The sequence below is a fragment of the Thalassophryne amazonica genome, chromosome 9 (genome assembly GCF_902500255.1).
Source record: "Thalassophryne amazonica chromosome 9, fThaAma1.1, whole genome shotgun sequence".
NCBI classification, from domain to species: Eukaryota; Metazoa; Chordata; class Actinopteri; order Batrachoidiformes; family Batrachoididae; genus Thalassophryne; species Thalassophryne amazonica.
This window is the reverse complement of record NC_047111.1, coordinates 63,719,142-63,791,230: the sequence shown is the minus strand read 5'-3', so window position 1 is coordinate 63,791,230 and position 72,089 is coordinate 63,719,142. Positions and strand designations below refer to the sequence as shown.

At 40.0% G+C, this 72,089-nt stretch overlaps 1 protein-coding gene, 1 long non-coding RNA gene and 1 pseudogene across 2 annotated transcripts; 2 read left to right on the top strand and 1 right to left on the bottom strand.

The window, feature by feature from the left end:
• The first annotated feature begins 14,012 nt into the window (after positions 1-14,012).
• LOC117517951 lies at positions 14,013-16,050 on the top strand (annotated as a pseudogene).
• A 10,952-nt stretch (positions 16,051-27,002) lies between these two features.
• On the top strand, positions 27,003-34,960 carry LOC117517950 (olfactory receptor 1F1-like). Its single transcript, XM_034179075.1, has 3 exons — positions 27,003-27,920; positions 34,071-34,094; positions 34,943-34,960. The coding sequence occupies exons 1-3, from the start codon at positions 27,003-27,005 to the stop codon at positions 34,958-34,960; spliced, it is 960 nt and encodes a 319-aa protein (XP_034034966.1).
• A 5,289-nt stretch (positions 34,961-40,249) lies between these two features.
• Positions 40,250-45,130, bottom strand: LOC117516564. The gene is made up of 3 exons (XR_004562466.1): positions 45,117-45,130; positions 42,237-42,239; positions 40,250-40,332 (listed from the first exon to the last, which is right to left on the bottom strand). It is a non-coding gene; the product is annotated as an uncharacterized LOC117516564 (long non-coding RNA).
• Positions 45,131-72,089: the final 26,959 nt, after the last annotated feature.

Here is a 72,089-nt window from a genome sequence, read left to right as displayed (position 1 = left end):
CTTACCAGTTCGCTTTTCCCGTTTATCTTTCAGGCGAGTTCATGAAGCAGCAACAATTCCATAGATTCTTGTCCTTATCAGACTTTCTTTCTTGCCATCTTCGCTCTGTCTGATGTCACTCCGTGACACAGAGATGCTGCACAGTTCTTCTTTTAAAAACTTGAAAGTTCTAAAGTGTTGTAACAGCCAGACTGAGTGGCTTTTATTCTCCTCGAAACTCCGCAGATCCGAGGAAACTGATTTGTATCTGTAACACACAGATCAGTGTCCACGGACTTATAAAACTTGCATGATGTCATTAAAAAGTACGCTTTGCGATATGCAATAAGCATTTTAAAAATCTCTGTAACGATCACGATTAAAGAGTACAGGTGCAACCTAGGTGCAACCTTTAGTTTGGCTTTGATGCCTCTTACTTTCCCTAGGTTCTTATCAAACACCTCTGAGTACTTCCCACACAATTCCTCAACAGATTCAGGTGCCACTCTTTTGACACAAAACCCAGTCTAACTGTAGTCTCTGAATCCAGTCCCTCCCCAAAAGAGGTGGACCACAAACACTGTTCACGACATATATAGTAGGGCCAAAAAGTATTTAGTCAGTCTCTGATTGTGCAAGTTCTCCTACTTAGAAAGATGAGAGAGGTCTGTAATTTTCATCATCAATTATGAGAGACAAAATGAGAAAAAAAAATCCAGAAAATCGCATTGTAGGATTTTTAAAGAATTTGTTTGTAAATTATGGTGGAAAATAAGTATTTGGTCACCCACAAACAAGCAAGATTTCTGGCTCTCACAGATCTGTAACTTCTTCTTTAAGAAGCTCTTCTGTCCTCCACCTGTTACCTGTATTAATGTCACCTGTTGGAACTTGTTATTTGTCCACAGCCTCAAACAGTCAGACTCCAAACTCAACCATGGCCAAGACCAAAGAACTGTCGAAGGACACCAGGAAGAAAATAGTAGATGTGCACCAGGCTGGGAAGAGTGAATCTATAATAGTCAAGCAGGGTGGTGTGAATAAATCAACTGTGGGAGCAATTGTAAGAAAATGGAAGACATACAAGACCATTGATAATCTCCCTCGATTTGGGGCTCCTCACAAGACCTGTGGGGTCAAAATGATCATGACAACGGTGAACAAAAATCCCAGAACTACACGGAGGGACCTGATGAATGACCTGCAGAGAGCTGGGACCAAAGTAACAAAGGCTACACACTACGCACAGAGGGACTCAAATCCTGCAGTGCCAGGCATGTCCCCCTGCTTAAGCCAGTACATGTCCAGGCCCGTCTTAAGTTTGCCAGAGAGCATATGGTTGATCCAGAAGAGGATTGAGAGAATATCATGTGGTCAGATGAAACCAAAACAGAACATTTTGGTAAAAAACTCAACTCGTCGTATTTGGAGGAAGAAGAATGCTGAGTTGCATTCCAAGAACACCTTACCTACTGTGAAGCATGGGGGTGGAAACATCATGCTTTGGGGCTGTTTTTCTGCAAAGGGGACAGAACGACTGATCCATGTTAAGGGAAGAATGAATGTGGCCATGTATCGTGAGATTTTAAGCCAAAACCTCCTTCCATCAGTGAGAGCATTGAAGATGCAATGTGGCTGGGTCTTCCAGCATGACAATGATCCCAAACACACCGCTCAGGCAACAAAGGAGTGGCTCCGTAAAAAGCATTTCAAGGTCCTGGAGTGGCCAAGCCAGTCTCTAGACCTCAACCCCACAGAAAATTTGTTGAGGGAGTTGAAAGTCCATGTTGCCCAGCGACAGCCCCTAAACACCACTGCTCTAGAGGAGATCTGCATGGAGGAATGGGCCAAAATACCAGCTACAGTGTGTGAAAACCTGGTGAAGACTTAACAGGAAATGTTGGACCTCTGTCATTGCCAACAAAGATTATGTTACAAAGTATTGAATTTAACTTTTGTTATTGACCAATTACTTATTTTCCACCATAATTTACAAATAAATTCTTTAAAAATCCTACAATGTGATTTCCTGGATTTTGTTTTTCTCATTTTGTCTCTCACAGTTGAAGTGTACCTATGTTGAAAATTACAGACCTCTCTCATCTTTCTAAAGCCCCTTTCACACCGGGGCTGCTCCCAGTTGCTTCCTGTAGCATCATGACGACACCAAAAAAACCACGCTGTTTGGAGTTAATTGCCAGTTAATTGCTGTGTCGGCTTGCACCCGATGACGTGTTGTTGCACTGCAAGTTTTGCTTCCAGGTGCTTCCAGTTGCTTCCCTCACTTCACTTAAAAATAACCTCATTTTCTGTCTCTCATCCAGTCCTGTTTTCTGTCAGAACACAGCACACGTCGCTGCTCTTGGAATTAGTGGACTGTTTGCAGAAACAGATCATGTTGTTTTATAGTGCTCGTGTAAAAGCTGCACTTCAGCAGCATCTGAATGCCCTGACAGCATTAGTTGAATCTGAGGGCTTGAGAGAAGAAGAGGAACACAGAAGGAGGCAAGTTATTGCAAGAAGAAGTGTGTGGGTGAGACCTTGCATCCAGCGTAGGCTCTTGCATGGACAATATGAAAAGCTGATGAAAGAGCTGCATGCCATGGATGTTTCAGCATTTACCAACTTCATGCGGCTGGAGCCACCTGCTTTCCTTGAACTTTTAACACAAATATCATAGAGGATTACCAAACAAGATACGAACTACAGGAAGGCCCTTGAACTGGAGCTGAAGCTTGCTATCACTCTGAGGTTCCTGGCTACTGGAAACAGCTACAAGTCACTTCAATATGGATTTCAAGTTGCCCACAACACCATCAGTGTGTTTGTACCACAAGTGTGCCAGGCTATAATCGAGGAGTTATCTGATGAATTTCTCATGTGTCCAGATACTCCAGAGGGATGGAAACAAGTGGCACATCATTTCTACAACCACTGGAATTTCCCTCACTGTGCGGGCGCCATCGATGGAAAACATGTTGCCATCAAGAAGCCTGGAAAGAGTGGCAGCTTATTGTACAATTACAAAGGATTCTTCTCCATTGTACTACTTGCAATTGTAGATGCTCACTACAAATTCCTGTAAGTGGACATTGGACAGACTGGCTCTGGCTCTGATGCTGGTGTGTTCAACGCGAGCCCTATCAAGGCAGCAATTGAGGCAGGTAAACTGAACCTGCCTGAAGCAGACCCTCTGCCTCATGATGACCAGCCACTGGAATACTTCCTTTTGGGAGATGATGCTTTTGCTCTCAGGACATGGCTCATGAAGCCTCTCCCACTTCGCAATATGACTCACAAAGATTTCTGTGTAGGCTCTCAGTCACAAACAGAGAGTCTACAACTACAGACTGTCAAGAGCCAGAAGAGTTGTGGAGAATGCGTTCGGCCTTCTGGCAGCTCAGTTCTGCTGTCTTCTCATCATTTTACCTCTCACTCCAGACAGGGTCATCAAAATCACCCATGCATGCTGTGTCCATAACTTCCTGTGACTCAGAAACCCTACAATTGACATTGCTACACTGGACCAAGAGGATCTTATGCACAATCACAAAATAATCCCAGGATCCTGGAGACAGGATGCCCATCTGCCAGACATGGAGCACTTTTATTGTGGCAACACAAGCAGAGCAGCCAAGGAGCAAACAAGCTACTTTGTGGAGTATTTCAGCTCCCCTGTAGGCAGTGTGCCCTGGCAAGATGACCTACTGAATATTATTTAGACTGACTGTGACCTTCAATGTTGTGTCAATGAAAATGCCGTGGAATGCAAACAAATTGACAATGTTCTGTAATCTGTGATCTTTGAGGTTAAAAAAAAAGTCTGTGAAATAAAAATATAATGACATGCTTCTGTCATTTGTGATCTTTAAAGTTGCACAAAGATCTGTGGGATAAAAATTTGATAACTACCTTCTGTAATCTGTGACCTTTGAAGAAAACAAAAAAGTTCTGTGAGATAAATGAATAGCAACCTTCTGGAATCTTTGGCCGTTAAATTTATGCAAAATGAACCACTTTTGACCTTCAGCAAACTGTGACCTTCATACTCCTGCCAATGAAAATGGTGTGAAGTGCAAACAAATTGACAGCCTTCTGTAATCTGTGACCTTCCATAAAGACCCTACTCTGACTTCTAATTACCGCCCGTATTAATAAATACTGATGTAAAAATCATTGGCATCTTGCTTAGAAAAAATATTACCATCAGTAATACATAATGACCAAACTGGGTTCATTAAGGGTCGACATTCTACCAGTAACGTCAGAAGACTTCTCAATCTTATTGACAAATCACAGCGTAGAAATACAAGGGCAATAGTGGTGTCACTGGATGCAGAAAAAGCCTTTGATGAAGTCAGCTGGAGTTTCCTGATTAGAGTCCTCCATAAATTAGGTTTTGGAGAATCATTTATTCACTGGATCACAACCCTATATAATTCACCAAAGGCCACAGTCACAACTAATGAGATTACCTCTCAAAGTTTCACATTGCAAAGATGGACTAGACAAGGCTGCCCACTCTCACCACTGCTTTTCACAATATTTATCGAACCACTTGCGGCTGCATTATGTCAGAATGCTAACATCAAGGGTATCAACTCTTCAATGTCTGACCACAGAATCAATCTATATGCTGATCATATCATGCTATATCTCCAAGAACCCTCAAAATCGCTGCAAGAAGTATTTAAACTGATCACTACTTTCTTACTACTAGCAGATCACTCTATTAATTGGTCAAAATCAATGATACTTCCTTTAACTGAGGATTCATGGATTTGGGGCTCCACACAAGATGTCATCCCGTGGGGTTAAAATGATCATGACAACGGTGAACAAAAAATTCACCTTAAGATCCACACTATACTTTTCCTTCTGGCAATATTAAGTACTTAGGCATAAACATCTCTTCTAAATTAGGAGAACTGGCCCATTTGAACTTCGCCCCACTCACGGACAAAATCTGTAACGATTTGAAACGATGGAACAATCTCCCCATCTCCTTATTAGGACGAATAGCAACTATCAAAATGAAAATATTACCACAAATTAATTATCTGTTTTCAATTATTCCATTCAAACCCACAGTCAATTGGTTTCAGTCTTTAGAATTGGCCATATCAAAGTTTTACTGGAAAAATACAAAAGCTAAAATTAGTCTAGCTACTCTTCAAAAAAATAAATCTCAAGGGGGTCTGGAAGCACCAAATTTTCTACATTACTATCTGGCTAACCAGATACAATACTTGATAAAATGGATTCATCCTGATCCAGTCCACAGTTTCTGGATTGAATTAGAACAGTTAGAATGTAGCAACATCAAACTCTCAGATTTACCCTTTATTACTACTTCCATTAAATGCCATAAAGGTTTTAAAAATATGTTGATTTCTTCCACTTTGACTGCCTGGTGGAAAACTTTAGAAATTACAAACTCACTAATGAAAATCTGTACAGATGCTCCTATTTGGCACAACCCAGACTTCAAGATTAATAAAGCAACTCTTTATATCAGCACATGGGAACAGAAAGGAATCACACACCTTCATCACCTCTTTCATAATAACAGGTTTGTGCTATTTAATAACTTGATGCAGAGGTTTGGAATTATAGGAGGAAATTTTATTCATTAGCATTAAGTAAAGCATGCAGTGATGTCAAAATTTCAGACTCTTCAGTGCCCACCAGAACCACCCACATTAGTGACAGACATCAAGAATCTCCTCCCAATAAAGAAAACCTTGTCAGGGTGTATTGCCATGAGCCTGTGGATGCTGCGCGGTGGCTCTCTGAGCCACAGAGGAAGTATAATGGTGGACTTTCTTTGGCTCTGGGTCCATCGGCAACTGTAGATATTGTGGATGTTGGCTGGTTTGTGGAGGAAGCTGGAAAGGTTGTGGAGGAGCCTGGGAGGGTTGTGGAGGAGCCTGGGAGGCTTGTGGAGAAGCACGGGGGGTTGTGGAGGTGGTTGTAAATGTGGGAACGGAGGAGCATGGAAGAGCTGTGGAGGAGACTGGAGGAGTTGTGAAGGTGGGTGGAAGTGTTGTACTGGAGGAGCCAGGGAGGGTTATGGAGGGGACTGGAGGAATGTGGTGGTGTGTTGAAGTGTTGTGGTGGAGGCTGCGAGTATTGCGTGGAATGGTAGAAGTTCTGCTGTGCCTGCTGGCGATCCTGATTTTTCCTGATTTGTAATGACTTGAAGTGATACAGCTGATTGATTGCTGCAACATAGTAGGCACTCCAGATATCATCATCCATCCTGCGTGTTTCATGAAACACCAACTCTGCAAACATTCTCTGACTTTCATATCCATTTTCTACATCCATTATCTGATTTAGTTCAGTGCTGGTGGAAGATAGGTGCCTTGACAGCTGAAAAGACACAAGCAGGAGTCATGAGTGACATGGATACATAAAGTGTTTGGTGTTCACTTTTAAATTACAGGAATGACTTACTTTGACCATATCTGATGAGGGGATACCCTCCTTCTGGCATGTCCTTCCCTTGTTTCTACCTTGCTGGGAACAGTGGTGTTGGGAGGCATGGGTCCCAAGCTGTCCACACTGATCTCTGCCATGTCTTCAGCGATGTTCTTTTCACTCAAAGCCTCTTCATCCTCATATTCTCCAAACATGTCATTCCCTTCTGATGTACCCGACCCTCGTGGCTGCCACATGGAAAGAAGCAAGCCATTCAGTTACAATGGAACAAGGCATCTTTTTACACACACACACACACACAGCCACAGGAAAAACACCTCTGTTGAAAGCCTTAAGGACAAGTTGGAACATGTCCTGCCTGTTAAACAATTTCTCATATACTCACTCCACTGAAAGCCATCAAAAGCCGCCTGGATTTTACAAATGGTTATCAACACAGAGGTGTTTTTCCTGTGCCGCCGCACCGCGTCGGCTGCGTCCCGACGCGCGGACCCGTCCGCACGTCTTTCATTAAAAAAATCTCCTTTAACAGTGGAATATCCGGATAAAATGCTGAAACCGACTTCTTCTGAAACTTCTCTGTTCTCTCACGACATCCTGGATCAATAGAGCCTGAAATGTGGAGGTTTTCAGCTTGAACAGGCTGACGACGGCGGCTGAGAGCGCTATGCGACGTCTCGCACCGTGGGAAGTCCTTAAAGCGACAGAATCACCTCAAAATCTCTCATCAGCCGTTAAAATTTTCACTGAAAACCAGCTTAATTTTTCGAACCGTGTCCACTTCGATGTGTCTCACAGGTTTAGAAAAAATTTTGATCAAACAACACGCCAGTCTCTCAGCAACTTCTCAGACAAAGGAATTCCAACGAGGGGCTGGACGACTCCTCCCACAAGGAGTGCTCACAGGCGAATGACGTCACCGACAGGCGTAGAAAAACTCACGCATGCGCACGAGGGTTCAAGCATGTCTGACGTAAAAACATATGAATGAAATCCATATAGTTTTTGAAAAAAATAAAAAGGACCCTTACTTTATTGACAGCCCTCGTATATATATATATATATATATATATATATATATATATATATATATATATATATATATATATATATATATATATATATATATATATATATATATATACGAGGTCTGTGAGAAAAGTATCCAACCTTTTTATTTTATGCAAAAATATATGGATTTGATTCATATGTTTTTACGTCAGCCAAGCTTGAACCTTCGTGCGCATGCGTGAGTTTTTTCACGCCTGTCGGTTGCGTCATTCACCTGTGGGCAGGCTTTGAGTGAGCACTGGTCCACCCTTCTCGTTTTTTCATTGTGAGGAAATGGCGGAATGATTTGGGCTTTGTTTCATCAGAATTTTTTCAGAAACTGTTAGAGACAGGCAGCTGGAAACCATTCGGAAAATTCACATGGCTTTCGGTGAAAATTTTAATGGGCTTCACAGAGATTAAGGAGTGTTACTACCACTTCGGCTCACACCGGGGGACCATAAAGATTGTAGTGAATAAGCAGTTAAACTCCCAAATTGAATTAGATCGGATTAGGCCCCCTCTGATGAGTCACCAAAATAATTTATAATTTAGGGTTTAATACTTATTATTTAATTATTACTCGGGGCACCACCTATTTATAGCATGGGTACTTTAATTTAAACATTCATTAATTTATCAGTCTCAAATAAATTAATCAGTCTCAAGTTAATTAAATCAGTCTCTGATCTGAAAGTCATGAATTCACAATACGATTAACCAAAGGTTTCCTTCTGAACACAAAATGAACCACAGCAGAAATATTTACAATTTATTTACAATTATATAGAAATGAACAGTTTACTGGCATTTTTGTGGACAGTGATTAAATAAGTTAATTCATGGAAACAATTTTCTTACTCACTCATGAGACATTGGAAGAGAAGGAGAGATAGAGCTTTAAGCATTTAAGTAAATAAATCTGATTAGAATTTAGAGATGAAATTTGAAGCCAATTATTAAGAAAAATATTAAACAAACATATGAATATGCTTAAAAGGAAGAATAATAATAAGGAAGAGCCACTTTGTATCCATTAACAACAAACCATTTTTCTGGAACCTTTAACTGGGTCACTTAGCTGGTCCATTGAAAAGGTGGTTCGGACGGCCCGCCTGTCCATCCGTCACTGATGTAGGTTCTGCAGCGTGTTCAATTGAGTCAGGGGTTAACTCAGTGGTCTCCCCGTGTGATCCCAAAGGCTTGGGTCGGCTGGCTTTACCAACCGAATGGCTGCTTGCAGTCAGGTCTGAAATCAGCTCCGTCGTCAGCTGCTGAACCCCAGAGGTTGTGGAAGGTGTTTGTGGAAAATGGTTTCTGGTAGCTTTTAAAAAGTTTGTTGGAGCCAGATTAAAAAACTTTGTGAATTTAGGAAAATATTAAAACTTTAAAAGCATTGAAAAACAAAATAGCCAACAGAAAAGGAGAGTCGCTTTTCTGCAAATTTGCTATTAATTTGAAAAGTTCAGCTCAAAAGCTCTCTTAAAAATTCAAAAGACTTGATGCACCTTAAAGCGTCAGGTTAAAACTTTGTTAAAATGATCAAAAATGAACAAAGAATGAATGCCACATGGTAGCTTTAGCTTAGCTTAGCAATGGGCCTTGGCCCAAGAATAAAAATTAAGCGTTTAACAAAGAAGAGAGAAAAAAAAAGAAGCGTTGCCAGCGGAGAAGAAAAGGAAGAAGGGGCAGAGAAGAGCGGCAGAGAGGGCAGCGGCAAGACTCAGTTCTAACTTTTTAAGGGGGAGTGATGTCACCAAACTCCATTTAGGATGTGTAACCGCACAGAAAATTTCATGTCTTCACAGGGCAGACCCAGATGATTCAACTATTTAAACACATTAACTATTTTGGTATAATATCTGTTCTGAGACACTTGAATGGATACACATTATTAATCGTCACTTAAACACATGCTTTGGATAAACAGAATACTTCAACATCAACATTTTGACAAGGCCAAAAGATCACATTTAAACACACGTCAGTTACAGGAACACATGTCAATAAAATGGAATGATTATATGCAAAGCATTTTGTTTGATTAATCAATACAAACAGCATTAGAAGTCTTTAGATATTAATAAAAGAAATACTGATGCAGTTCTTTTTATTTTAACAAAAAGTATTTTCCTTTGCTTAGACCTATGTATAATAGCTGGTTGTGAAGACTCAAAAATTTATGACCGCGTCTTGTTGTGGGGGAAATTTTGCAGTCTTGAGAGGTTCTGGCCTTCGCGTGAGACCATAAAGGTGGGTTCTTCGGGCCTGGGCAATTTCAGATTCTGACATAAAGCCATTATAATGTCATGTAATTCATAATGACCAAAAATTCACTGATAAAAAGGCAAGGGCTCCCCTTTGAAGAACTTTGAATTACAGTTTTGTTTAGCTATGAATCCCAGTATTGGCCCATGGGGGATGTCTCCAAGCTTATCTGAAGGTCTCCAGATGACTTAGGAATTTCTCAACTGAGAGGGAACTTCCACTTCCAGAGATGCCTTTGGCCAGTTTCATAAACCTGCATTGCGTTTTCACCCACATCTGCAAATGCTTGCCTGGTTCGTCACCAGTACCGGCTATCTCCAACTTCCTGGCCTATTGCTGATACACTTGTTTCTTGGCCTCCTTGTTGTTGTAATCTTCACAGGCTTTATCATACAGCATGGGATGCAGCTGAACCCACTCCATAATTTCCGTTCTTTGTTTGTCCGATGCAGTTTTAAACGGAGGAAGCTTCACCTGTCTCTGCTTTTTCTGTACAGGAGCTACATCATGTTCCGACAGTGGTGCAGATGATTCCACATCACTGGAAGCAGATAAAATTAGTCTTCATGGCATTTTAAAACTATTCGGGAACAATAACGGAGTCGGGAGCAATAAAAGTTTGGCAGAGTCCGGGAGGATAACAGCCTTTGGTGGGATGAAACTCCAGCCAGATAAAAATACTGTAGCAGCCTCTGGCGGGATAAAAGTTAAAAAACAATGCAGTCCAGCAGGATAAAAATCTGCAAGAACGGTGCACAACACACACACAATCCGACGTTATTACAGCTGAACAATGCAGCACTGTGGGATTCATAAAATGGCGCTGCATCGTCTCGGCACTTGGTTGCTTCCACGCAGTGTTGTCATAACGATGCACGATGCAACTGGGAGCAGCCCCGTCTGAAAGGGTTAAGTAGGAGAACTTGCACAATCAGGGACTGACTTAATACTTTTTGGCCCCACTGTAATATCAATGAATGCCTATTTCCCTTGCATTTCACGGTCACTTGGAGAAAACATTTAACCTCCAAAGGTCCTTCATTACATGCTTTTAACTCACAGTTAGATGGTATTAGCTCAAATGTTGAAAATTTACATTTAAACAGTTTTTTAAACAGCTGTCCATGTCCAGGCCATTCGCCACAAAGAAGTGCATCACTCTGTCTTCACAATCACCAAAGCACTCCTCGTCTGGCTGGAACTGAAGGTCCGCTCCACCAAAACAAGGATGCGCCATAATTCCATGCCGCACAGCTGCCACTGCTGCTAGTGGCGGGGCGTTTACCATATTTTCTGCTGCTGCAGGTGTGTCGTTGTCCGTAACATCTTTTTATCCATGGAATATATTGTTCCTCACCACCAATAAACTCTGTTGTATATTCAAAAGAACAAAATGTTGTGGGTCTCAACGGAACAGACTTGTAGTTGTACAAACTCTGTACATATTTACCGATTTGCTCTACTACTACAACCCAGGGGTGGTTCCAGCCTTTTTAAACACAGGCTCAGCCCGGCCCCTCGCTGGCACTTTCAGACATTTAGTGTAGTGATTGATTTTAGACAAAGAAAATTTTACTTTTACATCCTGCACTGGATCAGCCAGTGGTGGCTTTCACATGCGCAGTTCATTTGCAATCTGGACATGGTGGGGTGAACATCTGCCACCCTGACTGCAGCTGGGAGGGTTTGCTGCATGAGGACTAGACTGTCATGGCTCAGTGTGGCGTGGCACAAAAGGTAGGAGGACACACGATGCAGACTCACAGACAGAGGAGTAGAGGTAATCAAAGGCTTTATCAAAAAAAAGGCAAGGATATGGTACAGAGTAAGGCAGTCAGCAGGGCAGCAGTAACAGGCAGACGAGAGGCAGATTTGTGGTTCAAAAACAAGCAGGGGTCTGGTTCACAGCGTGGCAGAGATTGGAGAAAACAAGCAAGGTCAAAAAACAAGGCAAACAAGACTGTGACAAGGACTCGAGGATATGAAAGGATTTCAACAAACTGGCAGGGGACAGAGAGAAAGTGAGGGCTTAAATACAGAGGGAATAATCAAGGTGTGATGAGAAGTAGGTGCAGGGAAGGTTCTGGAAGGATGTAGCCAGACAGGAATGACAGGTGGGTGTAACAGGCAAAACAACTAAGTGCAAGTGACACCACCCACAACCAACAGACATAAAAAGAACTGAAGTGCTCATAGACAGGAACCAGAAAATAAAAGGCAGAGACTTAACTAAGAACAGAACTCACCACGTGGCTAAAGCATAACCACTAACTAACATGAAAGGCAGAATGCAAATACAATAAGAAAATAAAAAGTAAAGACTAAACTAGAACTCACAAGTGGCAAAGATAGGATGAACAGATACTACAACAAATGAGAAAAACAAAACAAGCAAGTGATTCAACTAATGATTAAACAATGAAAACAAACACGGGCTGGATGAAAACTAGAAAGGAACTCATGATGGCTAAGGTATAAAAGGTGATACAATTAATGATAAAATGGCAAAACTGACTACTGACGACTAGAAAATAAACAATGAACAGAAAACAAAACCAGAGAGTGGAATACAGATAAGGTAGAAATGACTACACAACAGAGAATAAATGATAAACAGAGAATGCAATCAAAACTAAAGGAAAATAACCAGATGATAAAAGACTGAAGATCGAAGACAAAGAGAAACCACAAAACTAATGGAACAAAACCAGATAATATGACACTGAAGATAACTGATAAACAAAACCCACAAACAGATAATCAAAAGCAGAAACAAGGCAGGGGTGACCAAACCCTGACCAGGACTCCGAATTGGCCGAATCCTGACATGGACAGCATACTGCACTGATTGTTAAAACCAATCAGACAGCTAGGTGGGTGGGCTCACACGCTTGTCTCTTCTCTTTTATTCCTTTTTTCTTTTTTCCAGCCTTGGACGTCTTGGCTGATCTGGCCCTTTTTCTTCCTGCTCCAAGGTTTTTCACAATCAACGTGGCCAGTTTTCTCAGGTGTATCATTTATTGTCAAGCTAAATGATTTCCGATGACAAGTTCTGAGGTTAAACCTATTTTCAAGAATTTGCAAGTACAGTGGTCCCTCGTTTATCGCGGGAGTTACGTTCTAAAAATAGCCCGCGATAGGCGAAATCTGTGAAGTGGCCAGCGTTATTTTTTTACAATTATTATAGACGTTTTAAAGCTGTAAAACCCCTCACTACACACTTTATACACTTTTCTCAATCAGGCATGAACATTTTCTCACTTTTCTCTCGTGTGTAAACACTCTCAAAGTTCAAAATAAGACCGACCTGTTTTCAGGCCCAAACATTTGTTTGAGAAATAAAAATAGAACGTTTTCCTATAAATAATTATGATGGCTTTTAGAACTAACAAATTTAATTTTAACGATTAACTGCGCTGTCACGTCTTTTTCCACTGACTCAGACCTCGCTGCAGGTGTCTTTTTCCGAGTGTAGAACACAGTTATGGGTAGTTGTTGGTGCTCTTTTTTCTTCTGGGCGAGAAGATTCGTATAAACAGACACGCAGAACACAATGCGCGTGCTCTCCCTTCGCGGTGTCGCGACCGGCTGCTTGATGAGGCCACGGAACACAATGCACTGTAAAAAAAGCATGCAAAATTGGACTAAAAAAATCCGCGAAACAGCGAGGTCGCAAAAGGTGAACCACATTATAGCGAGGGACCACTGTATCCAAATTCTGTCTTTATTTGCTCAATACCAAAGTTGGTTGGTATTGGTATTCCCTCAGCACTTGCTGCATGGCTATGGGAAAAGTTCTCCTGCAGTGTGCAGTGCAGCAAGCGCTGCAGGCATGAGTTTTTGTAAATGTATAAGTCTCTGGAACACCAATACCTGCATTGTGCAGGCCAAATTTTGTAATGTAGTATTAATATGTTGCATAACTAGACAATCACTTAACGGCTCAAAAAAAAAAAATTGGTTTTAATAACACTACCCCAAATCAGTATCGGATCAGGTAGAATAAAATCAAACTGAATCGAAATAATTGACTTAGACAAAACAAAAAATTCCCTCTTTTTCCCACTTGGTAGTGCCTCACCCAAATCGCCCCCTAAGAACAAACCGCCCATGCGCAGCTCTAACTAGTACATTGAAGTCACCCTTAATGTTTACACACACTGAGAGAGAGCAAGAGAAAGACTTATCTCCATATAGGACACAGTACTGGCTGACAGAGACACTCTGTCCACAGTGCTGCAGACAGCAAAAGCTGAACAATGAGTCGTACAATGGGATTATTCAACTCTGCTCTTGGAAGAAACATCACCTTTGTTCATCCTCGGTCTGTCAATAAAGTAACGGTCCTTTTAATTTTTTTCAAAAACTATATGGATTTCATTCATATGTTTTTACGTCAGACATGCTTGAACCCTCGTGCGCATGCATGAGTTTTTCCATGCCTGTCGGTGACGTCATTCGCCTGTGAACACGCCTTGGGAAGGAGTGGTCCCGCCCCCTCGTCGGATTTTCATTGTCTGGAAATGGCGGAATGAAAAGACTTTTTTTCCATCAGAATTTTTTCAGAAGCTGTTAGAGACTGGCACCTGGAAACCATTCGAAAAATTTATCTGGCTTTCGGTGAAAATTTTACGGGCTTCACAGAGAATAAGGTCTGTTACTACAGCTTTAAGGACCCCTTTAAGGACGCTCGGCGCACCGCGCTCCGAGCTGCGACGACGCGGCACAAGCCACCGGACAATTTCTAAGCTGATGGCTCTGTGGATACGAGACCATCGTGTGCTCTTTCTCTGGTTATCACAAGAGCTGGACATCAGCCATTTTCCGGCAGATTTCACTTTTAACAAGAGATTTTGTCATGGAAAGCCGCACAGAGGCTTCACGCGTAAAGACCGATTTGCTTTGGAAGCAAGACAAAGGAACACCTCCGTTTCGGCATGTCAGAAGACAAGTTTGGACATGTCCAGCTCTCCACAATTTCTCTTATACTCACTCGACTGGTAAGCCGAGATAGGCATTGTGGGCCGGCCTCTGACATGCCGAAATGGAGGTGTTCCTTTGTCTCGCTTAGTCTCTGTGAAGCCCGTAAAATTTTCACCGAAAGCCAGATAAATTTTTCGAATGGTTTCCAGGTGCCAGTCTCTAACAGCTTCTGAAAAAATTCTGATGGGAAAAAAAGTCCTTTTCATTCCGCCATTTCCAGACAATGAAAATCCGATGAGGGGGTGGGACCACTCCTTCCCAAGGCGTGGTCACAGGCGAATGACGTCACCGATAGGCGTGGAAAAACTCACGCATGCGCATGAGGGTTCAAGCATGTCTGACGTAAAAACATATGAATGAAATCTATATAGTTTTTGAAAAAATAAAAAGGACCGTTACTTTATTGACAGACCTCATATTTCATAATAAGTGGGTTTTCTGGCATACCTCATATGAACTATTACTTTGTCTTTCTCCTTGTTGTTTATATTGTGTCAGTGTTAGGAAACACAGCTGCTCTAATATTGTTGGACCAAAATCTAAGAACTTCAAAATATGTTGCAGTTTTTAACCTTGCATGGACAGACCTGCTTGGTAGCACTGTTCAGGTACCAAAGGTTCTTGACATCTTTCTGTTTAATCACCACATCATCTCCTATAATGACTGTATGACATTTCTCTTTTTCTGCTACATGTGTCTTTCTATGCAGGCTCTTAATCTGGTTGTTCTCTCCTATGACAGACTGATAGCGATCACCTTCCCACTGCACTATCACATGAAGGTCACACACAGGTTCATGTTTTGCTTGATTGCCTTTTTCTGGGTTTTCACAATAACTGCTATGTTCATTGCTGTGGGTCTTTTCACAACACTTTCCATCTGTAAGTCAGTGATTATTAACAGTTATTTCTGTGATCACAGCCAAATATTTTGGCTGGCCTGTAATGACAGAACCTCCAGCTATGGAGTTGCTTGGCTGTTACCAGTTCTTATTCTTTGGTTTCCACTGATATTCATCCTGTTAACTTACACATATATTGGCTGCAATCTGACTAAAATAGCTTCAGTTAAGGAAAGACTAAAAGCTTATCAGACCTGCAGTGCTCGCCTTTCACTAGTGGCAGTCTATTTCCTCCCAGTTTTAATCACATTTACCTTCAATAAATACATGCCTACAAATGCCAGAATTATACACGTCTCTGACCTCTGTCATTCCACCCATGTTAAACCCATTTATTTATGTTCTACAGACAAAAGAAATCAAAGAATCTGTGAAAAGGTTGCTCACAATCAAATGGAAATTCAAATTTACAATGAAATATTAACCACAAGCAATGTATTAAGAGATCGCATCAACTGATATTGTCTTCAGTTCAAGAAAGATAAAAAGCTTATGTAGCTCTCTCCTTCTTTTGTAACAAACTATTTCCTCTCAATTTAATGACATTTACGTTCAATAAATACATCCAGACAAATAGTCCAATTATAAACCTGTCTCTGACCTCTGTCATTCCAATCATTTATGTTGTACAGACAAAATACATAAAAAACTGTGGAAAAGTTGTAGTCATGTTCCTTTGTTTTTATTCAACCTGAGCCTTTTTTTTTTTTTTTGAGCAATTCCATGTTCATTAGTGTGATATTTTGACATCTATCTATGTTTCTACCTTTTCAAATGATCAGAAAAATGAAATAAACCATTATTTGGCACAAGTGTCTCTAGTTCTACATGTCTACACATTACGAAGTGCAGAAGGTTCCCAATTCAAATCCCACCCCTTCCACATTCCTCTATGTAATGTGGAGTTGTGTCAGGAAGTGTATCCGATGTAAAAAACTTGTGTCCGTGCTTAGGGTTATTCTCCTGCTGAAAGATGAACGGTCGCCCCAGTCTGAGGTCAAAAGCACTCTGGAGCAGGTTTTCATCCATGATGTCTCTTGTGTGTGTGTGTATGTGTGTGTGTGTGTGTGTGTGTGTGAGACCATCTGTCTAGGTGGTTATTGTTTGCGTTTTCAGTCCAGTATGTTTTTGGTTATTGATACGATATGTGGTCATCTCCATGCCTCCTGTGTGCGTGTGTGTGTTTGTGTGCGCGCGCTGTCTCTGTGCCTCTTGTGTGTGTGTGTGTGTGTGTGTGTGTGTGTGTGTGTGTTTGTCTCCTGCGTGTGTCAGTCTTCTGTTTCTGCCCTTGTGTTCTGTCCCTGGTTCATGTTTCTGTGTCTTTTCGTTGTTATCATGTGCACACTCCTATTCTGAGTTCCACATTGCTTGCTACTTTACTTCTAGATTTAGGTTCTTTGTCATGGTTTCGTTCTGATTATCATTTGTGTTCTGATCACCTCCTGTTTGTTCACATGTTTTTTCCCCTGTTGCATTTTATTCACTTCTGAGTTTCACATTAGTTTTGTAATATGCTTATGTTGCTGACAGGAACAAGCGAAGCACTTCACCATCTCACTGTCATTTAGGTCTTTCAGACTTTTCTCAGTAAAATAGTTCTGGGAAGCATTAGCATGGTTAAAAACCTTCATGTAATTTACACACTAAATAGTCAATGACTGACCTCATGAGCTGTCACGGTGCACACTGCCTCTCACTTTCGCGTTCCCAGTTTCAGTGTCAGCTAAACATTTAGTATTTCCTGTTTCAGTGTCAACTGTCCACTGAATTCCTGCAAGATCTCCTGTATTCACGTAAGATCTCCTCTTTGTCTTTATGTATTTTTTTTTTTTGATTGAGACAAACAAAACATGACACAAAAACCTTACAGAGGATAAACATACAGTTGTATGTAAAGGTGTGGGCACCCCTGATGATTTCCATGATTATCATTTATAAATCATTGGTTGTTTGGATCTGCAATTTCAGTTAAAAATATCATATAGCAGGCAAACAAAGTGATATTTGAGAAGTGAACTGAAGTTTATAGAAATTGTGCAATAATTCTTTAGCAAAGTTAGACAGGTGCATAAATTTGGGCACCCCAACAGAAAAAATACATCAATATTTAGTAGATCCTCCTTTTGCAGAAATAACAGCCTCTAAACGCTTCCTATAGCTTCCAATGGGAGTCTGGATTCTGGTTGAAGGTATTTTGAACCATTCTTCTTTACAAAACATCTCAGGTTTGTTGGTTTTAGAGTGTTGCAGACAGATTTCACATAGCACATAAGCACTTTGGTTTTATTATTGGTTTGTGGTTCACTGTAAATAACAGTATTGACTATATTTTTTGCTAATGTTAATTCACAGATTTTATTTTGAAACAATCGGAAGTACCTACCACTCATTTTGTTGAAGTGGGCCCAAAAGCCTAATTTGTTCATTGAGGTTGTGTCAGTCAGGCTGTCGCCTGCAGCCGCCTACATTAGTGATTGAGACGGGACGTGTAAGTACTTTGTTGATTTTTAACTTTTTTAATACTTAATCCAAAACTGTTCCTCTAAAACATTGCTTATTCACAGGGGACCTACCACTACTACTACTGCTACTACTACTGCTACTACTACTAATATTGCTTTTGTGAAAAATTGTGAAGCTTCAGAAATAAATGGAAAAAAAGGAATCCAGCCCTGTGGCTACTTCAAGGAGGCAACACAAGCATAGACAGCCCGCTTAAAATCACACCCCAGATTTTCAATAATATTCAGGTCTGGTGACCGAGATGGCCATTCCAGAACGTTGTACTTGTTCCTCTGTATGAATGCCTTAGTAGATTTTGAGCAGTGTTTAGGGTCGTCTTGTGGAAAAATCCAGCCCCTGTGCAACTTCAGCTTTGTCACTGATTCATGAATATTGTTCTCAAGAATCTGCTGATTTTGACTGGAATCCATATGACCCTCAACTTTAACAAGATTCCCAGTACCTGCCCTGGCTACACAGCCCCACAGCATGATGGAACCACCTCCAAATTTTACTGCAAGCATTTTTCTTGGAATGCTGTGTTCTTTTTCAGCCATGCATACCGCCCCTTGTTATGTCCAAATAACTAAATTTTTGTTTCATCAGTCCACAGCACCTTATCCCAAAAATGAAGCTGGCTTGTCCGAATGTGCTTTAGCATACCACAATATACTCTGTTTGTGGCATGTACACAGAAAAGACTTCCTCTGCATTACAGCATCATACAGCATCTCTTTGTGCAAAGTGCGTTGTATAGTTGAATGATGCACAGAGATGCTATCTGCAGCAAGATCATATTCTAGGTCTTTGGAGCAGGTCTGTGGGTTGACTATGACTGTTCTCACCATCCTTCCCTTCAGCTTATCTGAGATTTTTCTTGGCCTGCCATTTCATATATATATTATAACTACTTACTCTTTTTTCAAGCATAGTTTGAATGTTTATTGGTAAGTTATTTTTGTTAGCTTGATGCATTGTTTGTAATATTTTCAAATCAACTAAATCATGAAATTTAAGTACCCTATACTTAATGAATAATGGATTAGATGGATCTCTAAAATGACTATTACTAATCATTTTTAAAGCTCTTTTCTGCAGAATAAATAAAGTTGTGTATAAGTTGTACATGTTGATCCCAAGATTTCTACACAATAAGTTAAATATGGGACAATCAATGAATTGTACAATGTTAATAAACCATAACTATTTAATGAAATTTTTACTTTATGCAAAACAGCAATGGCTTTCGCTATTTTTCCTTTTATGTAATTTATGTGTGACTTCCATGTAAGATCTTCATCAACCATGACTCCTAGAAATTTCATTTCTTTTACCCTTTGTATGTCCATTCCATCTATTTTTAATGACACATCATTATTTCCCACTCTGTCATTAAATAATATGAAATTTGTCTTATTAAGATTTAGTGACAATCTGTTTATATCAAACCATTGTTTAACTTTTTCCAACTCTGTATTTATCACTTGTACTACTTCCTGTATATCTGATCCAGAGTAAAATAATGTATCATCAGCAAATAATATGCTGCCAAGTACTTTAGATACATTCACAAAATCATTGATATACAAAATAAACAGTTTGGGTCCAAGTACCGACCCTTGTGGTACACCATAAATAATGTTACACAATTCTGATTTAGTATTATTTATCTGAACAAACTGTTTTCTATTTTCTAAGTAGCTTTTTACCCACTGATGTGCAATACCTCTAATTCCATATTGTTGTAACTTGTGAAGCAATCTTGAGGGGTCGATAACATCAAAAGCTTTTATCAGGTCGATAAAGATACTTACAAAATAATCCTTATTATCTATTGTTGTTGATATTTTCTCTGTTAATTCCATAATTGCCATAGCTGTCGAATGTTTTGTTCTGAATCCATACTGAGCATTATTTAAAATATGATGTTTCTCAATGAATTTGTCCAACCTTGTCACAAAAACTTTTTCCATAATTTTAGAAAACTGTGGAAGCAATGACACTGGCCTGTAATTTGAAAAATTATGTTTGTCTCCATTTTTATATAATGGGACTACCTTGGCAATTTTCATTTCGTCTGGGAAAATTCCTGTTGACAGAGACAGATTACAAATGTAAGTGAATGGTTCAATAACAGTTTCTATTATACTTTTTACAGTCATCATGTCTAAATCTTCATAGTCAGTTGATCTTTTGCTTACACAGTTTTTTTTTTTTTACAATATTTCTTATTTCATCTTTTTCCACATTGTCAAGGAAAATACTGTTGACCGTATTTACAAGTATATTTAAGTTATCTTCTACTATTAGTTTATTTTCCACCAGACTTGATCCCATATTTGAAAAATAATCATTAAACTGATTCCTCCTTGAAGAAGTAACTTAGTTACTTTACTGATTACTCAATTAGAAAAGTAACTAAGTTAGATTACTAGTTACTTTTTTAGTTACTTTCCCCAGCTGCTGACAACAACCCTCTGCCACCTCAACATGACAATGATACTTGTTTTGCCAAAACTCACTTTATACTCACCCTTTCTTGACTTCAATGAAAATAAATACTTGTTTTATAAAAAGTAAAATAAAGACCTCTTTCTTGACCTCATATTTAACTGTTAACAGCACTGTAACAGTAAAACTTGCAATTTCTAACCTACATTGTTTATAAATGTAACTATTAAATTCTTTCTAACATTTTTCTAACATTTAAATTCTCTCTAAACATTTTACTTGTCGAAATTATTATTTTAAGTAGTATTAGTAGTTGTAGTAAAAAAAACGGCTTCAAAACTGGATCTTTAATCTAGGGGTGTTGTGGGGGGGGGGGCACATCCTTGCCCCACGCCCCCATTCCATCTGGATTCGTCCCTGCTTTGGCGTTTGAGCACAAAGAATGGATAACATTTATTTATGCAGAAAACAGGACCAGATTTACAGGTAAGAAAGTTTTATTGCGTTTTCACATCATGTGGTCCTCAGAAAGAGAGTTTAGGTGCATTTGAGTGGAAAATAGTGTTAGTTGTTGACGCGTCGCGGAGGATCAGCTGTTTTTAACGAGACGATACGGAGCAGCTCAGCTCAGAATTCTAAATAAAGGAGAAAAAAAGCATAAAAATGTCTTTGTAAAGCTCAGTGCAGGTGTGCTGATCACCGCGCTTTAAGAGGTGAGGACGAGTCGAGCAGCTGCAAAAAAACGCGGATTAAAAGCTCACAGCTCACTTAAAGTGGGCAGTTCAGTCGAACCCCGACCTCCTGCCCACAGACCAAGTTTAATGCTGTTATCGACCCACAATGAAAAATAATAGTAACGCACAGTGACATGGAGAAGTAACTTTAATCTGATTACTGATTTGGAAAGATTAACGCGTTAGATTACTCGTTACTAAAAAAAAGTGGTCAGATTAGAGTAACGCGTTACTAAGTAACGCGTTACCGGCATCACTGGTTTCACCTGTGTAAGGAGGTCAAGGGTCAATGAGCTTACCAAACCAATTTTGTGTTCCAATAATTAGTGCTAAATGTAAAAAAAAACAACAACAACAAAAAACCCACAAAAACCTTACAGAGGCTGAACATACCACAGCAAAAACAGCATACTGAAAAAGAGGTTCATCTCCTGTAGTTTTTTTCCAAGGAAGTGTTCAACATTTGACATTTCCTGTTTTATTGTGGACTCAAAATCTGGCGCTTCTGGTTTGAATGAATGAATGAATGAATGAATGAATGAATGAATGAAAACTGTTTATTTCGAACATTTGATACAACAACAATTACAAGATAGATCAGTAAAGACAACAACAAAAAAGTTCCTACTGTGTACCCAACATGTCCGAAAAGGGGTAGGGTGAAGCATCAGCTTATTTATCCCTACCCCTTCTTCCCCACAACCAGTAATACCCTTTGCCACATATACACATAGATTCCTACACACCTAAACCGATATCAATATATATATATATACATATATATACACATACACATACATATATACATATACACATCAACATACATACACATATACATACACATATATACACATATACATATATACACATATATATACACAAACATAAATATACACCTACACATACCTACTTACATACAAAATACTATATATTTACAAGCCGAAGCAAACAACAAAAACACCCTAACCCTCATTACCCTTCCTCCTCCCTATACCCAGAAAAAAACATATTTTTGTACCGCTGTTTGAACTGGTTCATGCTTGGACATTGCTTGAGCCCCACTCCCAATCTGTTCCACATCCTCACCCCACAGACAGAAATACAGAAACCTTTTAATGTTGTTCGTGCCCACTGATGCTTTAAATTAAATTTCCCCCTCAGACTGTAATCCCTTGATCTGTTAAAAAACATATTTTTAATATTTGCTGGAAGTAAATTGTTTATTGCTTTATACACAATTTGTACTGTTTGAAAATGAACCAAGTCTGTGAATTTTAAGAATTTGGATTGTAAAAAATAGTGGATTTGTATGATCTCTATAGCCAGTATTATGAATAATTCTTATAGCTCTTTTCTGCATTACTGATAGTGATTGTGTTGTACCTTTATAAGTATTACCCCATACCTCTGCACAGTACTGTAAATATGGTAAAACCAGTGAGCAGTAAAGAATGCGGAGTGAGTTGTGGTCCAGAATATGTTTCGCTTTGTTTAGAACTGAAATGCTTCTTGACAGTTTACTTTGTATATGTTTTATATGAGTCTTCCAGTTTATCTTATCATCTATTATCACCCCCAGAAACTTATTTTCATGTACCCTTTCAATATCTACCCCCTCGACTTGTAACTGAACCTGTATGTCTGTATTACAATAGCCAAATAACATGTATTTTGTTTTACTTAAGTTTAATGATAATTTATTTCTGTCAAACCATATTTTCAGTTTTCCCATTTCTATACTGATCCTCCTCAGTAACTCCTGCAAATCCCCCCCTGAACAAAAAATGCTTGTGTCATCTGCAAATAATACTAATTTTAATATTTTGGAAACATTGACAATATCATTTATATACATTAGAAACAGTTTTGGACCCAATACTGACCCCTGTGGGACGCCACAAGCATTGTCCAAGCATGATGATGTATATTCCCCCAACTTCACAAACTGTTTTCTGTTACTTAAGTAGCTTCTCACCCAGTGCAACACCAACCCCCTAATCCCATACTGTTCAAGTTTATTGATTAATATGTCATGATTAATTGTATCAAAAGCCTTTTTAAGGTCTATAAATATTCCAGCTGAATGTAATTTGTGGTCTATGGCGTTTGTAATCTCCTCAACTGATTCTATTAATGCAAGTGATGTTGAACTATGTGCTCTGAATCCATATTGACTATCAGTAAGTAATTTATGTTTATTTATGAATTTGTCTAATCTATTATTGAATAACTTTTCTAATAATTTGGAAAATTGTGGAAGCAAAGAAACAGGTCTATAATTTGTGAAGTGGTGTCTATCCCCAGTCTTATACAGCGGCACAACCTTAGCTATTTTCATTTGATTGGGAAATTTACCGGTTTGAAATGATAAGTTACAGATGTATGTTAATGGTTCTACAATCCATTCAATGACCTGTTTTACCACCACCATATCAATTTCATTTAAATCGGTAGATGTTTTATATTTACAATTATTCACAATGTCTATAATTTCATTTCCATCCACTGCTGTGAGGAACATTGAACAGAGATTTCTTTCTATGAGATTATTATCCCAATCCTCAGGTTGGGAATCTGGAATTTTTTCTGCCAAGCTTGGTCCAATATTTACAAAAAAATTATTAAAACCGTTGACTACCTCATCCTTATTTTCCTTCTTGACATTATTATCAATGAAATACTGAGGGTAACTCTGTTTTTTATTACCATTTTTGATAATGCTATTTAATATATCCCATATTCCTTTAATATTGTTTTTGTTATTATATAATATGTTACTATAATATTCCTTCCTACATACCCGTATAATATTAGTTAATCTATTTTTGTATTTCTTATATCTATTTTCTGCCTCTTTAGTCTTTAGTTTTATGAATTCTCTATACAGTGTATTTTTCTTATTACATGCATTTCGTAACCCTTTCGTCATCCATGGTCGAGCTTGGATTTTTTGTTTTCTGTAGTCTTGTTTAATTGGACAATTTTTATCATATAATGATGTAAATATTTGTAAAAAAGTTTCATATGCACTATCAACATCACTTTCACTGTATACCTTTTCCCAGTTTTGCTCCTGTAAATCCTTCTTTACTGTGTTCATGTTTTCCTCTGTCTGCACTCGCCTGTATTTTATTTTCTCCTCTGGCTGATTCCGCCGATGGTTTCTATTATAAACGATGAAAACTGGTAGATGATCACTAATGTCATTGATTAATAATCCACTCACAGTGTTATTCTCAATATCATTGCTGAATATATTATCAATTAAGGTGGCACTATGGGATGTAATTAAGGGAGGTTTGGGCCTCCCTGTACCATGAGTGAGCTTGCACCAGCACCTTTTTAGTACTTGTTCATTTTCTGCTCTGGCCCTTCCTGTTAGTTTTCCTTGTTGATGGCTCACTTTATTTTTGCTAATCATGTCTCATTCACATTGTTTGCTGTTTTGAAAATACGGGGGGTGGGGGGTTAGAATAAATCACCTAGTTTTGCATCAGTCATCTGCGTTTTCCCTTCCTGCATCATTGGGTTCAATTTGACGTTGCTAAAACATAACAATACATTGAAAAACATGATGCTGCCACCACCATTCTTCACTGTAGGGATGGTGCCTGGTTTCCTGCAAACATGATGCCTAGCATTGACACCAAAGAGTTCAATCGTTGTCTCATCAGACCACAGAATTTTGTTTCTCATAGTCTGAGAGTCCTTCAGGTGCCTTTTTGGCAAACTCCTGGTGGGCTGCCATTTACCTTTTACTAAGGAGTGGCTTCCGTCTGGCCATTCTACCATACAGGCCTGATTGGTGGATTGCTGCAGAGATGGTTGTCCTTCTGGGAGGTTCTCCTCTCTCCACAGAGGAATGCTGGACCTCTGACAGAGTGACCATCAGGTTCTTTGTCACCTTCGTTAGCCCCTTCTCCCTCGATAACTCAGTATGGATGAGCAGCCAGCTCTAGGAAGAGTCCTGGTGGATCTGAACTTCTTCCATTTATGTATCATGGAGGCCACTGTGCTCATTGGGACCTTCAAAGCAGCAGAAATGTTTCTGTACCCTTCCCCAGATGTGTGCTTCAAGACAATCTTGTCTCAAAGTCTACAGACAATTCCTTTGACTTCATGCTTGGTTTGTGCTCTGACATGCACTGTCAACTGTGGGACCTTATATGTAGACAGGTGTGTGTCTTTCAAAATCATGTCCAATCAACCCCATGTGGACTCCAGTTAAGCTGTAGAAACATCTCAATGTTGATCAGTGGAAACAGGTTTCACGTGAGCTCAGTTTTGAGCTTCATGTTAATGGCTTTGAATTCTTATGTACATGTGATTTCTTTGTTTTTTATTTTTAAGAAATTCGCAAAAACTTTTTTCACATTGTCATTATGTGGTATTGCATGGAACCCGGGAGGTCACTTAAAGTGATTTTTTTCTGGCCATGATAATTCGTGTGCACGTTTTCCTTTAATTTAGCCCTCGATTTAATAAAACATGCACACGTTTTCCTTTAATTGAGCCCTCAAATTAATAAAATAAGTGCACGTATTCCTTTCGTTCAAAATTATCTCCATAATATGACCTAAACTGTCATACTCACCCCGGGGAGACGGCATCCTTTTTAATGTGCTTAAACTCCAGATGATGGCATGCTGGGTAGCTTGAGTTCTCTGTATGTCCTTGTGCGCCCAAACCATGACATACCCTGACCAGATCCATGTCTAATGGGGAAATGGATTACACTGTCTCCTGGTTTGTTGACTAATAGCCACCATTTATGTGTCAAGATAATATTGAGTGCACGTTTTACAAATTGTGTAGCTCATGCCCTGGTTTTACTCAAATGATGCTTAAAACATGCGCACAATATAATGAAACATGTGCACAATATAATAAAATGTGTGCACAATATTATAAAACATGCGCACAATATAATAAAACGTGCGCACAATATTATACGAGTGCGCAATATAATAAAACGTGTGCACAATATAATAAAATGAGCGTGCAATATAATAAAATTAGCGCACAATGTAATAAAATGTATGCACAATATCAGAAAATGAGTGCACAATATAATAAACCTGCGCACATTCTCTCCACATGCAAAACATTTTGCGATGACACTTTCAGGGCTCCGTTGTATTGTGTGTAGAATTGTGAGAAAAGAAAAATTTCACCCATTTTTGAAAAAGGCTGCAACATAACAAATGTGGAAAAAGTGAAATTCTATAAATACTTTCCAGATGCACTGCACACACATTGAATGGGGGTGTAATGGCACCATGGTTTGAACACTGGCCTTTTTAGTAGAAGCATGCCGATTGAAGTCCAGACTGGGATTTTCACCCAGTGACCCCTTGCTGCCCACCCAATGGTAAAAGGGGTGCATGACTAACAGCTTTGGAAGGTATGAAGTGGCAAAGAAAAGAACTGGCCACTCTACCTCACGGTGCCGTAAACTTCCACCTGTGCAGTACTAACTAGTACATTGGACTCACCCCTTACTTTCACACACACACACACACACACACACACACACACACACACACACACACACACACACACACACACACACACACACACACACACACACACACACACACACACACACACACACAGATTTGTCTCCATATGGGTCACAGGACTCACTGACAGAGACACTGCTCTGTCACAGTGAACAATGAGTCGTACAATGGGATTATTCAACTCTGCTCTTGGAAGAAACATCACCTTTGTGCGTCCTCCTTATTTCATACTTAGTGGATTTTCTGGCATACCTCATATGAACTATTACTATGTCTTTCTCCTTGTTGTTTATATTGTGTCAGTGTTGGGAAACACAGCTGTAATGGCTGTAATATTGTTGGACCGAAATCTAAGAACTCCAAAATATGTTGCAGTTTTTAATCTTGCATGGACAGACCTGCTTGGTAGCACTGTTCAGGTACCAAAGGTTCTTGACATCTTTCTGTTTAATCACCACATCATCTCCTATAATGACTGTATGACATTTCTTTTTTTCTCCTACATGTGTCTTTCTATGCAGGCTCTTAATCTGGTTGTTCTCTCCTATGACAGACTGATAGCGATCACCTTCCCACTGCACTATCACATGAAGGTCACACACAGGTTTATATTTTCTTTGATTGGCTTTTTCTGGGTTTTAATCATAACCGCTGTGCTCATTGCAGTGGGTCTTCTCACAAGACTTTCTTTCTGTAATTCATTGATTATTAGGAGTTATTTCTGTGATCATGGAAAAATATTTTGGTTGGCCTGTAATGACAACACTCCCAACAATGTATTTGGTTGGATTTTGACAGTTCTTATTCTTTGGGTTCCATTGATATTTATACTGTTAAGTTACATGTATATTGGCTGCACTCTGACTAAAATGGCTTCAGTTTGTGAAAGACAGAAAGCTTTTAAAACCTGCAGTGCTCACCTTTCATTAGTGGCAATCTATTTCCTCCCAATTTTAATCACATTTTCCTTCAATAGATACATGCCTACAAATGCCAGAATTATAAGTCTGTCCATGACCTCTGTCATTCCACCCATGTTAAACCCATTCATTTATGTTCTGCAGACAAAAGAAATAAACAAATCTGTGAAAAAGTTGTTCAAAATCAAATGGAAATCCAAATTTACAATCAAATGGTAACCATGAGGAATGTATACAGAGATTGCGTTCACAAAATAAATTTCAAAAAAGCTGTGAAAAAGTTAGTAAATGTCACGTTATTCAACATCAGCCATTTTAATAATTCCATTTTCATTAGAATATTAATGTGGCATTTTGACAGATATGGAGCTCCATTTAAAACAATCAGGAAAATGAAATGATCCATTATTTGGCACTAATGTCTCTAGTTCTGCATGTCTGCACATTTCTAACAATCATATTTTGCATATTTTAACCTTTCTCACCATAAAAATATCTTGGAATATTTTACAGCATTACCTGGAATGAATTGATGAAGTTAAAAATATAAAGTTCATTAGAAAATTTCTGGTGCATGAAAACCTCTCATCTATTTCTGATGATAACCTGTAACACTCCACATATTAAGCAGGAAGACTGTTTTACTTTTGTGATAACAAGGAAATACACCATAAGAAGCACAAAAAGGAACGTTGTTGAAGTGTTTAGGTGCTTCACATCTCAAAGGTTTGTTTTCATTCTCATGTTTCCCAAAACAACTAAAACCAACTAAATGTTTTTTCGTAAGTGTAGAGCAATTATTATTATTATTATTATTATTATTATTATTATTATTATTATTATTATTATTATTATTATTGTTATTATTGTTATTATTATTATTATTATTATTATTATTATTATTATTATTATTATTATTATTAATGATTACTTGTGATGAGATAAAAAAGTACTTTCTGTTTGTACATTTATTAATGCCATGTTGTGTTATCATTGCTGACACAAGAAGGCAGCCAGAATTCCCAAAACTTTGCCTGCAGACAGTTTAGAAGATCTCAGTGTCTACGGCCTCCCCAGTTATCACATTAAAGGACATTTGTCTTCATGTTGCGTGTCCCTTTTGTTTCTCCCGTAGACTGAACAACATTCAGGTCAGCAGTGTCAATTTTGACTCCTCTGTTACTATGAGCTTATCTTTAACTTCTGTAACAGTCGGAGGTAAAAGACAATAAAATAAAATAAAGTGTTCCTCATAGGAACAGGTGCATTTACTGTAGACACGTGTTGAGGGCATAATATGGGTATCCATTGTGCTCCAAATTCCATAATTTTAAGTAGCAAAACAAAAATACTTTTAGTTGCACTTCTTTGGCCTCCTGGTGAAGTGCTATATTATTGGGGACGTGGGCCTTTGAGTGATCGTGCATTGATCCCATTGCAGGTGGTTGGCTGTGAGACTCCAAAAGGTTTCACAACAAGACAATGGTGGCATGGTGGCTTAGTGGTTAGCTCTGATGCCTCACAGCAAGTAGATCGTGGTATTGCTTCCTGTCCTTTCTGTGTGGAGTTTGCATGTTCTCCCAGTGTCTGTGTGGGTTTCCTCCCACAATCAAAAACATACTATTTTGGGTCTGCTCATTTCTCCACCCTTGACGAAGGCAGCATCTCTCCATCTGGAGTTGGTCCTCAGGAGCTGGACTCTGGCTGCCTGCTGCGGCTCATGGTTTGCGTGTGTTTAACTGTAATTAGGATGGGTTAAATGTATATGTGTACAGTGACATGATGTTATGCATATGGATGCAAAAATCGACTTAACAATAAGATGTAAAATGTATTTATTTCCTGCAGATACAGAAAGAGGAAACATATGGGAAAATAAAGCAACATGCAGCTCATGTCTATCATGCAAATTTATGTTCAAGCTGACACATCATGTGCAAGTGCAACCCTTCAGGCTTTTTTTTATGAATATGGTTGTCCAAACTACACCTTCCTGTAAATGTATTAATTATAGAGTCTGTGGCATCATAATGACAACAATAAGAAGAAATTTAAAAAGGCATACATCTATATTATTGTGCTGACTGTAAATTGTGCTGCAATGCGTTATAGGAGTTCTGCATTTTGGGGTTTTAAGTGTTGTTATTGTGGTTCATGTTAGTTTAACAGTGTTGTTAGTGTTACTGATTTATTGTGTTTTTGTAATTCAGTTGGTTTAGTCAGTTTAGTTAAGTGTCATGTTGTCACCATAAGTGAAAAGTGTATTGCATTTGATGCCTTCCACCACCGTCTGTGTTGTTTCATGTGAAAAATAAAAGCACTTCCTTGTGGCAGAGTGCAGAAAAGGGAAAAGCTCTGGCTTGTTCTTTGTTCTTCCACATTGCTTGCCACATTGGTGTCAGAAGTGGGATTTCAGCCTTTGTAAGAATGGAGAGAGAAATTAACGAGCTTCAGCAAGCCATAAAGCAGAGCATGCCATTTCTCTGGGACTTGGAGCAGCAGAAGAGAGAACTTACCAGAGACGGACATGACATGCCAAGGCTATATCAGCCTCTGGAGGCTGGGAGGAGCAGTGCAGCCAGAGACATGCTGCATACTGATGATGCTCCAGATGGCTCCAGTGCACAGTGCTCTCATCACTCTCTGTCAATGGGGAGGGTTACTGCCACCAGCGCCGTGAGAGCTGCTGATCACAATTCACTGGAGGTTGCCACTGTTGCTGCAAATGAGCCTCTCCCATCGACAACCACAGCCTGCTACATGAAGCTGAAGAGGCTGAGGTGGTGCTCTCCACCCAATCTACACAACCAAGGGTGCTTGCTCCACAACCACTCGGCAGGATGGCCAACTACAATGGGGTGAAGAGACTGAATGGGTCCACCAAGCCATACCACCAACACTTCAGTTCACTCAGCTGCAGTAGTGGGCACATTTCTGATAATCCAGTAACCGATAATTATCGAAGATAAAGTTTTCATTATCGGATTATCTTTTCAGATTACTTTGAAAACCATTATCGGACTAATTATCTTCTGATAAATTTCTGTCCGTTAATTTTTAGACCGTCAATGTGGTAAACAAAGGTTAACAGATGTGTCGTTCCACCCTCTGCAAAAAGAGGAGAGCGGCTTCTAGAAGAAACCGCTCTATCCTCTGCAGGCAAAGAACTGGTCACAGAAGAAAAAAAAGAGGCATACATTTTTAACTTATGGTTCAAATTTTAACCAAACTAATTTTGGACGTTATTTAAATTAACATCACTTCTGAAGTTTTACAAAGTGAAAATATCAGGTATATGTTTTAGTTTTAAAGTAATGCACTAATTTTTAAGGTTTTAGTGTGGGCATGCTCTGTCCATGTGCGTTATGGGTGATAGGGTGATCTCAGTACGGTAATTTTAGTACGGTAATCTCAGTACGTTCACAACAGGAGAATGCATTTGAGACACTCTGATCAGGACCACAGCATTAAACTCTAGTGCCTAAAAGTCTTGTGAATATATTCTCTGGGTTTATAGATGTTGTTTTTGTTTGCTTTGATTAAATTCCACCCATCTTAAACGTAGCAAGTAGCAACACAGATTATCTGGAATTTTGTTTTCGGCAAGATTTCAAGATCTCTACTGCCATCTACTGGCCAGTAGTGTTCATGGCAGTGCTCAGACTGAAGCTGGGCAGACACTGTACCACAGAACTGCACGGTGTAAAAGTTCAGAGCGCCCGATTTATGTTCTCACACACATTGTACGTTCAAAAACCACACATCGGACTCGTGTTTCCAGAAGCAAAACGTAAACAGAAGCTTTTTTTTCAAACTTAATTTACAAAAACTCTCGATGGGAGACATCAAAGTTTAAACAAAACAAAACAAAAGAAAACAAAAAACATTACAAGACAGGTCTGCGGTGTTTGCACAGGCACAAGAATATCAAACAGGTTTGATTTTCATCTGACCATACGTTTGCTGATCAGCAGGTGGTCGTGAGATGTTAAACGCAGCTCATTACTCCATGTATACTATAACTCAACAAAAATATAAACGCAACACTTTTGGTTTTGCTCCCATTTTGTATGAGATTAACTCAACGATCTAAAACTTTTTCCACATACACAATATCACCATTTCCCTCAAATACTGTGCACAAACCAGTCTAAATCTGTGATAGTGAGCACTTCTCCTTTGCTGAGATAATCCATCCCACCTCACAGGTGTGCCATATCAAGATGCTGATTAGACACCATGATTAGTGCACAGGTGTGCCTTAGACTGCCCACAATAAAAGGCCACTCTGAAAGGTGCAGTTTTGTTTTATTGGGGGGGGGGATACCAGTCAGTATCTGGTGTGACCACCATTTGCCTCATGCAGTGCAACACATCTCCTTCGCATCATCCGTGAAGAGAACACCTCTCCAAAGTGCCAAACAGCAGCGAATGTGAGCATTTGCCCACTCAAATTGGTTACGACGACGAACTGGAGTCAGGTCGAGACCCCGATGAGGACGACGAGCATGCAGATGAGCTTCCCTGAGACAGTTTCTGACAGTTTGTGCAGAAATTCTTTGGTTATGCAAACCGATTGTTCCAGCAGCTGTCCGAGTGGCTGGTCTCAGACGATCTTGGAGGTGAACATGCTGGATGTGGAGGTCCTGGGCTGGTGTGGTTACACGTGGTCTGCGGTTGTGAGGCTGGTTGGATGTACTGCCAAATTCTCTGAAACACCTTTGGAGATGGCTTATGGTAGAGAAATGAACATTCAATACACGAGCAACAGTTCTGGTTGACATTCCTGCTGTCAGCATGCCAATTGCACGCTCCCTCAAATCTTGCAACATCTGTGGCATTGTGCTGTGTGATAAAACTGCACCTTTCAGAGTGGCCTTTTATTGTGGGCAGTCTAAGGCACACCTGTGCACTAATCATGGTGTCTAATCAGCATCTTGATATGGCACACCTGTGAGGTGGGATGGATTATCTCAGCAAAGGAGAAGTGCTCACTATCACAGATTTAGACTGGTTTGTGCACAGTATTTGAGGGAAATGGTGATATTGTGTATGTGGAAAAAGTTTTAGATCGTTGAGTTAATCTCATACAAAATGGGAGCAAAACCAAAAGTGTTGCGTTTATATTTTTGTTGAGTATAAATGATGCAGGACGCGCAATTAACCTGAAACTTGGTGCGATCCAAAAAATTCTCGCACGAATGAAAAATCAACTGGAAAAGGGCTGAAACTTGCACTGGCACCAGTAATTGGCAGTGTTCTTTTTATTTTGACACTTGTTATATCAGATGGTTATCTAATTACAACTTGGCTTTTTTTTTTTTTTTTTTTTGAAAATGCCTTTTTATAACAAATAAAAAAGGGCATATTTTATAAAAGCACATTTATCTGTAAAGACCAACACATGACACACCTCACATTAACATGTTGGTTTACATAGAATGACTCAACCAGTCAGTGTAGCGGAGGTACATTTTACCCAGAATGCCATGTGTCTGTATTTGTTACAAAACTTCAGAATTAGTGCATTATTCAACATTAAAAGATATATGTTATATCTTAACTTTGCACAAATGACAGAACTGACATTAATGGAGTTATTCTATCAGTATTCATTTTATTTATACACCAAACCATAACTCAGCACTGCTTTATTTTCCAAGACCTTGGCCTGATGGCAGCACTGTGATTGAGTAGAGTTGAGCTTTCTGGCTTCTCTCACTTGTATCTGTGCTGGAAGCCATGTACTAAGCTGGAGCTTCCAGCAGGGGGCAGGACGTTGAAAAACAAAAGTGCTGATTCATTGTTTGCGTCTGTCGCTTTTGATGCTTCCAAAAGTGATCGGAGTGTTAAAACTCAAAATCAGTATTTTAGTAGTTGCGACTATACTGGAGACAATACTGGAATTTATCTGTTATCACTTATCTGTAACTTTCAATACATTTTTGGGTGGTTTATCGTTTTATCTTTATCGAAGATAACTTTTCAGTTATCTGGTTATCAAAGTTAATTTTTTGGTTATCTGTGCCCACCACTGCTCAGCTGATCACTGCTATTGGTGTGACGAGCCTGGTTACATTGCACAGAACTGCCCTGCCCCTGCCCCAAAAGCCATGGTGGTGGGATATTAGTACTTCCTCTGCATTACAACATTTCTTTGTGCAAAGTGCGCTGTATAGTTCAACGATGCACAGAGACACTATCTGCAGCAAGATCATGTTGTAGGTCTTTGGAGCAGGTCTGTGGGTTGACTATGACTTTTCTCACATCCTTCACTTCAGGTTATCTGAGATTTTTCTTGGCCTGCCACTTCAGGCCTTAACTCGTACTGTTCCTGCGGTCTTCCATTTCTGCACTATGTTCCTCACAGTGGAAACTGTCGGCTGAAATCCCTGAGATAGCTTTTTGTATCCTTCCCTTAAACCATGATGTTGAACAATCTTTGTTTTCAGGTCATTTGAGAGTTGTTTACTGGATCCCATGTTGCCACTTATTTGATGAGATGCAAAGAGGGGAAACATTTGCAAATGGCCACCTTAAATACCCTTTCTCATGATTGAATTCACCTGTGTAAGGAGGTCAAGAGTCAGTGAGCTTACCAAACCAATTTTGTGTTGCAGTAATTAGTGCTAAATGTATTCAAATCAATAAAATGACAAGCGTGCCCAAATTTATGCACCTGCCCAATTTTGTTTAAATAATTATTGCACACTTTCTGTAAATACTAGTAACTTCATTTCACTTCTCAAACATCAGTGTGTTTGTCTGCTATATGATATATTTAACTGAAATTTCTGATCCAGACAACCAATGATTTATAAAGGAGAATTATGAAAATCATCAGGGGTGCCCAAACTTTTGCATACAACTGTACCACAGGAAAAACAACACACTGGAAAACAGATTAATCTCCTGTACTGTTTTTGAAGGAAATGTTCAACATTTGACTTTTCCTATTTCAATGTGGACTCAAAATTTGGCATCTCTGGTTTAGTGTAGGCTTTCCACTGAATTCTGACGGGATCTCCTCTATTAATGCGAGATCTCCTCTTTGTCTTTTATTTTATTATTATTTTTTTATTGAGACAAACAAAGCGTAACATAAAAACCTTACAGAGGCTGAACATACCACAGAAAAAACAGCATACTGAAAAAGAGGTTAATCTCCTGTGCTGTTTTTTTTCCAGGAAGTGTTCAACATTTGAAATATCCTGTTTCACTGTGGACTCAAAATCTGGCACTTCTGGTTTGGGCCTCCCTGTACCATGAGTGAGCTTGCACCAGCGCCTTTTTAGTACTTGTTCATTTTTTGCTCTGGCCCTTCCTGTTAGTTTTCCTTGTTGATGGCTCTCTGGATTTTTGCTATTCATGACTCATTCACATTGTTTACTGTTTTGGAACTACGGGGGGATGTATTGTTACGTTGCTAAAATGGAACAAAAACATGAAAAAAACATCCCCACAGCATGATGCTGCCACCACCATGCTTCACTGCAGGGATGGTGCCTGGTTTCCTTCAAACATGACACCTGGCATTCACACCAAAGAGTTCAGTCTTTGTCTCATCAGACCAGAGAATTTTGTTTTTCATAGATTAAGAGTCCTTCAGGTGCCTTTTTGGCAAACTCCAGGTGGGCTGCCATTTTGCTTTTATGAAGGCGTGGCTTCTGTCTGGCCACTCTACCATACAGGCCTGATTGGTGGATTGCTGCAGAGATGGCTGTCCTTATGGAAGGTTCTCCTCTCTCCACAGAGGAATGCTGGAGCTCAGACAGAGTGACTATCAGGTTCTTCGTAAGGTCTTTCTCCCCTGATTGCTCAGTTTAGATGAGCAGCCAGTTCTTGGAAGAGTCGTGGTGGAGCTGAACATCTTCCATTTATGTATCATGGAGGCCACTGTGCTCATTGGGACCTTCAAAGCAGCAGAAATGTTTCTGTACCCTTCCCCAGATGTGTGCTTCAAGACAATCTTGTCTCAGAGGTCTACAGGCAATTCCTTTGACTTCATGCTTGGTTTGTACTCTGACATGCACTGTCAACTGTGAGACCTTAGATGTAGAAAAGTGTGTGCCTTTCCAAATCATGTCAAATCAACCCCATGTGGACTCCAGTTAAACTGTAGAAACATCTCAAGGTTGATCGGTGGAAACACGATTCACGTGAGCTCAATTTTGAGCTTCATGTCAGCGACTTTGAATTCTTATGTACATGTGATTTCTTAGTTTTTTTTATTTTTAAGAAATTCACAAAAAACTTTTTTCACATTGTCATTATGTGGTATTGTGTTTAGAATTGTGAGAAAACAAGAATTTCACCCATTTTTGAATCAAATCAAATCAATTTTATTTATATAGCGCCAAATCACAACAAACAGTTGCCCCAAGGTGCTTTATATTGTAAGGCAAAGCCATACAATAATTATGGAAAAATCCCAACGGTCACAATGACCCCCTGTGAGCAAGCACTTGGCGACAGTGGGAAGGAAAAACTCCCTTTTAACAGGAAGAAACCTCCAGCAGAACCAGGCTCAGGGAGGGGCAGTCTTCTGCTGGGACTGGTTGGGGCTGAGGGAGAGAATCAGGAAAAAGACTGTGGAGGGGAGCAGAGATCAATCACTAATGATTAAATGCAGAGTGGTGCATACAGAGCAAAAAGAGAAAGAAACACACAGTGCATCATGGGAACCCCCCAGCAGTCTACGTCTATAGCAGCATAACTAAGGGATGGTTCAGGGTCACCTGATCCAGCCCTAACTATAAGCTTTAGCAAAAAGGAAAGTTTTAAGCCTAATCTTAAAAGTAGAGAGGGTGTCTGTCTCCCTGATCCGAACTGGGAGCTGGTTCCAGAGGAGAGGAGCCTGAAAGCTGAAGGCTCTGCCTCCCATTCTACTCTTAAAAACCCTAGGAACTACAAGTAAGCCTGCAGTCTGAGAGCGAAGTGCTCTATTGGGGTGATATGGTACTATGAGGTCCCTAAGATAAGATGGGACCTGATTATTCAAAACCTTACAAGTAAGAAGAAGAATTTTAAATTCTATTCTAGAATTAACAGGAAGGCAATGAAGAGAGGCCAATATGGGTGAGATATGCTCTCTCCTTCTAGTCCCCGTCAGTACTCTAGCTGCAGCATTTTGAATTAACTGAAGGCTTTTTAGGGAACTTTTAGGACAACCTGATAATAATGAATTACAATAGTCCAGCCTAGAGGAAATAAATGCATGAATTAGTTTTTCAGCATCACTCTGAGACAAGACCTTTCTAATTTTAGAGATATTGCACAAATGCAAAAAAGCAGTCCTACATATTTGTTTAATATGCGCATTGAATGACATATCCTGATTAAAAATGACTCCAAGATTTCTCACAGTATTACTAGAGGTCAGGGTAATGCCATCCAGAGTAAGGATCTGGTTAGACACCATGTTTCTAAGATTTGTGGGGCCAAGTACAATAACTTCAGTTTTATCTGAGTTTAAAAGCAGGAAATTAGAGGTCATCCATGTCTTTATGTCTGTAAGACAATCCTGCAGTTTAGCTAAATGGGGTGTGTCCTTCATGGATAGATAAAGCTGGGTATCATCTGTGTAACAATGAAAATTTAAGCAATGCTGTCTAATAATACTGCCTAAGGGAAGCATGTATAAAGTGAATAAAATTGGTCCTAGCACAGAACCTTGTGGAACTCCATAATTAACCTTAGTCTGTGAAGAAAATTCCCCATTTACATGAACAAATTGTAATCTATTAGATAAATATGATTCAAACCACTGCAGTGCAGTGCCTTTAATACCTATAGCATGCTCTAATCTCTGTAATAAAATTTTATGGTCAACAGTATCAAAAGCAGCACTGAGGTCTAACAGAACAAGCACAGAGATGAGTCCACTGTCTGAGGCCATAAGAAGATCATTTGTAACCTTCACTAATGCTGTTTCTGTACTATGATGAATTCTAAACCCTGACTGAAACTTCAAATAGACCATTCCTCTGCAGATGATCAGTTAGCTGTTTTACAACTACCCTTTCAAGAATTTTTGAGAGAAAAGGAAGGTTGGAGATTGGCCTATAATTAGCTAAGATAGTTGGGTCAAGTGATGGCTTTTTAAGTAATGGTTTAATTACTGCCACCTTAAAAGCCTGTGGTACATAGCCAACTAATAAAGATAGATTGATCATATTTAAGACCAAAGCATTAATTAATGGTAGGGCTTCCTTGAGCAGCCTGGTAGGAATGGGGTCTAATAGACATGTTGATGGTTTGGATGAAGTAACTAATGAAAATAACTCAGACAGAACAATCGGAGAGAAAGAGTCTAACCAAATACCGGCATCACTGAAAGCAGCCAAAGATAACGATATGTCTTTGGGATGGTTGGGATTGGGATGTTGAAAATAGCAGCTGCCTATTTCACAAGAAAATTAACGAAGTAATGTTAAATTTTACCAAAAAGGGAAGCCACAACAAAAGAAAGAGAAATCTATTACCATGGATAAATGATGAATGTAAGAAATGGATGAGAGACAGAGATGAGCAACTAAAAAAATATATCAAATCCCATCTCATCACAGACAGGAATAAATTTACCTCACTAAGAAATAAGGTTACTCAAATTATGCGAAAGGTTAAAGCAATTTTTTTTTATGAATATCATTTCTGAAGCAAATGGAAATTCCAAAAGATCTGGCAAAGTTTAAATAAATTAACGGGGAAGGATAAAAAAGCAAAACAAGGAATTGAGCTAAAAATGAACAATATTGCTGTGACTGATCCAGATCTATTGACAAATGAATTTAACAATTATTTCCTCATTTCTGTGAGGGAAATAAGTGAATTATTTCCATCTCCTGATCTCAAACCAAGGTCTATTGATCTCACACAGCCTGTTTTTAATTTACGTGAAATAACAGGGCTGGAAGTGTCCAAAATTATTGGTTCACTAAAAAATTCGAAGGCTAAAGACATTCATGGACTAGATACTCATCTCCTAAAATTATGCAAAGAGTCCCTTGTTGCACCAATAACACACATGGTTAATTTATCACTTAAACAGAGAGTTGTCCCATCGTCCTGGAAACTGGCCACAGTCACCCCAATTTTTAAATCTGGTGACAGTTCAAATATATCCAATTATCGACCAATCTGTATACTTCCAGTCATTTCCAAGGTTGTTGAGAGATGGGTAGCAAATATTATAAATGAACATTTAAATTATAGTCCCTTTAATCTACATGCTATGCAATTTGGGTTCAGAGCAAACCACTCCACTGAATCAGCAAACAGCTTCTTTATAGAAAAGGTGAAAAGTAAACTGGATATATATCCTTGTGTTGGTGCAGTGTTCCTTGACCTTAAAAAGGCTTTTGACACTGTTAACCATGAAATTCTTCTAACAAAATTAACAGACTTCAATTTTTCACCAGAGGCAATTCAGTGGCTTAAATCATATTTATCCTCAAGAAAACAATGTGTACAAATTGACAGTGTAAAATCATCGGTCCTGGATGTCTCTGTTGGTGTGCCGCAAGGATCAATACTTGGTCCCCTGTTATTCTCCCTGTACATAAATGATCTTCCCAAAATATGTAATAACGTGAATTTCCAAATGTATGCAGATGATGCTGTAATTTATACTCATGCAAGGAGCGTTAAAGAGGCAGCTTCTATTCTGACCTCAGCCATGGAGCAAGTAAATGACTGGCTTTTGAAATCATCTTTGCTTCTCAGTTCCAAAAAAAATGGTCTGTTTGATGTTCTCAAAGGAATCAAAATAAATTAAAAGTTCCGGAGTATACTTGAGAGGAGAAGAATTACAACTTGTCACAGAATTCAAGTACCTCGGCATGATACTTGATTCCACTTTGTCCTTCAAAAATCATATTAAAAAACTTGCCAAAACTGTCAAATTTAACCTTAAAAATTTTAAACAAATCAGGTCTTTTCTAACACTTGGTGCTGCCAGAATGTTTCTCCATTCAATGATTTTATCTCATATTGAATATTGCATCACAAGTTGGTATCTCACCACAGTTACCAATTTGAAATTCATTGAATCTCTGTACAAAAAATCTCTTAAAGTTTTTGACCGAAAACCTAATTCTTTTCATGTATGTAATATTTTAAACAAGTACAATCTTTTCAATTTTGAAAATTTTATAAATTTTAAGTATGTATGTTTCATTTATAAAGTGCTACATGGACTAGCCCCACCTCCAATGTCTACCTTGTTTAAACCTAAGATTTCAAGTGGCCTGAGAACCAGGGCCTCCTCCAGAGGAGACTGTGAGGTCCCCCACAGGAGAACAACTTTTGGACAGAACACTCTCTCTGTGAGGACCACTAACATCTGGAACAGTCTTCCTCTACACATACGGGAGAGCCCTACATTGATCAGGTTTAGAGCTCAACTCAAACTATGGCTGAAAACAAACCAGTCATGTGACCACTAGACTTTTAACATTCCCTTGTGTTGTTTATTTTGTATATTATATTTTCTTTCTTATGTATTTGCCTGCCTAGGGACTACGGATGAAAACTAGCTTTGTAGCTATAATCCGGCATATTTACATTTGTTTTTATACTGATGTTCATTAATGTGCATTGTCCCTATTCAAATAAATAAATAAATGGTTATGAGTAATTTTTTCTCTAATAGTTAAAATTTTATTAGCAAAGAAAGTCATGAAGTCATTACTAGTTAAAGTTAAAGGAATACTCGGCTCAATAGAGCTCTGACTCTTTGTCAGCCTGGCTACAGTGCTGAAAAGAAACCTGGGGTTGTTCTTATTTTCTTCAATTAGTGATGAGTAGTAAGATGTCCTAGCTTTACAGAGGGCTTTTTTATAGAGCAACAGACTCTTTTTCCAGGCTAAGTGAAGATCTTCTAAATTAGTGAGACACCATTTCCTCTCCAACTTACGGGTTATCTGCTTTAAGCTGCGAGTTTGTGAGTTATACCACGGAGTCAGGCACTTCTGATTTAAGGTTCTCTTTTTCAGAGGAGCTACAGCATCCAAAGTTGTCCTCAAAGAGGATATAAAACTATTGACGAGATAATCTATCTCACTCACAGAGTTTAGGTAGCTACTCTGCCCTGTGTTGGTATATGGCATTGGAGAACATAAAGAAGGAATCATATCCTTAAACCTAGTTACAGTGCTTTCTGAAAGACTTCTACTGTAATGAAACTTATTCCCCACTGCTGGGTAGTCCATCAGAGTAAATGTAAATGTTATTAAGAAATGATCAGACAGAAGGGGGTTTTCAGGGAATACTGTTAAGTCTTCAATTTCCATACCATAAGTCAGAACAAGATCTAAGGTATGATTAAAGTGGTGGGTGGACTCATTTACATTTTGAGCAAAGCCAATCGAGTCTAACAATAGATTAAATGCAGTGTTGAGGCTGTCATTCTCAGTATCTGTGTGGATGTTCATCCAGGCGGAGGCATCGGTGGAGGCAGTTCATCCAGGCCCGAGGCGTCGGCTACATCTGAGGCTAACAGCGGCTACATCCGAGGCTAGCAGCGGCTACATCCGTGGCTGGCGGCGGAGGCATCGGTGGAGGCGGTTCATCCAGGCCGAGGCATCGGTGGCGGCGATACATCCAGGCCCGAGGCGTCGGCTACATCCGAGGCTAGCAGCGGCTACATCCGTGGCTGGCGGCGGAGGCATCGGTGGAGGCGGTTCATCCAGGCCGAGGCATCGGTGGCGGCGATACATCCAGGCCCGAGGCGTCGGCTACATCCGAGGCTAACAGCGGCTACGTCCGAGGCTAGCAGCGGAGGCATCGGTGGAGGCGGTTCATTCAGGCCCGAGGCATCGGTGGCGGCGATACATCCAGGCCCGAGGCGTCGGCTACATCCAAGGCTAACAGCGGCTACATCCACGGCTAGCAGCGGCTACATCCGGGGCTGGCGGCGGCTACGACCGGGGCTGGTGGCGGCTGTGAACGAGGTTAGCAACGGGGAGGGTTGGGGTGCGGCTACCGGACCTGTGGTGGTGAAGGCTACTGGTGAGAATTGTTTTTGTAATCAATTGTGGCCATACTGAGCCACGACAGTCGGCATGGCACCACCCAGGAAAACAGATAAACTCGAGGAAGATATAGAGGAGATAAAGACCTCATTAAACCATATATCAAAAGACATGTCTAATCTAGACAAACTGATGGTGGAAATTAAAGAACTCCAAAATCTGGTTAAAGAGAAGGACAAGATCATTAAGAAACTTGAGCAACGTGTAGATGAACTTGAACAATTTACTAGAAAAGATGACGTTATAATATCTGGACTAGAAACAAGGCATCGGACATATGCAAGGGTGGTGGATTCTGGTGTAGCCAGTGGGGAGGATGCACCACCTGAAGAAAGACAATCATTGGAACAACAAGTTACAAACTTTTTATATCAAAAAGGTGTTGTCATCCATCAAGACACAATATCAGACTGTTATACTATTCCAACTAAAGATAGAAAAAATAAACTATCTAACATTGTTATACGATTTACAAGCAGAAAATATAAAAATGAGTTATTAAGACAGGCAAAGAATTTGAAAGGAACGAGTGTCTATATAAATGAGCATCTAACAAAAAAAAATGCAGATATTGCTAGGGAAGCAAGACTACTAAGAAAACAGAAACATATTGTTGCTACATGGGTCTGGAATTGTAGGGTGTGGATTAGAGTGAAAGAAGGAACAAACGGTATACAAATCAAAAACATGGAGGACCTTACGAAATACAGACCTGAATAGACAATCAAATATAACATCTGTTGGTAATTGGACCAACAAAAAATCAGATCAAACATGGAAACAGAGGATAAAATATATGACATAGACACTAATATTGATGAAAATATGTTTGACTTAAAAACGATTGGTTATGAGTATTATACAGTAGAACAGCTGAATAGTGAAAAAATTGCAGAAGATACCCTGTCACTCTTACATATAAACAGTCGAAGCTTGTATTGTAAAATGTCACAAATAAAAGATTATTTAAATCAGTTTAAAAATAGATTTAGTATTGTTGCAATCACTGAATCTTGGCTTAAAGATGATCTCATGGATGAAGTTCAAATGGAGGGATATGAGCTGTATTTTGTAAACAGAAGATATAAAAAAGGCGGTGGTATTGCTCTGTATACAAAAACAGATGTGATGTGTACAATTGTTGAAGAAATGACAATTATGAATGATGTCATAGAAATTGTAACAGTGGAACTTGTACATGAAACATCTAAGAATATTTTAATCAGTTGTGTATACAGAGCACCAGATTCTTGTGTTGTGAAATTTACAGATAAAATAATTGAATTATTCCATCAAATTAAAAACAAAATGCTTTTTATGTGTGGGGACTTTAATATTAACATAGAAAGCTCCAGCTGCCAAAGATTAAGTGATTTTGTGAATTCAATGTATAGTTTGGGGTTATTCCCCTTGATAACAAAACCAACCAGAATTACATCGCAAAGTGCAACGGTAATTGATAATATATTTACAAACAGAACAGATGAAATTATCAAGAATGGGATCTTCATGACAGATATTAGCGACCATTTACCAATTTTTTCAATATTTAAATCTAAAAATAGGTACAACAAAAAAACTGATATAAACTTTAAAAGAGATAAGTCAGTAAAAGCCTTAGAGGCATTAAAATATGACCTTAAAAATCAAAACTGGGAAGAAGTTTATGTCAGTGATGTTAATGTAGCATATAACTCATTTATGAAAATATTGATGAAATCATACAATAAAAATTGTAAATTAATTGAAATTAGTAAGAAAAGAGTAAATAAACCATGGCTGACAAAGGGAATAAAAAATGCTTGTGCAAAGAAAAACTGTTTATACAGGTGCTTTTTAAAATTGCAAACAAAGGAATCAGAACATAAATACAAAAAATATAAAAATAAACTATTAACAATAACTAGGAAACAAAAAAAAGATTATTACAGTGAAAAACTAAATAAGAGTAAAGATAATATGAGGGTAACATGGGGAATTATAAAAAGTGTGATTGATAGTGATGGAACGAAAGAAACTATTCCAAATTACTTTGTTAAGGAAAATAAAGAGATATACGAGGGCTGTCAATAAAGTAACAGTCCTTTTTATTTTTTTCAAAAACTATATGGATTTCATTCATATGTTTTTACGTCAGACATGCTTGAACCCTCGTGCGCATGCGTGAGTTTTTCAACGCCTGTCGGTGACGTCATTCGCCTGTGAGCACTCCTTGTGGGAGGAGTCGTCCAGACCCTCGTCGGAATTCCTTTGTCTGAGAAGTTGCTGAGAGACTGGTGCGTTGTTTGATCAAAATTTTTTCTAAACCTGTGAGACACATCGAAGTGGACATGGTTCGAAAAATTAAGCTGGTTTTCAGTGAAAATTTTAACAGCTGATGAGAGATTTTGAGGTGATTCTGTCGCTTTAAGGACTTTTCACGGTGCGAGACGTCGCGCTGCGCTCTCAGGCGGCGTCATCAGCCTGTTCAAGCTGAAAACCTCCACATTTCAGGCTCTATTGATCCAGGACGTCGTGAGAGAACAGAGAAGTTTCAGAAGAAGTCGGTTTCAGCATTTTATCCGGATATTCCACTGTTAAAGGAGATTTTTTTAATGAAAGACGTGCGGACGGATCCGCGCATCGAGACGCAGCCGACGCGGTGCGGCGGCACAGGAAAAACACCTCCGTGTTGATAACCATTTGTAAAATCCAGGCGGCTTTTGATGGCTTTCAGTGGAGTGAGTATATGAGAAATTGTTTAACAGGCAGGACATGTTCCAACTTGTCCTTAAGGCTTTCAACAGAGGTGTTTTTCCTGTGGCGGAGCGTCGCGGCGGCTGCGTCCCGACGCGCGGACCCGTCCGCACGTCTTTCATTAAAAAAATCTCCTTTAACAGTGGAATATCCGGATAAAATGCTGAAACCGACTTCTTCTGAAACTTCTCTGTTCTCTCACGACGTCCTGGATCAATAGAGCTTGAAATGTGGAGGTTTTCAGCTTGAACAGGCTGATGACGCCGCCTGAGAGCGCTGCGCGACGTCTCGCACCGTGAAAAGTCCTTAAAGCGACAGAATCACCTCAAAATCTCTCATCAGCCGTTAAAATTTTCACTGAAAACCAGCTTAATTTTTCGAACCGTGTCCACTTCGATGTGTCTCACAGGTTTAGAAAAAATTTTGATCAAACAACGCGCCAGTCTCTCAGCAACTTCTCAGACAAAGGAATTCCGACGAGGGGCTGGACGACTCCTCCCACAAGGAGTGCTCACAGGCGAATGACGTCACCGACAGGCGTGGAAAAACTCACGCATGCGCACGAGGGTTCAAGCATGTCTGACGTAAAAACATATGAATGAAATCCATATAGTTTTTGAAAAAAATAAAAAGGACCGTAACTTTATTGACAGCCCTCGTATGATATAAAAGAAGTTGCAAATGGGTTTAATGATTATTTTTCAAATGTAGGGTCAAGTCTGGTGGGAAATAAACCAATAATAGAAGATAAATTATGTACATTGGTAAATACGGTCAATAGTATTTTCCTGTAAAAAACTGTGTAAGCAAAAGATCAACTGACCATGAAGATTTAGACATGGTGACTGTAAAAAGTATAATAGAAATTGTTATTGAACCATTTAATTATATTTGTAATCTGTCTCTGTCAACTGGGGTTTTTCCAGATGAAATGAAAATCGCTAAGGTAGTCCCATTATATAAAAATGGAGACAAACATAATTTTTCTAATTACAGGCCAGTATCATTGCTTCCACAGTTTTCTAAAATTATGGAAAAAGTTTTTGTAACAAGATTGGATAAATTTATTGAGAACCATCATATTTTAAATAATGCTCAGTATGGATTCAGAACAAAACATTCGACAGCTATGGCAATTATGGAACTAATAGAGAAAATATCAACAACAATAGATAATAAGGATTATTTTGTAAGTATTTTTATTGACCTGAAAAAGGCTTTTGATGTTATAGACCACTCAAGATTGCTCCACAAGTTACAACAATATGGAATAAGAGGTGTTGCACATCAGTGGCTAAAAAGCTACTTAGAAAATAGAAAACAGTTTGTTCAGATAAATAATACCAAATCAGAATTGTGTAACATTATTTATGGAGTACCACAAGGATCGGTACTTGGACCCAAACTGTTTATTTTGTATATCAATGATTTTGTGAATGTATCCAATGTGCTTGGCAGCATTTTAATTGCTGATGATACAACGCTGTTTTACTCTGGATCAGATATACAGGAAGTAGCACAAGTGATAAATACAGAGTTGGAAAAAGTTAAACATTGGTTTGATATAAACAGATTGTCACTAAATATTAATAAGACAAATTTCATATTGTTTAATGATAGAGCGAAAAAAAAAATAATGTGTCATTACAAATAGATGGAATGGATATACAAAGGGTAAAAGAAATGAAATTTTTAGGAGTCATGATTGATGAAGATCTTACATGGAAGTCACACATAAATTACATAAAAGGAAAAATAGCGAAAGCCATTGCTGTTTTGCATAAAGTAAAATATTCATTAAATAGTTATGGTTTATTAACATTGTACAATTCATTGATTGTCCCATATTTAACTTACTGTGTAGAAATCTGGGGATCAACATATACAACCTATATACAACCTTTATTTATTTTGCAGAAAAGAGCTTTAAAAGTGATTAGTAACAGTGGTTTTAGAGATCCATCTAATCCATTGTTTATTAAGTATAGGGTACTTAAATTTCATGATTTAGTCGATTTGAAAATATTACAAACGATGTACCAAGTTAATAAAAATACTTTACCAACAAACATTCAAAATATGTTTGAAAAAAGAGTAAGTAGTTATAAATTGAAAGGAATAGAAGTCTTTAAAAAAAACCAAGATTTAGAACCAAAGTAAAGGAAAGGAGTATTGCAGTAAATGGTGTCAAATTATGGAACAATCTTAATAAAGAAATTAAAGAATTAAGGTCGCTTAAATTATTTAAAAAACATAATAAATTAGATGTATTAAGTAAGTATGAAACTATGAAGTAAGTCAGTGGGCTGCAAGAAAGTCAAAAAAAAAAAAAGTAAACTTAATAATGTTTGGAGTGTCTTAAGTTTAAATGTAACCTATCAGTGATGTAATCTATTAATTAATGGTCATAATTATGAAATGGGTCAGTGGTATGTAACAAGTTAAAGAAATGCAATCTGTTAAATAATGTTGACTATGATGCTGTATATTGAAAGATTGTATTGTTAAAAGGGGCAGAAATCATAAGACTTGTTCTTCTTTCTGCTCCTTTTCATTCTGGTATTGTGATGCTTTTGTTTTTTGCTTTTCTGTTTTTCTTTTAAATGAATGAAATAAATATTAAAAAAAAAAAAAAAAAAATCGCCCACTATAATTATCTTATCTGAGCTAAGCACTAAGTCAGACAAAAGGTCCGAAAATTCACAGAGAAACCCACATTTAACTGTTTTAGTCTGTGGTGCAGTTGAAGGTGCTATATTATTTTTTCTTTTTGAATTTTTATGCTTAAATAGATTTTTGCTGGTTATTGGTGGTCTGGGAGCAGGCACCGTCTCTACGGGGATGGGGTAATGAGGGGATGGCAGGGGGAGAGAAGCTGCAGAGAGGTGTGTAAGACTACAACTCTGCTTCCTGGTCCCAACCCTGGATAGTCACGGTTTGGAGGATTTAAGAAAATTGGCCAGATTACTAGAAATGAGAGCTGCTCCATCCAAAGTGGGATGGATGCCGTCTCTCCTAACAAGACCAGGTTTTCCCCAGAAGCTTTGCCAATTATCTATGAAGCCCACCTCATTTTTGAATGAGGATGGAACATAACAAATGTGGAACAAGTGAAGTACTATAAATACTTTCCAGATGCACTGTACACACATTGAATGGGGGTGTAATGGCACCATGGTTCGAGCACGGGCCTTTCAGTAGAAGATTACAGACTGAAGTCCAGACTGGGACTTTCACCCAGTGACCCCCTACTGCCCACCCAATGGTAAAAGGGGTGAGTGACTAACAGTTTTGGAAGGTATAAAGTGGCAAAGAACAGAACTGGCCACTCTACCTCACGGTGCCTGAGACTTCACCATGTGCAATTCTAACAAGTACACATTACTTTACTTTACTTACATTTACACTCTTTGGTTGGCTTTTTCTGGGTTTTAATCATGACCGCCGTGCTCATTGCAGTGGGTCTTCTAACAAGACTTTCCTTCTGTAATTCATTGATTATTAGGAGTTATTTCTGTGATCATGGAAAAATATTTCGGCTGGCCTGTAATGACAACCCTCCCAACAATGTATTTGGTTTGATTTTAACAGTTCCTATTCTTTGGGTTCCATTGATATTTATACTAAGTTACATCTATATTGGCTGCACTCTGACTAAAATAGCTTCAGTTTGTGAAAGACAAAAAGCTTTTAAAACCTGCAGTGCTCACCTTTCATTAGTGGCAATCTATTTCCTCTCAATTTTAATCACATTTACCTTCAATAGATACATGCCTACAAATGCCAGAATTATAAACCTGTCCATGACCTCTGTCATTCCACCCATGTTAAACCCATTTATTTATGTTCTGCAGACACAAGAAATCAACAAATCTGTGAAAAAGTGGTTCAAAATCAAATGGAAATCCAAATTTACAATCAAATGGTAACCACGAGGAAAGTATATAGAGATTACGTTCACAAAAAAAAAAAAAAAAAAAAAAGCTGTGAAAAAGTTAGTAAATATCATGTTCTTTTGTTGTTATTCAACATCAGCCATTTTAATAATTCCATTTTCATTAGAATATCAATGTGGCATTTTGACAGATATGGAGCTCCATTTAAAACAGTCATGAAAATGAAATGATCCATTATTTGGCACTAATGTCTCTAGTTCTGCATGTCTGCAAATTTCGAACAATCATATTTTGCATATTTTAACCTTTCTCACCATAAAAATATCTTGGAATATTTTACAGCATTACTTGGAATGAATTGATGAAGTAAAAAGTATAAAGTTCATTAGAAAATTTCTGGTGCATGAAAACCTCTCATCTATTTCTGATGATAACCTGTAACACTCCACATATTAAGCAGGAAGACTGTTTTATTTTTGTGATAACAAGGAAATACACCATAAGAAGCACAAAAAGGAACATTGTTGAAGTGTTCAGGTGCTTCACATCTCATAAGTTTGTTTTCATTCTCGTGTTTTCCAAAAACAACTAAAACCAACTAAATGTTTTTTTCATGTGTAGAGCAATTATTATTATTATTAATGATTACTTGTGATGAGATAAAAAAGTAATTTCTGTTTGTACATTTATTAATGCCATGTTGTGTTATCATTGCTGACACAAGAAGGCAGCCAGAATTCCCAAAACTTTGCCTGCAGACAGTTTAGAAGATCTCAGTGTCTACGGCCTCCCCAGTTATCACATTAAAGGACATTTGTCTTCATGTTGCGTGTCCCTTTTGTTTCTCCCGTAGACTGAACAACATTCAGGTCAGCAGTGTCAATTTCGACTCCTCTGTTACTGTGAGCTTATCTTTAACTTCTGTAACAGTCGGAGGTAAAAGACAATAAAATAAAATAAAATGTTCCTCATAGGAACAGGTGCATTTACTGTAGACACGTGTTGAGGGCATAATATGGGTATCCATTGTGCTCCAAATTCCATAATTTTAAGAAGCAGTGCAAGTGCTCCTTGACCTCGCCCTGGCAGAACAGCGAGACCTGAACATAGCTCTGCAGAGGCGGTTTGGGCTATGACACTCAACTGACCACAGCAAAGAGCAGCTGTCCATTTGCTAAATTCAGGAAGGGAAAAGCCTTTGCCACCTTTGGCACTGACGTGCAGCTGTATGCCCAACAAGGTTACCCCCACTTCCATGCAGCTGCCCAAGAGGATCTGACTGTCCATGCCTTCCTATGGGGTCTCACACCAGAGAGGTTATGACAGCATGACCTCCTGGCTATGCCTCTGTCCCCGCTGCATGAAGCTGAACAGGCTGAGGTGGTGCTCTCCACCCAACCTACACGACCAAGGGCGCTTGCTCCACAACCACTTGTCAGGATGGCCGACTACGATTGGGAGGGGAGACTGAATGGGTCCACTAAACCATACCATCACTACTGCAGTTCACTCAGCTGATCGCTGCTATTGGTGTGATGAGCCTGGTCACATTGCACGGAACTGCCCAGCCCCTGCCCCAAAAGCCACGGCAGTGGGAAACTACTGTGGAGTAGTTTAGTGAGGGGACTGCTACTCCAGCATCCATCCCCCCTCCAAGGCAGATGCACACTGGTGAGCCTTTGTGGCCATTCCAAGGGACTGTACCTGAACAGTCAACTGGGGGCTCAAACCTGCCAGGTCTTGATAGACACAGTGTCCGCTATCTTCTTGGTGAGATTGGGCACCCTCCCTGACACTGCTGACCTGCCTTCCATGGTTTTGGCTCCCACTAACACCCAGCTGATGACGGCAACTGGAGGAAGAGTTAGCATGGGTGGAAGGAGGCTGCTAACAATCTCACCTGGAGACCAGGCGATTGTGCATGAGTTCTGGCTTGCCAACATCCAGGACCCATGTCAGCCTGGACCTGCTGAGCTGCTGGGGAGCTGTCTGGCAGGGAGACTGTGGAGCTCCAGCAAAAAAACGCGCAGCAAAAAAACACCTCCGTCTTGGAAGTCTCACAGGACATGTTGGGGCATGTCCAGCTGTTACACAATTTCTCGGATACTCACTCAACTGAAAGCCATCGAAAGCCGTCTGAATCTTCTGAATGGTTTCCAACACGGAGGTGTTTTTTTTTTGCTGCGCGTCCTGAGCTGCTTCGTGCCGACGCGCGAAATCCTCCACACGTCTTTCATTACAAAATCTCCTGTAACAGTGGAATGTGCCGCAAAAGTGCTATGTCCAGCTCTGTTGCCATTTCTGTGGTAGTCACATGATGTCCCGGATCAACACAGCGTTCAGTTTAGAAATGATCTGGTCGATCCAGCCTGTCGAATGGCCGCTCGGCGCACACCGCGCGCCCTCCGCCGCTGTGGGCTGTCTTTAAAAAGGTTTTAACAGTCCATAATCCGCGTGACACCGACAGAATCTTCACCGATATCCAACTGAATCTATCGAATGGTTTCCAACAGCCTGTCTCTAACAGTTTCTGAAAAAAATTTCATGGAGCAAAGCAGCAGTCTCTCAGCAAGTTCTCAGACAAAAGAAATCTGACAGGAGGGGTGGACCAGTGCTCACTCAAACCCTGCCCACAGGCGAATGACGCAACCGACAGGCGTGGAAAAACTCACGCATGTGCACGAAGGTTCAAGCTTGGCTGATGCAATCACACGTGATTCAAATCCATATAGTTTTTGAAAAAAATAAAAAGGTCCGTTACTTTTTGGACAGACCTCGTCAGGGCTGAACTGGGGAAATTTTTCAGGCCGGGCATTTTTAACCAAGACCAGGCCACCACCAGGTATCGAAGGGGAAAAAAAAAAATTAAGCCTGCTGTGACAGTGTTTTTTTTTTTTTGGTCCCTTAACCGATCAATGTGCACCAGGAGACACATACATTTTAACACTATAAGAAGCATTATGAAAAGTTCTCCCGAAATACAGTTATCATAGGGTTATCAAAAGTATGATCTATTGACAGTAGGTCACATTACTTTTTAGACATAATAAGCCATCATTTCATTCAGCCTTGTTACTTAAATTTAGAAATAGAAATTATATAAAAACATTTGTTATAGAAATACTGTAGGCTATACTATAAATAATATATCATTACTTGTGTGATACAATTCATCATATAAAGCAAGAAATGACTGGATGACTGGACCAATGACTGGATACAAAGGTTGAACTTTTGAACCTGCAATACACAAAAAGGCCACAAGATGGAGACAGTTGTCTATCTCACTACAAGCTACAAGTAACATCAAGGATTTCTTTTATTACCAATTTGTGTTGCTAATCAACTTAGAGAATGACTCTCAATTTAAAGTAAAATGTTAGGTATGTGAAATTATGCCAGGACTTGGGAAAACACATTTTAGACAGGGATGCCATTATACCACGCCACGCACTGCAGACTGTGCAAAACAGCATACTTTGTATGACCGACGCACAACCGTCACACAAATAGAATAAAGAATAAAGAAACAACCTGGCGGCGATAGCATGGTAGCTAGCCATGCACACCATTTGCACAGGTTACATTGTTAGGCTAGGTTACATGACTGGCAGAGTTAGCACAAACGAAAATCATATCCAACCTTAATTCATATCTGAGTGACCCAGTTAGACAGCACTTTACTTCGGACCAGAAGATCAGAATGTCTCTCTCACACACAGATGTCTGATTTATGAACAAGTTAGGTTGCTGTTCATCAATTATTAGCTGAAGTTAACCTTCACTTACCATCATGGCCGTAGTGGTCCCCGCCTCACTTTATAGTCACCCTTTCTTGACTTCAATGAAAATATATATTTGTTTTATAAAAAGTAAAATAAAGACCTCTTTCTTGACCTCATAATTAACTGCTGACAGCACTGTAACAGTAAAAGTTGTAATTTCTAACCTACATTGTTAATAAATGTAACTATTAAATTCTTTCTAACATTTTTCTAACATTTAAATTTTCTCTAAACATTTTACTTGTCGAAATTATTATTATTTTAAGTAGTATTAGTAGTTGTAGTAAAAAAAAGGCTTCAAAACTGGACCTTTAATCTAGGGGTGTTGTGAGGGGGGACATCCTTTCCCCACGCCCCCCATTCCATCTGGATTCGCCCCTGCTTTGGCGTTTGAGCACAAAGAATGGATAACATTTATTTATGCAGAAAACATGACCAGATTTACAGGTCAGAAAGTTTTATTGCGTTTTCACATCATATGGTGCTCAAAAGAGAGTTTAGGTGCATTTGAGTGGAAAATAGTGTTAATTGTTAACGCGTCGTGGAGGATCAGCTGTTTTAACGTGCAGATACGGAGCGGCTCAGCTCAGAATTCTAAATAAAGGAGGAAAAAAGCATTACAATGTCTTTGTAAAGCTCAGTGCAGGTGTGCTGTTATCACCACGCTTAAGAGGTGACGATGAGTCGTAGCTGCTACAAAAAATAAAAAAACAGATGAAAAGCTCACAGCTCGCTTTACTTTGTAAAAAAAAAAAAAAAAAAAATCCGCAGGCCAGTAGGCCGTCAAATGCCCGGTGTGCAATACTATCAGTCCAGCGGTGGACCTCGTACAACTTCTATCACAGCCAAACTGGGGAGAGTTGACATTTGTAGTTTGGTAAGCTTGTGAATTTTGGGTCAAGGATGAATGCTGCCAAAACAGAACATTGATAGGACAAATATTTTTAGAGAAACTATAGATATTAGCTAGCAACACTGAACAATGCACATTCCAGTAGGGGGTGGTAAGTCATCTATATTAAAAGCATGTGTGCATGTGTGATTTTATTTAGCAAGTTCTATTTAAGTACACAATATAATTGTAAATACATTAAAAATACATGGATGCACAAGAGAGTGAAACACTTATTTCCATTGTGGTCCATTTAAAAATCAAATTACCAAATAGAAGTAATAATAAAATAAATGAATAATATTTGTTGTGAAAGTGTAGTGACATGGACCCACAACAGGGGGCGCAAATGACCAGTCAATAGATGAGCCAAAAAGTAACAATTTAATGTTGTGAAGGTGCACAACGAATATACAAACAATCTCAGAATCTGATAACAGTCAATCCACAAAGGTGACGCGTGGGCAGGCTCGAGGATAGAAGACGTCTGTCCTGAGAAGAGCCGGAACCACACGATTTCTGCCACCACCGAACCTGGTGAATACTGGAGCCGCCAAGTCCCGAATTCCCAGGTGATCACCGTCCCCGACTGTCGGATCTGGTACTGCTGCTGACGTAGGACGAAACAGTCGCGACCCACGCCGGTCCTCTGGTTGACAGCTGCAACACAATAGCACTTGGAATCAATCAATATAGGCAGAGAATGTTACCTCCATAGAAGTACGATATCTCGGCAACGAGGTGGAGATGCCGTCTGGTCTTTATGGAGTGAGATGATGTAGAGTAGATGGGTGACAGCTGTCAAGAGATAATGAGTGACAGCTGTCACCCCCGGCTGTGTCCGTGGCGGCAGCGCCCTCTCGTGCCTGAAGCCCGCACTTCAGGCAGGGCGCCCTCTGGTGGTGGGCCAGCAGTACCTCCTCTTCTGGCGGCCCACACAACAATATTAATGATAACAGGAGCAATCAGAGATGTATGAGGTCTGCCAATCTGGATCCTTTTCACCTCCAAAATTCAGTGGCGTCTTCCATGCCCTAATATCGATCTGTGGTGCAAATTTGGTGAGCATCCATGAAGTAGATTTGATGTAATCCTTCAAAGCCTATATAAAGTGAAACTTGATCCAGAATCCGGATCTGGATCACCTCCAAAATTTGAGTCTTCCATGGCCTAATATGTATGGGTGGTGCAAATTTAGTGATAATCTGTGCAGTACTTTTGCCGTAATCCTGCTAACAGTAATCCTTCAAAGCTTATATAAAGTGAAACGTGATCCAGAATCCGGATCCAGATTCTGATCACCTCCAAAATTTAATGGAGGCTTCCATGGCCTAACATGTATTGGTGGTGCAAATTTGGTGTGTCGTAGTTTTCGTGTCGTAGTTTTGGAGTAATCCTGCTAACAGTAATCCTTCAAAGCCTGCATAAAGTGAAACTCCTTACAGAATTTGGATCCAGTAATCTTGCTAACAGACACAGGGGAGGTGATCGTCTAATGGTTAAAGCATTGGGCTTGAGACCAGAGGATCTTCGGTTCAAATCCCAGCCTGACCAGAAAATAACTAAGGGCCCCTAGGCAAGGTCCTTAATCCCCTAGTTGCTTCTGGTGTGTAGGGAGTACCTTGTATGGCAGCACCCTCACATCGGGGTGAATGTGAGGCATTATTTGTAAAGCGCTTTGAGCGGCTGATGCAGATGGAAAAACGTTAAATAAATGCAGTCCATTTACAGACAAATAAATAAATGCTGATGATTTGGATGTAATAATAATAATAATGTGTATGTGTTTTAGTACATCCTGTAATGTCCACCCATATGAGGTGCACATATGACACCACATCAATGATTTAACATGCTATTATCACAATCCACATGGATTCGGCGATCAGCGAAGGTGGCTGTGGTGTCCAGGTAGCTCAACCCCTGAACATACACACACATTGCATGTCGCTGACTGGACATGTATACTGGGGCTATCGGTGATGTAGCTGACAGGCAAATGTCCACAACACCTGCCCTCTGGTGATTACACAGAATGTATAAGAATGGAAACACAAAATGGTAGAGATATCAAAACATGCACATACCTACCACTCCCACATGGTGAACACCTAAAACAATGTGTGGACATTAGAAGGGTAAATAAAACATACACATGCAGATCCCTCATAGTGTCCATTTGCCACAGTGACTTGGCCCCCACTGTCCCCCATGTCCCTGGTTGGGGCTGCTCAGTCAGTCTCTCTGTGGAAGGGGCATGTGTGAGTGGTGCATGTGTGGGCAGAGAGGGGGGCATGGAGTCCAGTGGTGCTGTGATCCAGGGTGGGGGGAGCAGCTGGGTGAAGCTGATGTTGGTACCTCTACTGATGCTACTGAGGCCGATTAGGTTCTCCGTGCCGTGGCTGCATGTGGGTGTGGGTGGCGGCTGTGGCAGGAGTGTGCTGTGTTGCCTATGGCCTGGCGGATTGTGGTGCTGCGTGAACTGCTGCTGGACCCAATTGGCCTCCAAGGAGCCCCACACAGTGTTCGGTCGATGGACCTGGGCTGGCAACTGTAATGGGTGGGGCTGTAATCCCAGGGGTCTGTATTAGTGGCTGCTGGTACACATGTGCCGCTGCTGTTGCTACTGTTGCGGCTGGGTCGAGGTGAGCGCCGGCTTCTGCGCTTTGTGTTGGTACCTCTGCAGCAAGCAGTCAACCTCACCCTGGAATCTAGGCCCGGGGGGGGGGGGGGGGGGGGGGGGGGGGATGCATGGGAGGTTGTAGGTCACCACCTTCAGATATTCCGGGAAGCATCCTTCTCGAGCTGAAGCGATGACCTTACCGGGTTGGCCAGCTTCTGCAGAAGCTGATGTTGCAGCTCCGCGAGCTGGCTGATGGTGCACTCAGTGGCATCATCTGGCCTGGACATGGTCTCCGTGGCAGTGTCCATGTCTGACTGAGCAGCCATTGGTGATTGGTAATCTGCACTGTCGGTACTGCTGCCCGAGTGGGCGGGTTCTGCTGTGGCAGGCAGGCCAGCCCTGGCCTGGATCTTGGCCTTCATCTGTAGGGAGCACATTTCAGACATGGTGTGAGCATATGAAGGTAGGTTTTGCAATATCATCATCATAGATACGTGGATAGATAGTTAGATAGTTAACATTATTAATCATTGAAGGGACATTCCGGTTGTCATAGCAACTAGGTTCCTCAGAAGGTTAAGGATGTAAGATGTTGCAGATAAATAAAAATGTCGCATAGCACCCAGGTACCTCAGTTAGATGTGGGTTTAGGTTAGACAGGAACCTCAACACAATAGGAATGAGGGTAATAACGATATTACAGACACTGTGAATTCGAAGGCTCAGGATGTACATATGGGATTAATGTATCAACATAGGAAAGTACACACAACATGTCCATATCACATAAATGTAAGAAACTCAAACTGGTGCAGGATCCATTTGTCTCTTGCTTTCAGGTCCTGCAATGCTGTACTTGATGGGGTCATCTTGAGTTTCCTAAACCTTGTCCTCATGTTTGCGTACCACTTTTTCAGCTCCTCTGCAGTTTTGCCCATCTCCTGAGCCTTCTCTTCCTTCAGGGTGTCCTTGAGGGCCTTCCTCACATAGTGCGGGTGTTTTTTGTTGAGGAGGCACTGCTGCTCTGGGGCCTGGAGCCAGTCCACCATGTCCTGCTCCTGCTCCTTGGTGAACTCAGCTGTTACCATCTCCTGTTTCTGCTTGGTTCGCCACATGGCCGGCTCATCACATGGCTGGCTCGCTGTCAGTGTCATTGGGGTGGTCTGGTGCTGGCTCCAGGATGTGGGTGGCTGTGAGCGGTGGTGATCTGGGAGTGGTTGGTGGTGACTCAACCATTTCTGCAGCACAGCTCTTCTTTGAAGCTTGACACATACAGCTTGAAACATTGATCCAACCCGCTGCTTTGTGGTTCTTTGTTTTATTTCGCTTTATCTTACTTTTCCCCCACTAAAACCCCAAAGAACATATGTCTATGAGTAATATTTACCTTTTTTGTGTTAAAACGGGACAGATGCTAACACATTAGCATGTTTATGGCATTTTCAATGTTACTTAGCATTAAGCTGTTAGCATCTCAGCATGTTTGTGTGCATTTGGTTTCTGTATAATAATTAATGGCTCAGTGTTTGTTGTCATAAGAGTCAAATCTATTTAAAATTGTAATTATTTTTTTATTTATTATTAATAATAATAATAATAATAATAGCAACAACAACAATAATCGTAATACTAATAGTGCAACAATGTAATTTTAGAGAAAGAGACAAAAAGAACCACATTAAATACACAACAGAAAATATAAAACCAACTAACAATGAAAATAAATAAATAAATAAATAAATAAATAACTGTTTCCTGTGAACACCTAGTGACTCTTACACCTCCACTTCAACCCTGTTTTATTTAAGTTTAATGACATTTTGTTTCGGTCAAACCATATTTTTAATTTGTTAATTTCTTCAGTGATTTCCTCCAGAACTATCTGCCAAGCGAGAAAACGTCTGCATCCTTGTAAGAGTAGAATACTTCTTCTTTGTCTTTCAGCTGCTCCCGTTAGGGGTCGCCACAGCAGATCAATCGTTTCCATCTCATCCTGTCCTCTGTATCTTCCTCTGTTACATCAACCACCTGCATGTCCTCCCTCAGCACATCCATAAACCTCCTCTTTGGCTTCCCTCTTCTCAATAAATGGATGCTGCACTCACTGCAGTTTATTTCTGGAATAGTCCCAGATTGCATTTCAGAGCTTCCAGAATTCAAACATTTTCGTGCGGGTGTGGTTGGGGGTAATTTTTTTTTTGTTTTTCACCACTTTCATCCCTGTATATGTCAATTGTGAGTCACTTTTGTGCAGAGTCAATAACTGGGACTCCTGTGTTGCTCCAAGAAAGAAACGAGAATCGCCCTCCGTTCTGTTCACACAGCTCCAAACGCTGAGTGACTCTCTGCCAAGTCAAGTTAGAATGATAGAGTCCAGCCGGAATTAATAAATTCAAAGCGAGATGCCATTTAAATCAATTGACACCTCTTTCCAAATGTTGTAATACAAATAAACTGCTATTGATCAAAAGGTTTTTTCCTCCTAAAATGAGACATCCTGCACTGATGTGCAGCAGGGTGGGTGGGCTCAGCTCAGAGGTATGGAGTGACATTCATGCCAAAATGTCGGAAAGGAAATGCTTTTAACAAAAACTACAGATTTTATTTTATGTCCAGAGTTTAAGGATCCTGTCAGAGTTGAAATCTGTAAAAAAGCAACTCAGTTAACTAAACCCAAAGAATGATCACGCCAGAGACTGAATTTCATTTCCTGATCAGGGAGAGCCAGCATGACCCCTCGTCACTGTCCGTCAGTCAGAAGGGCCCGCCCACTTTGCTCCTGAATTTATTTACACACAGACCTATTACAAAACAATATACAAGGCACAGCTGTGTTTCTTCAGTCAATTCATACTTGTATCACTTCGCACCTGGAAGGCGCCCTGCAGTCTTGCTCAGATAGTAATTGTTCTTCAAATTGAGACATTACAGCACCAGCCTCGAACTAGTGTATAGGCTGTGTTATTCTCTGCTCAAGGTCGAAATATTAATCTGTTCTCGACAAAAACATAGATCTAGCAAAACAGTCTGCGCATTCATTCACCAAGAAATGTTACTTTTCTCAAGGGAGCAGTTCTAATCTGTGTTCAGCAAAAACATAGCTTTAGCAAAACAGTGTGCATTCATTAAGCAAAAGAACAAATGTTACTTTTCTCATGGGAGCAGTTGTAATGATTACTTCAACAGTTCAGTTTATATTACTGTTTTAACAATGAGTGATTATTTAGAAGAATAATGGTGCATGAACTCTTACACATGTATATGTATATATGGAAAACAAAGAACAGAATCAAAACAAGATGAAAGGCAGTTCATCAAAGTAAAGGCATCAAAGTAAAGACAAAGACATTAATATTTGATAATAATATTGACAATATATAGAAAACTCTATCAGATCCAGTGATCAATTTCATATTTATTTACTTTAAGACTCAATAAAATGTTGTTGACAAAGAAAACCTGTCAAGCCTACTTTTAGTACACAGAAAATTCAAAAGAGGTATCGATAAGGGAATCGATAAGGAATTGGATCGATAAGCAGAATTGATAATGGCATCGATATTGATTAAAATTTTGGCACCGACTCACTTATGATTTTTTGCAATCAGCTCTCCCATCCAGAGCGCTTTTCCGAGGAGTCAGGAGATGTCACACCATTCATCACTCAGTGTGAGTTACATTTTGAATTAATGGCATCTATGTTCCTGTCTGACAGAACAAAAATTGCTTTCTTTATATCTCACCTGACGGGACAGGCGGCAGCCTGGGCAACAGCAGAATGGAGCAGGCAGTCAGAATGTTGTCGGTCTCTTTGCTCATTCACCAAAGCTTTGCGGCAAGTTTTCCAGTATATGTCACCAGGTTGAGAGACAGCACGATCGCTCATGAAGCTGAAGCAGGGCACATGGAAGGTCGCAGATTACGCGGTAGGCTTCAGCATCCTGGCAGTCAAAAGCGAGTGGAATCTCGCTGCTATGAATTACTTTTTTTTTCAAGGACTTGCTGAACATATCCAGGACCAGCTGATCGCTGTGGAACTCCCCAGCGATCTTGACGCACTGATCGCGCCATCAACATGGACCAGAGGATGACGGACAGGGTTCGGGGGGAGACCAGTTCTCTTCACAACAGGCCCACGGAACAAAGCTTTCATACCATCAGCACGACTCAGTCAACTTCCAGTCCATCAAAGGTCCACACAGATGAACCCATGCAGCTTGACAGCACTCGCCTCTCTGCTGAAAAGCATCATCGACGTCAGGAAGAGGGGGCAGTGCTTCTACTGTGGACAACATGGTCATGTGATCTCCAGTTGCCAGGTCAGGGGTGCCCCCCACCCAAAACAAGCAAGTGGTTCGGGTGCGTCAAAGTTTAAATTATTTCGGCTTCTCTGCAAAATCTGATAAAAGCTGATTTGTCATCAGAACATTCTTCAGTATCCATTCCAGTGATTATTGATTCAGGCTCTGATGCTAACTTACTTCTTCTTCTCTTGTTAGGAACCTGCTATTTAAGTAATATCACCTCCCACTCCCTCTAGTGGTTAATGCTGTGGATGGCAGTCCTTTGGAGCAGATCACCCATCGCACTCAAGCAGTACAGTTGATGACTCACCCGGCAATTTTGGGCACCCTTGGCTCATACAGCACAACCCCAACTTCAATTGGGCAGCAGGGCACATAGACTCCTGGGGACATAACAGCACAAACACCTGCCTTGTAGGGCATTCAGAGCCATCAGTAGCATCAACCCAGATCTCACTGGGGTTCCAGTGAGGTATCATGCTTCACCCAGGTTTTCAGCAAAAGTAAAGCTAAATTGTTGCCTCCGCACTGCAGCTATAACTGCACCATAGACCTGCTTCCCAGTACCAGCCCTCCCAGGGGCAAACTGTTCTCCCTGTCCACCCTGGAACACCAAGCCATGAATGACTATATTCAAGAATCCCTGGCAGTTGGGCTTATCTGTCCTTCCTCCTCTCCAGCTGGCGCTGGATTCTTTTTTGTGGAGAAAAAAGATAAGACCCTTCATCCCTGTATGGATTTTAGGAGGCTCAATGAAATTACTGTCATAAATGTTACCCCTCCCTCTGATCGCCACACTGTTCGAAAACTGGATTCATGTAACACTTATCATTTTGTAAGAATTCGGGAGGGAATGAATGGAAAACTGCATTCAACACCTCCACAGGTCATTATGAATTTACAAATATCCACTACGAATATTTGGTGATGCCGTTTGGTTTAATTAATGCACCTGCTGTATTCCAAAACTTGGTCAATGATATCCTCAGAGATTTCCTAAATATGTTTGTGCTTATCTATTTGGATGATATCTTGATTTTCTCACCTGATGATGAGACTCACTCACAACATGTCCGAACAGTACTTCAACGGTTACTACAAAACCAGCTGTATGTCAAGGCGGGGAAATGTGTCGTTCAACAGAGATTTTGGTGGCCTAAGATCAGTGGTGGGCACTGGGCACAGCTAACCAAAAAGTTAGCCTCGATAGCAGCTAATCAGCTAACTGACTAGGGATGGGTATCGAGAACTGGTTCCTTTTGGGTATCGTTAAGAAGTGATCCAATCCACCGACATCAATAAGCTTTTTGCTTAACAATTCCGTTATCGGTCCTTCAGAGTGGCCGTTGTTTTTGGGGGTGTTTGTCAGGAAAATGATCATTTCTCTACACTGATTACAGACCCTGCAGCAGGTCCATAATCAACTTTTCTACAGCACGGCTTTGCTTTGAACCTTGAACCAATCGAAGCAGTGGTTCGCAGATTGAAGCAGTGCTTCGATCTATTGCTTCGTTTATTCATTTTTTCCTTTCGCTTTATCTTCATTTTCCCCGCTAAAAACCCTAAAGAGCATACGTCCTCTGAGTATTATTTACCTTTTTTATGTTAATCCAACCTGTTATGGTCTTCTGAAACAGTTGATTGATGTATTTTATAACTTAAAAACGGGAGCGATGCTAATGTGTTAGCATGTCTATGGCATTTTCAATGTTCAAGTTAGCATTAAGCAATTGCAGCTGTCATCACATTCAGGTGCATTTGTTTTCTGTATAATAAGCGTTTGTTGTCGTAAAAGAGTCAAATGTATTACAAATAGTAATATTTTTTAAATTTATTTTTGTTTATATATTAATAATCTAATGATAGTTATTATATACAATTTTAGAAAAAGAGACAAAAATAACCTGAATAGAAACACAACAGAAAATATAAAACCAACTAACAATGAACATACATAAATAAATACATACGTACATACAGAAATAAGTGTTTCCTGTGAACACCTAGTGACTCTTACACCTCCATTTAATCCCTGTCTTATTTAAGTTTAATGATAGTTTTGTTTCGGTCAAATCATATTTTTATTGTGTTAATTTCTTCAACTGATTTCCTCCAGAACTATCTGCCAAACTAGGAAAACTGCTGCATCCTAGTAAGAGCAGAATACTACTGGAATGAATTTGAATAAGGAAAGTTGTTTTTTTTCTCACCTAAATGGATGCTGCCACACACTCCAGTTTTATCGTCCTGGAATAGTCCCAGATTGCATTTCAGAGCTTCTAGAATTCAAACATTTTCGTGTGGGTGGTGTTGGGGGGGTAATTTTGGGTTTCAGCTTTTTTTGTTTTTCACCACTTTCATCCCTGAATATGTCAATCGTGAGTCACTTTTGTGTGGATTAAAGTCACTAACTGGGACTCCTGTCTTGTTGCGGGAAAGAAATGAGAATCGTCCTCCGTTCTGTTCACACAGTTTCCAAACGCTGCACAGCTCTCTGCCGAGTCAAGTTAGAACGTAGAATCCAGTCAGAATTAATAACTTCCAAGCAAAACCACGTTTTGTTTATTTTTATTCATGTCCAGAGATCAAGGATACAGTGACCAAGTTCATAGTATTACTTTTGAGACTCAATGAATACATAGAAAACCTGTAAAGCCTACTTTAGTACAAAATTCACAAGAGGTATCGATAAGGGAATCGATAAGGACTCAGATCGATAAGCAGAATCGATATGGCATCGATATCGATAAACTCTTATCAATACCCATCCCTATAATTGACCCTCCCACTTTTTAAGCATTTTTCTTTATTTGCCTCTCACATGCTTGGAAAAGCTCCTTCACCATCTAACCATGTCCTTTACGTCCTTCAGACTTTTTTTCAGTAAAATGGTTCTTGGAGATTCAGCTGACCCCCCCAATTACAGCCCTCTAAACTCCCTGCCACTTTAAGCATTTTTTTTAATGTAGATGTAAATTAATATTGAACGTTTTCAGCTAGTGACAGTAGCACTGTACAATATGGCCAAATTATCGTATCTCAATCATTGTCATAGTAACCAGAATAGCATCAGACTTCAACATAATGTAAACATAAGCATACCATGGAAATCATTGGCCCCCCAATTAATCCCTACCCATGTTCTTTTAACAACACAGATGTAATCATGATTAAACCAAATACCCATCATTTAAATCTTTCCAAATCCGAAGTTCTTATCAGTATAAATTTAGCTTCTTCCGGTGCTCCATTTGACTTAATCATCACTTTACAATTTCTTGTCCTGAATTTTCTGTTGTTTCCGAAGGATTCTAGCTTCTCTTTCTATATCAGCATTTTTCTTCGTCAAGTGTTCATTAATGTAAACATTTGTTCCTCTCAATTTCCTGGCCTGCCTCAGCAAATCATTCTTAATTTTCCTGTTTGCAAACTTTATGATAATAGCTGGTTTGGCCTTGTTATCCTTCTTAGGTAATGAGTGACAATCTGCAAAGTCACGGTTATTAATGTGGATGTCCTTGACGAAAAAAAACCCTGATGATCTGTTGTTCCAGTGAATGTGTTTCTTCTTGCGTTTCATCCATGGTTCCAGCACTGTTAGCTACTACTCTGGCATATGATTGATGGCTAGTGTTCAATCCTGTTACAATAACATCATCCATTCTAGAGTACTGTTCCAACTTGTCCACTCTTTTTTTTTCCAAAAACTAATTTTGTTGTCTTTTTCTTGCATCAATTTTCTCAGCTCACATATCTCCTTCTACAAACCCAGTAATTTAATCTGTTTTTAACCACGCCACTCAGTTCTTCCGACATAAAGTTCACAGACTGTTTTATCTCTTCTAGTTCTTCTCCACTTATTACCTTTTTAGGTGGCATGATAAACTTATCCAGCCATGGGCCTGGGTGGCTCCTCCAGCGGGCCTAGGGGCCGTTGGCATCTACCAACAAGCCACGGTCCTAGCTGGGGCCTCTCACGAGCTGTGGGCGAGGCTAAGCTGGCTTATCTTAGCCTATGTCATCCCAGCTTCCCTGCAGGAACAACAAGCTGACTGCCGATGCTGGTGGTGGCCTCCGACACTGCAGCAGTTCCGGCTTGCGGCCTCCGGTGAGTCGCGGGCTCGGCTTGCAGCCTTCGGCGGGTTGCGGGCTCGGCTCGCGGCCCATGATGAGTCGCGTGCTGTTGACGAGCGGCGAGCCTGGATGGAAACACTGACGCAGCCGTGGACCTGCCCGATGAACTCCGAATGTGGCCGTGGGCTGTCACGAATGGTATGGCTGTCTGCACAAACGCCAACCGTCTGCTCTGCTGCGCCGCTCTGGGCTCACTGCTGCTCTGCTCTCCCTCCTGATGATGATTTGACAAAAACTGCAGCAAAAGTGAAAATTAAACATTCTTAATCAAAACAGGAATAACACCACACTCATTTTGCACTCATCATAAGGTTAGGATACTGTGTCCTCCAAAAGTATACATTTTAATTTGTTTATGCCATTTTAAAATACAAGAAATCCCAAAAAATAAAGAATAAAATTTTCTAACATTATCCTCAAACTCAAACTGAAAGCAAATCTCTAAAACTTGATAAAACCTGTAAATAATAATCAGTTTTATTACCAGTTTTCTTTAGACAAGTGAGGGGATGGAAACATCAATTATGAAGAAATACAAAAGTTTCTTTCACCAAAACATCAAATCTAGGCTTTCACCTCAAATGTACTTTCTGTCAAACTCTAGATGAACTTTCAGGTCTTCTTTTTAAAAAAATCCTCCTCTATCAATCAATCAATCAATCAATTTTTTTTTTTATATAGCGCCAAATCACAACAAACAGTTGCCCCAAGGCGCTTTATATTGTAAGGCAAGGCCATACAATAATTATGTAAAACCCCAACGTCAAAACGACCCCCTGTGAGCAAGCACTTGGCTACAGTGGGAAGGAAAAACTCCCTTTTAACCAGGAAGAAACACCTCCAGCAGAAAACCAGACTCAGGGAGGGGCAGTCTTCTGCTGGGACTGGTTGGGGCTGAGGGAGAGAACCAGGAAAAGACATGCTGTGGAGGGGAGCAGAGATCGATCACTAATGATTAAATGCAGAGTGGTGGCATACAGAGCAAAAGAGAAGAAACAGTGCTTCATGGGAACCCCCCAGCAGTCTACGTCTATAACAGCATAACTAAGGGATGGTTCAGGGTCACCTGATCCAGCCCTAACTATAAGCTTTAGCAAAAAGGAAAGTTTTAAGCCTAATCTTAAAAGTAGAGAGGGTGTCTGTCTCCCTGATCCGAATTGGGAGCTGGTTCCACAGGAAGGAGCCTGAAAGCTGAAGGCTCTGCCTCCCATTCTACTCTTACAAACCCTAGGAACTACAAGTAAGCCTGCAGTCTGAGAGCGAAGCGCTCTATTGGGGTGATATGGTACTACGAGGTCCCTAAGATAAGATGGGACCTGATTATTCAAAACCTTATAAGTAAGAAGAAGAATTTTAAATTCTATTCTAGAATTAACAGGAAGCCAATGAAGAGAGGCCAGTATGGGTGAGATATGCTCTCTCCTTCTAGTCCCCGTCAGTACTCTAGCTGCAGCATTTTGAATTAACTGAAGGCTTTTTAGGGAACTTTTAGGACAACCTGATAATAATGAATTACAATAGTCCAGCCTAGAGGAAATAAATGCATGAATTAGTTTTTTCAGCATCACTCTGAGACAAGACCTTTCTGATTTTAGAGATATTGCGTAAATGCAAAAAAGCAGTCCTACATATTTGTTTAATATGCGCTTTGAATGACATATCCTGATCAAAAATGACTCCAAGATTTCTCACAGTATTACTAGAGGTCAGGGTAATGCCATCCAGAGTAAGGATCTGGTTAGACACCATGTTTCTAAGATTTGTGGGGCCAAGTACAATAACTTCAGTTTTATCTGAGTTAAAAGCAGGAAATTAGAGGTCATCCATGTCTTTATGTCTGTAAGACAATCCTGCAGTTTAGCTAATTGGTGTGTGTCCTCTGGCTTCATGGATAGATAAAGCTGGGTATCATCTGCGTAACAATGAAAATTTAAGCAATACCTCTACACCACTCCATCAGGAAGCTGGATTTTATATTTTTAATTCATTTATATCAAGTTGTAGAGATTTACTTTCAGTTTGAGTTAAGGAAGATCATTTTAGAAAAAAGTATTTGAAATGGAATAAACAAATTAAAATGTGTGAAATACCAAGTGTTCCAATACTTTTGAGAGCAATTGAGAAACACTGAGGAGCAGCATCTTACATCTCATATATAGTGCAGCAGATAAGAGAATATGTAGAGTGGAATCCTGCAAATGGTGATACAAGCATCACATTTGGTACAAATAAGCCACAGACATTAACTCTTTAAAAAAAATAAATAAATAAATAAACTGATTGGCCACTTTTTCAATTTTTCAATTAAAAGATGCTCCAATCATATAGAAAACTACACCACATTATTTGCCTGTTCATAAAGATTCCAAAAAGGTATAGTTTGGACTGAATGTTATGGAGTTATGAGGTAAATGCAGCAAGAATGTGACAAAGGTCAGTTTCAGTTTGTACAGGGGTCAAAAGTTAAAGTTGCTCCATTAATTTGAAATTGCATATTTAAATGGGGCGTGGCCAGGGAGGAGTTTGGTTTCACGATTAATTCCACGTTCAGTGGGATGTACAAACAGATTGTGCGTGAATTCATGCACTTTGATACATCTCAATATATTTATGCTTACGCCAGATTCAGGGTTTTGGCGTACACCAACTTTAAGTAGAAAGTTCACGCAAGTCTTTGTACTTGGGGCCCCAGGAACTTTAATTTAAACATTAATCAGTAATTAGTAATCATTAATCAGTTTCAAATCTAAAAGTCATAATTTCTACGATACGACTGACCAACACTGTTTCCACCTGAACACAATAATACCACTACAGAGATATTTGCATACAATTATTTACAAATATACAAAGGTTACTGGCATTTTCAGGATATGAACAATGATTAAATAGTTATATTATGGACACATTTTGTTACTCATGAGACGTTGAAAGTTAAAGCAGTGAAAGAAGTTTCAGGAATTAAGTGAATAAATCTGATTTGAATTTAGTGATGACTTTTGGGTTGCCAGTTATTAAGAAAATTATCTGTATGAAGCCACCTTCTACCATTTAATAAAGCCCTGCCCTTCCTTTGAAGATGATCATGAACTGATGGGCTTCGGTCATTGATGGGCTGGTGTCACGGACCAAACAGTCCCCCTAACAATCGGTCCCCCTGATGACGCGGTTCACGGATAACACCTCGTTTCTGCTTATAACTGCACTCCAGTCGTCATCTATCTTAGCGACATATATCTGAAGCTTTTGTACAACAATCATTTCTACATAAATTCAGCATTATTTCATCATAAAAGGCGGCGAGTGCGATCAGAGCGCCGCGGTTAAACAAGCTGCTAGCTGATGGGTTCACTGCATGCCAGACATTTCAAAGCATCATGGAATTTCACCTTGTTTCTGCTTCAAACTAACTTTAGAATGATTTAAGAGGTTTTACCGTTATCATCTGATGGCAGCTGGTCTGCTCTGTCTAAGCCTGATTCCGTCAGATCTCAGAAGCTAAGCAGTGCAGGACCTGGTTAGTACTTGGATGGGAGACCTCTTTGGAACACCAGCAGCTGTGTGTGTTTCTCCAGGTAATACTGGAGTTGCGTCAGGAAGGGCATCCAGCATAAAACTTGTGCCAAATTCCAGTGCGGATCTGTCTGTATCCGCTGTGGCGACCCCGAACAAAAATGGGAGCAGCCGAGTAGACAACAACAACAACCTTTATCATCTGATGGTTAATATTCCCATTAATCCATTAGATTGCTTTGGGTGATGAGACTCTGTCTCAGATGTGCTGCTGTGGTCCAAAATGACACATGCGCAGATGCAAAAGGCTGACCAATTTTTAGGGGTGGACTGTTCGGTCTGCTACACCAGGTTCGGACTGAGCTTGTCTGGTTGTGGGGTTGAACTGCTGGTTTTCCCTGGTGATACCAGGCGTGGTTTCGGCTTGGTTTGCCTGCAGGACAGACTAATGGTTCTGCAGGTCTGTCTGTCAATTGGTTCCGGTTGACCCAAGGATGAAGGTTTAGGTTTTTGTTAAAAATAGTACTCAGGTATCCTCAAAAACTTGCGGGACCCGATTAAAAGTCATTGTAAATGTAGAAAAACTTAAAGTCTTGAAAGCGACTTTGTAAAGTTACAGGAAAAAGGAAAAAAACGCTTTTCTCCAGGGCTTCCCTAAGTGCCACACAAATGCTGTCAGAGGAAATCGAATGAAGCTTATATGCAGCACGATGGCACGAATGTCATTCGAATGTCAATTGATACAGCATTCGTGCCGCAGGTCAAGTGTATAGTACGACTGCATGTCGACTTGCACAACTGACGTTCGACTGTCCGTTCCTACGGCAATATGAATGCAGTATGACTGATTCCACCTCCATTCCTATGTTGTCCAGCAGGAGCCACACACGAATGTGCCGATTGCTGTAGGAATGCAGTATGATGCGTTCGAGTGCAGTTTGAATGCAGCACAAATTGCACGTATGTTGTTCAAATGTCAGTTCGTACAGCATTGGTGCAGTTTGTGCTCTAGTGTGATGATGATATTAATAATGTGAAAACAAGAAGTCATCAGAGTGATATGTACATCCATAAGTAGTTTATTTGTTTAACTGTACCGAATGAAAACCAGCGAGGGCACATTTGGGCATATACACATTCAATATGTTATTTATTTATTTCTTTTTGTTTTGTGTTTTGCTGGTGAAACTAGAGCTGCAGAACTTCCTGACAAGCTCCCAAAGGTCTCTCTGTGTTCAGTATTTGTCAATAAATGCTCACGCAAAGTTGTGAATGTCACACACTATTAGCTACGGCACACTTCAGCATTCATTTATAGTGTGGTTCATTGTATTGTGGTGTATTGTATTGTGACTTCGGTGGAGCTGCTAGAGGAGTCTGTGCCCTCTCCTGGCTCATTCAGAAACAAAAAAATGAAGTAATTAATAGTCCAGTAAATCTATGAAAAATATGGGGTCAACCCACCACTAACTGTAACAGAATTTATTTCTTCACGAATTGGTGCAGAAATTCCTCAAGAATAACATACTAAAAGTCCCCTAAAATCCAAGTAGTGGAACAATACCTAATTCACTGGAATCCAAGCATACGAAAATTCAGTAAGGTATATCTTATACATATATTATATTCCAGTTCTAAGCTGGAACTATGCTAGTATGCTAAGGTATAAGGTAAATTTCCAAAAAGGAAGAGTAAAATAGATGAGTAGAAAAGAGTAGAGTAGAGCCACTTAGGTGCCTGGTCTTGAGAACCAGGGATGATATGTACAGGGACAGAATTTACAGTAGTGTTCAGAATAATAGTACTGCTATGTGACTAAAAAGATTAATCCAGGTTTTGAGTGTATTTCTTATTGTTACATGGGAAACAAGGTACCAGTAGATTCAATAGATTCTCACAAATCCAACAAGACCAAGCATTCATGATATGCACACTCTTAAGCAGTGGTCTCCAAACTTTTCCAGAAAGGGCCGATAGGGTGCAGGTTTTCTTTGCAGCCACTGACTTCAGCAGGTGATTTCACTGATTAACATCACTTGGAGCAGGTGGGATGAGTTCATCAGTGAAATCACCTGCTGGAGTCAGTGGCTGCAAAGAAAACCTGCACCCTCTCGGCCCTTTCTGGAATAGTTTGGAGACCACTGCTCTTAAGGCTATGAAGGGGGTGTTCATAATAATAGTAGCATCTGCTGTTGATGCTACAAACTCAAAACTATTATGTTCAAACTGCTTTTTTAGCAATCCTGTGAATCACTAAACTAGTATTTAGTTGTATAACCACAGTTTTTCATGATTTCTTCACATCTGCGAGGCATTAATTTTGTTGGTTTGGAACCAAGATTTTGCTCATTTACTAGTGTGCTTGGGGTCATTGTCTTGTTGAAACACCCATTTCAAGGGCATGTCCTCTTCAACATAAGGCAACATGACCTCTTCAAGTATTTTGACATATCCAAACTGATCCATGATACCTGGTAATGCGATATATAGGCCCAACACCATAGTAGGAGAAACATGCCCATATCATGATGCTTGCACCACCATTTTTCACTGTCTTCACTGTCTTCACTGTGGGACTTTGCGGGGGATTCTTGCAAATAAATTAGCTTCACACAGCTGTCTTCTAACTGTCACAGCACTTACAGGTAACTCCAGACTGTCTTTGGTCATCCTGGAGCTGATCAATGGGTGAGCCTTTGCCATTCTGGTTATTATTCTATCCATTTTGATGGTTGTTTTCCATTTTCTTCCACGCGTCTCTGGTTTTTTTGTCCATTTTAAAGCATTGGAGATCATTGTAGATGAACTATAACTTTTTGCACCTGCGTATACGTTTTCCCCTCTTCAATCAACTTTTTAATCAAACTATGCTGTTCTTGGCCTCTACTGGTGGTTGGCTCTCACTGCGGTATTGTATCACTTCCTGTTCCGGAGCACAGCGGTGTTTTGCTGTATAGGTTAGCTGTTTAATCTGCGCAGTTAGACTGATCTAGATAACTAGATAACAATTTGTTTCACAGTGTAATCTTCACGTGCCTTAACTAAAGCACTCCCTCTGCTGAATCACCTCTAAATTATTTACACATTATTCACTTCGTGTGTTTTTAGGAATCCGCTAGCTTAGCGCAGCTACTAGCTCTTAGCTGGTTTAGCATGGCGGCTTCTCCTGTCTCTCTCGCACTTTTCTGCTCTGGGTGTGAAATGTTTAGTTATTCCTCGGCCTCCTTTAGCAGTAATGGTACTTGTAATAAGTGTAGCTTATTCGTAGCTTTGGAGGCCAGGCTGGGCGAATTGGAGACTCGGCTCAGCACCTTGACAAATCCTACAGCTAGGCAGGCCCCTGTAGTCGGTGCGGACCAAGGTAGCTTAGCCGCCATTAGTTCCCCTCCGGCAGATCCCGAGCAGCCGGGAAAGCAGGCCGACTGGGTGACTGTGAGGAGGAAGCATAGTTCTAAACAGAAGCCCCGTGTACACCACCAACCTGTTCACATCTCTAACCGTTTTTCCCCACTCGGCGACACACCCGCCGAGGATGAAACACTGGTTATTGGCGACTCTGTTTTGAGAAATGTGAAGTTAGCGACACCAGCAACCATAGTCAATTGTCTTCCGGGGGCCAGAGCAGGCGACATTGAAGGAAATTTGAAACTGCTGGCTAAGGCTAAGTGTAAATTTGGTAGGATTGTAATTCACGTCGGCAGTAATGACACCCGGTTACGCCAATCGGAGGTCACTAAAATTAACATTGAATCGGTGTGTAACTTTGCAAAAACAATGTCGGACTCTGTAGTTTTCTCTGGGAGTGACATGTTTAGCCGCATGTTCTCCTTGAATTGCGGCTGTCTGAGTGGTGTCCAAAAAAATGAGGTGGGCTTCATAGATAATTGGCAAAGCTTCTGGGGAAAACCTGGTCTTGTTAGGAGAGACGGCATCCATCCCACTTTGGATGGAGCAGCTCTCATTTCTAGAAATCTGGCCAATTTTCTGAAATCCTCCAAACCGTGACTATCCAGGGTTGGGACCAGGAAGCAGAGTTGGAGTCTTAAACACCTCTAAGCAGCTTCTCTCCCCCTGCCATCCCCTCATTACTCCATCCCCGTAGAGACGGTGCCTGCTCCCAGACCACCAATAACCAGTAAAAATCTATTTAAGCATAAAAATTCAAAAAGAAAAAATAATATAGCACCTTCAACTACACCACAGACTAAAACAGTTAAATGTGGTCTATTAAACATTAGATCTCTCTCTTCTAAGTCCCTGTTAGTAAACGATATAATAATTGATCAACATATTGATTTATTCTGCCTTACAGAAACCTAGATACAGCAGGATGAATATGTTAGTTTAAATGAGTCAACACCCCCGAGTCACACTAACTGCCAGAACGCTCGTAGCATGGGCCGAGGCGGAGGATTAGC

Excerpts from the sequence above, each read along its gene's own strand:
- LOC117517950 (XM_034179075.1), top strand. The coding sequence starts at position 27,003 with ATGGGATTATTCAACTCTGCTCTTGGAAGAAACATCACCTTTGTGCGT. Across the intron at positions 27,921-34,070 it reads CAAAAGAAATAAACAAATCT|GCCTTAACTCGTACTGTTCC; the intron begins GTGAAAAAGTTG and ends CTGCCACTTCAG.